This window comes from Musca autumnalis, unplaced genomic scaffold (assembly GCF_047663935.1).
Source record: "Musca autumnalis isolate F117 unplaced genomic scaffold, ASM4766393v1 scaffold_3, whole genome shotgun sequence".
In the NCBI taxonomy this organism is placed as follows: domain Eukaryota; kingdom Metazoa; phylum Arthropoda; class Insecta; order Diptera; family Muscidae; genus Musca; species Musca autumnalis.
In genome coordinates this window covers 168,874-229,821 of record NW_027411866.1, presented here as the reverse complement: position 1 = coordinate 229,821, position 60,948 = coordinate 168,874, and the positions used below count along the sequence as shown (strand labels likewise).

Genomic DNA, 60,948 nt, shown 5'->3' with positions numbered 1-60,948 from the left:
CCTTAGTGAACTGCTATCATCTTGAGTTGCAGCATCAGTTCTACTAAGACGCAGGAAATTGTGTAGCACAACAGTCGCCAAGACAATCTAAATTATGTATAGCATTATAAAAGCACATTTTGTCTGAAGCATTTTTACCTTTGTGGCATTCTGCGGCCAAAAGCCAATTGGAGTGTGAAGTACTCTCCACTTCGATGCCAATATTCCGAATGTCATTTCTATTTTTACCCTAGCTCCACAAATTATTTTATTGAATTTCACCATTTGTTCATTGTTGACCCTCGCATAAGGCTTAATAATGTTATTTGTTAGAGGAAAGGCAGCATCTCCTACCAAGTAGTGTGGGAAATAAATATGTGAACCCGGGAGTCTGCGTGGAGGTGGAAAATTGAAAGCCCCATTTACTATTTGTTGTCCGAATTGTGAATTTCGGAAAACTCCTCCGTCGCTAATACTTCCATAGTTTCCAACATTAATCAATGTGAAACAGTAATTTGCATCACAAGCTGCCATTAACACCTTGGGAGATAAATACACATGACTTTAAATGAATCGTTTACGTGGTGGATATTACTTACAATACTATTATATTTCTTGTAGTTGTAATATTGAGATCCTGAGTTTCGAGGACATACAATTCTTATGTGTTTTCCGTCGACTGCACCCATACAATTCGGTAAACCACAATTATTTTGAAAACCTTCCGCTATGTCCAGCCAATCATTTTCCGAAGGAGGTTGAATATAGAACTCTCTTAAAGTTTCCCATAAAACATCGCATGTATTTAAAATAATTGTTCGTGCAGTCTCAAGACCAATGCGGAACTTCATGCATAAGGTATGAAGGCTGCATCCATGGGCTAAATAGCTAAATTTTACAGAATAGTTTACAGTAATGTTTCCTTTATCAAATGCGTATCATGTCTTCACTTACTATAGTGTTATGTATAGCCGATTTTCAGATTCTATGGGTTTTCTGTGATATGAATTTTTTTCTAGAGCGAAACCAATTAGATTATGCAATGCCCGGAAACTATGTTTGCTCATTCGGATAGATTTTTCAAATAGACCATCATTCTCGGCTTCTAATATATTGACGCCAGTCAAATAAAAACCATGCTCCTCTCTGGTTCCGAAAAGTTTTTTGTTGCATCTTCTATATGATGAATTTTGTATGACGTCGTATAAGAGAAGTACATTCTCCATATCCTCCAATATTTCGTTTTCCATTTTTCTATAAAATTTTTTAATATGTGTAATTGTATTTTTATATTTTTTGTCAAAAATTGAAATAACGTATTTGGGTAATACGTCCGTATAGATGACTTAACCATGCGTAAAAAGGTGAGTATTATTGACACGCACACACGCAATTAATTAGGTAAGCCCCATATACATATCAAGATATCGTTTCACCTGACACATGGTACAATAATACAGGTAGCATTATCATGCCAGCTAATGGTAACATAATGTGTCAATTGCATTGAATTGATGTCAAATTTTGACATCTTATGTTGCCAACAATTGCCGATGCGGCTACCTGTGTATTTGTACCATGACCTGACACACAAAATATGCCACACCAACCAACAAATAAACACCACACAATTTAGGCCTGGGGGATGACATGAAAACGGAATCGTGCCAGAGTTGTCGTCGTGTAATGCGAATGACAGCATGAAAACGGAATCGTGCCAGAGTTGTCGCGTGTAATGCGAATGACAGCAAAATCAGATGATTTCGATTTGGTTTAATTTTACCGATATTTGTCGGTAACAAAGTGTTGTGAATAATTTTTGTATGTCTCGACGTAAGTTAGTCCCAATTTACATTAGGCGAGTTTACTTGCGGCAATTGTCAGTTTGATGGAGAGAGAGGTGAGGCATATGGTAACCCTTTGCCTCTCAGCCCCCTCTCTCACCTACAAACTGTAAATTGGGACTTAGGTATGACTGTTACATACATACATAAGTGTTAAGTGGGGTACACACGATCAGTTTTTTTGTCCATACTTTTAATGGAATCATCTTCCTCAGGAGATAAAGTTGAAGAATTCTTGTCACTTGTTGCTGCTGCCGCTGACTCATATCCTGACTCGCTCCTCAGTTCGCTTTTTTGCGTCCACTTCTCAACCGAATTTGACTTCCTCACTTCCAATCTTCGTGTTATTTCGCTTTCTGCAGTCGATTCGTTGATATTGTTAGTTTCAGGTGCTGGCGACCAAGAGTATCTTGGTTTCCAGTTGTTTGACCTCCTCTCGAAATCGGCATCAAATTCCTTTAAAGCACCTTGTTTTCTCATGATCGATCTTTGTACGCAGAAACAACTTGCTTGCGCTTCTTCCAACTGTTTTTCCATCAAACAGTTACCTCCTCCTGAAAATTATATCATATGTTGCTTTAAGTTTTTCCTTATAGCGTTCCAAGGAATTATATGCTCGCCTTAAAAAGAAATCTCCTTCGATTTCTACCAGAGTGAGGTTCGCCAGAGTGAAATTAAATGTCCTCTTTAGGCTTCTTAGCCATCGATTCTCGCATGGCAAGTCGAACTGTACTTCCGCAGCCATGTTTAGTATATGTAGTTGTGCTTAGCTGTCGATTTTAGTTGGGTTTTTTGTTATGTTATGTTCTCCTTTTGTTAGAACACACTGAATATTTTTAGTTTGTTCGTCTCGTTGCTTCCGTTGATTGTTGTTGTTTTCTCGACGTCGACCGTCGCAGAATTTTTGTTCTTTTTGGTCGTTCCACTTTCTCCGTGCGTTCTTCTTCCCTTTCGTTTCCGTTTTTTCGTCTTCTTCGTCGTTTCTCTTCGTAATTTCGCTCCTCTTATTCTTCGTAATTTCGCTCCTCCTTTTCTTCGTAATATCGCTCCTTTTATTCTTCGGAATTTCGTTCGATTTTCGCTTCTCCTTCGTATTCTTTCGTCTTCTCGCTTTCGCCGCCGCACAGAGGACGAAATCATTGATCTAGCGGCGCGAAAGTCAAAAAATCAAAGTATAAAAATGCGAAATGTTTTCCATTATATCGATTAAAGACACTCTGCTGACTAAGATTTTGTTTTTACTTTTTTGTTGTTGTAAATATTCACTCAGTTATTCAGTGTCACGTGCAAGAAATTTTGACGTATCAGATTTTAATAAAATTGTTGCTAAAAACTTGATCTCATATTTGTTTAATTGTTAAATAATTTCGTAATAAAACTAAACAAAGTTTATTTTTTATTGATAGGGGAGGGTTTTAGTTAAATTAAAATAAAATGTTTGGGGCCTGAAGTTACATAGTTATAAAGCAATAAATTTTCAAAAATTATTATTTTTTGTATGTTTTTAGTGCAATATACTTTTGTTGGATGGAGCGTAACTACAAAGGTCCACCGAGGTTCGGTCCAGTTATTTTTTTAATAATTAAATTGGACTCCCTAGATTTCGAATAACCAAAATTTAGCTGCAAATAGCTGCAAATCTTGCTGATAAATGGTCTTGAAAAATAGCTTAAATCCTCAAAATACCCAAAATCTGTCGGTACGGTTATATGGGGGCTATATCAAAATGTAGACCTATGTTCGCAATTTTTGGTGGAGAACTTTTGTGTCCACTGGGAACCCCAAATACCAAATTACACCTAATTTGGTCGGAAAATGTAGCTTTAAATCCCCAAACTACTGAAAGTCGGGAGGTACCTTAAAAGGGGCCTATACCCAAACGTGGACCAATGTCCACAATTTTTGGTGGAAAGGTTTAGTGATCACTAGGAACCCTAAGTACCAAATTACAACTAATTTGGAAGGAAAAGGTGGCTTTAATCCTCAAAATATCGAATATCAGGAGGTACCGTTATATGGGGGCTATACCAAAATATTTGCCTATGTTGTTCATACTTAGTCCATAATTACCCACAGACACAGATTGAGTTTGTGCAAAATTTCAGAAAGATATCTTCATTCGTTTCCAAGTTATTAATTTCGCGCCGCTAGATCAGTGGTTTCGACCACTGTGCGCCGGTTCGATTATCGTCGTAAGATATATTATTTAATCGCTCTTCTCGTCCTCGTTTTCTTCCTCCTTCTTCGTATTCTTTCTTCATACTCGTCCCGCCGCCGGTTTCTCTTTCATCAAAGAGAAGGCTCGATGGACCAAATGTAAAGAAAGATGTTGGCAGGTTGGGTGTTGATGAGACACTCATTTTTTTATTTTCCAATTTCAACTTACATGCTACTTAACAAAATATTTCTTAACCTAAGCAATCACTAATTCTTATCTCTAAATTCTTCATTGTCCCAACCATGCAACCCATTGATCAATGAAGAATTTTCCCACATTGTGTGTGTGTCATAAAAAGGGTCATAAAAACTAAAGTGCGGTCGCTCGTAATGCAGCACGTAATGCACACACAACACTAGTGATACCAGCTACTGATGCATGTGGAATCTTAAACGCTATCTTCTATTTAAAGTGTTCCCGAAATATGAAAACATAATTTACCACTTATGATATGAACTCATAATGGCAATAAAATATTTATTTATTGATTTAGGCTGCTGGAAACTCGAGTTTATTCTTTATTATCAGAATTTCCAGCGCCTCGACACCAGCCAAAAGTATGTACAAAAGTGATTTGAACAGCTGTGACCATTTAGTACATGACGCATGTTATTTGTGCGTTACGCGTGCGCTACTGTTAAAAACCTTCAGAATATCTGAATTGATTACTCAAAAAAGAATTTCCCCAAAGATTTTTCAAATTTCCCCAAAAATTCCGCAATTCCCCAAGACGAATTATTTTCCCCCATTTCAGAAAAAAATTCCCTAATTTGGGGAAAAATCACCAATACTGACAACGCTGTTGTTGTGTACAATGAATGAGTGTGCAACTGAAATATTTTAACAAAGTTTACAAAACACAAAGCAATTGACAATACGGAATTCAGCCATTTAGTTGCATTTTCGAGGAGTGCTTCGACGAAGTTTAAACAACGAAAAGCAATTGACGATACGGAAGTCAGCCATACATTCTACAATTATCACTCACCCTCACCTTTTTTACAGAAAAAATCAGCTGGCAAATACTGAAATAACCTATATCTTCTAACACTATTACGAGCTCCAGTTAATGATCCGTGCCTTTTGTTAACCACTTTGTGTTTATTTTACAGCCTGTTTCACTATGTCGAACGAAAATGAATACGAAAGAAAAACTACTAAACTTGTGTATGATTTTCAATTTTTGTAGTTGCTTCGAAGCAAAAACAAAATCAATATTACTTGTAGGTCTACAAGGAATGTACAAATCACTTTTCCAGAATTACTACAATTTTGGAAAAATCATTTCTTGTTAGGATTGCGCGCATATATAACAATCTTCCACCTTCTCTTGAAGGATTTGATCACTCACTGTCCGCGTTTAGGCGAAAAATCTATAGGTACGCTCAATCTCATGAACTTTAATTGTACTGGTTCTATTCTGTTTTTTTTTTTCGAGTTTCCTAGAGTAGTTTATTTTAAGTTGTTTTGTGTAACTTTAACGGCCTATTGATAAGCTTTGTTACGAAATGTTTAGGTGTTTTTCGTTTGCATTCATTTTCTTTCGACGTAGAGAAACTGGCCCTTATAGTTTATGCTTTACAAACCTTCTGTAATAATGACAAATTGATGTATTAGAAAGGACTATCATATTTTATTAAAATTAATTTGTGTGTCTTAATTTACAAAAATGGATATCAGGAAAATGATTCATACACATCAGTCAAAATGAGTTCTGAACATATAAATGTACATACTTTTCTTTTCCACGAAACAAACCAGTAGGTAATGTTTATAAATGCACTTTTCCATTTTTAATTTGCGTAAAATAAAAAATACATAAATATGTTAATAAAGTAAAGTAAAAACTATATTCTGTTGCCTAACGTTCGCCTTTTTACAGTTCTTCCTCATTAGAGCTAGTCCGCTATAAATTCGTTGAAGAACAAGGTGATTGTTTCGATGGCTGAAGACTGGGGTAATGCCACCGTATAACCCCTACTCAGGCAAATACGGGCGGTAGGGCATTTTTTGAGTTCGTTAAAAGCATCCTGCAATCGTTTTTCTCCAAGCAATTGTTCTCTTCGCTTGAGACAATACTGTTCGCATTACCTTCTGTGGTGGTTTCAGTGTGTGTTGAATCGGCGATCAATGTTGTAGTTATTGGAGATGTCACACCGGGCGAACTACACGAATCGGCACAACTATTGGTAACCGGAGATATAATTGCATTTGAACTGTTGCTGTGAAGTGTTACTACACTTCTCTTCGATGACTTCATTCTAGCACAGGGAACACACAACATAGAAGTATGTTCTTTCATCTTTGTTATGGGATCCAAGCGATATTCATTGACCCACTTAAGCCTTTTATGTCTACTGTGTTTCCCTTGTTCTCCACTTGGAGAATTCATTAACGGATGGTAGGATGGTATGCCTTCCGGTGTGGTAGCTCCACATCGCATACAAATACTGCAACGATTGCAACTCCAACGACCTAATGATAATAATAATACTTTGGGTTTTGTACATCGAACCTTAAAAGAACACTTTCTCTTACCTTCAGGCACTGATTTTATTCCCAGACAATATATGTGAAATCCGCGGTCGCATTGCTCACAATATAGCATCTTATTCTCATCTTGCTTTTGTTTGCATTTAATACAGCACTTGCAATCAGCACATTGCCAATTATAATTACGGACGCGTAGCGACATTCGTCTCGGCATTTCGATACAGCTAGGATGAACTGAAAAATACATAGAATTTACATATAGAAAGGATTTGGTTTATTATTTTTTACCTTTTCGCCTGCATGTGTAGCATTGCACAAACAATTCTGGTATGTTATTCAGATTGCGATTATGCGGGCGCAAACAAACAGCACAAGTAACCGGAGAACCTTCGTCTTCCGAAAGATCTTCAGATGATGATGAACAGGAGGAGGAATCAGAATCCTGGCGACGTGGACATATGATTATTGTTATGGATATGAACAATGTTGCAGAGATAAACTTACACTTTCAGATGATGATTCTTCAGTAGATGAAGAACTAATAGAGTTTCTCGGCGATGTAGAAATACCTGGTATTGGTGGTATTTTAAATTCATTAATACAATTGCTTCCGCACGGGCGACTCAGACGGGCGTATCGTTTGGTTTGTCGTCGTGTTATACTCGTATTCGGACCTTCCAACTCAATTGTATTATCAAGACTCTCGGTAGCAGAATCTGTATCGGAGCTGTTATCTTCCTTTTCACTGTGTTGCCAGAGTTTGAAAGGAAGTTCCAAAACTGTGTTAAGGGGCACATGTCTGCGTAAATATTGATAAAAAAAAAATAAAGAGCTTTCTTATTTGTCTTTATATTTGAAAATGATGAATGCATACCGTAATTCCTGGGCTGAATAATTGTAATACTTTTCACAAAATTGGCCCGGAACCAACGACAATGGATAGTACGAATCTCTTGGTCTTTCTGGCTCGCATATACGAGGTTTCAAAAGGGTAGGTGGCTCCGCAATGTGTTCAGCCTTGGCAGCTAACGCAACAGCATCAGCAACGGACCTGTTAATTATGGTTGTTATCGGAGCAGTGTGTGTGGAGGGTTTATTTACAACTAACGTTTGTAAATCAAGGAATGACAAGCGCTCATCTTTGCGACTGAAATAAGACTTGGTAAATACTGTGGACGTGCTAGAGCTGTGAAATACTTACGTTCTGTTAAAATATGAATTCCATTTACTGGTAGATAACAAGGCTCTTTCACGAGCTTGTAAACCCCGCCCAGCAACGTTTAGACCCAGTGACTTTTGCTTAGCTTCTATTTCTCGTAAATGTTTTTGTCTCACAAAATCTTTATATTCTTCATACTTGTCATAAAAGTCGGTGTACATAATATCCAATATATCGGAAGCCCATACAGCGGTTATACCCAAATCGCACATCTTTTCTGAAACTAAGCCTTTTTCTTGCAACCAATTTCGCTCCTCCATATCTATTTGCCGTCGAGGCAATTCAGGATATTTCCGTTTGAAACTTTTTATACCCAAGTACATGGCAACCTGCTCCTGAATCATGAATGTATCTCTATTTTTTGAAGGACAACAGCCCTTTGGTGGTGGCCAGTCATATTCAGCTATTGAGGCAACTGTAAAGTCCGTACTAAAAGAGATATTAAAAATGTTTTTTACTCTAATTTGGACACAGAAAGTATACACCAACGCGTTATTCTCAGACAAGATACACGTAATTTTAAATATTAAGTGTGTCTTTATACGTGATAATTAGTGTGTCTTTTTACATACTAAATGTTGCTGAAACATTTTTTCAGCAACTTTTTCTTTATACAACTGTCAGTTTTAGAAACATTTGTAATAATTAGCTGTTTCTTTTTACGTGATAATTAGTAATAATTATTACTAATGTTGCCGATTTTGACAGTTGTATAAAGGAAAAGTTGCTGAAAAAATGATTCTGTTAAATTTAGTAATTAAAAAGACACACCTGTTATTACAAATGTTTCTAAAACTGACAGTTGTATAAAGAAAAAGTTGCTGAAAATGTGTTTCAGCAACATTAGTAAAATTTATCAAGTAAAAAGACAAAACTAATACACATACAATAGGTTTGTCCTTACTAAATGTTACTGAAACACATTTTCAGCAATTTCTTCTTTATACAACTTACAGTACGCAGACAGGCATAATTAAGCAACAAATGTATTGCAAAAACCAAAAGTGTAGAAAATTTCATATTAATTGTTCGTTTATGTTTTTTATTAATTGTTATGTAAAAACTACACGTTTTTTTTTTTAAATCTCTTGCTATTGGTCCTCAATACAACATTCCGTCAAAATAGGCAAGTTTACATTCGATTTATAAAATTAAGACAAAAATAAGAATAAATGAAGGTATTGCAAAAATTACCAAATCTATCGTTTCTTGGTGAATTACCAAAGTTGTGTTCCTTATCCACTTGGGACGTTCTTTGGAGCTTAAATGAGCTTAATTAACCCAAAATTAAGACTCGACATGCTGCACTCTAAGGGCACTGTTTCCCCAATTTTTAGCACATCTTTATATTTCGTTGGAAGATATGAAAGTTTTCCAAATATGCAAAAAAATCGTGATAAAGTACAGAAAAATGTTAATAAACGAATTTAATTACTAGTTATAAATAAGAACTCAAATTTCCAGCAGACGATTCATATGAATCATGCTGTAAATCTTATTTTTTCGAAACAAATATTTACATTAGTGTAAGAGTTTAATTTGTAACGTTTATGAAAAAATAAAGATACAATACAAATACAATATATTTCGTTGGAGGATCTTTTTCGACTTGTTTTCTTAACATGTACCAAAAATGTTATAAGGATGGATTTTGGATCTGGATTTTGTTTCGAGGGATTTATCAGGTTAGTGTTTTTATATCACAGCAGCAATTTACAAATAAGGTTAATATGTCGTAATCTGGCTTTTGGAATGGTGGTACTTGAACTTGTTCGAGTTTTTGGATCCCATTTACTGACTTTCAGAATAATGACTATTAAATATTTCCTAATGATATCAGTGGGGATGTCTTCCCAATCATTATCATGTGTCCGTGAACCCAATTTCGCATACTATGTTTCATGGTAAAGAATATAGTACCTACAAATAGGAGTTTAATTTCTAAATTTGATCGGTTTTATTGGATTTGGCGCAATTTTTGCGATTTATTGTGTATATATTTGTATTTGTAAAAACGAAGCCAATCCAATACTATTGAGAGAGGAAATTGTGGCCTGTTAAAGTTCGTTTCAAAATACTGCACTGAGGGTCTATTTTTCCCTATACTTTCCAGAGGTGTTTTTACGTTTTCAAACCGAAAATCAGACTGCTTTAGGCCATGTTTATATTATAGCATTTTGCGGGGTTAACCCTCTTAATGAGGATTTATTTTACGTATACGCAAAGGAATTGACATTTGATATCCAGTGGGTTTGTTAAATCCGGTTATATATATAAACGTACTCTTACATTGGTCCATTTTCCCACAATACATATTGAATTAAATATTTATTCTTTGCATACTTGTCTTTAATCTATTCGTCTTCGTTTATTGCAGAATGACTATAAAAATGTGCAAAAATGATTAGTTTTATAGTACAGCAATACTTTTATTGTCACCTCAAAGTAGTAGATAATTCTTATTTTAGTCTGTATCTGTTATAAATCGAAAATAAACTTTGTATATATTTGGTGTGTCTTTTTACTTACTAAATGTTGCTGAAACAAATTTTTCAGCAACTTTTCCTTTATACAACTGTCAAAATTTGAAACATTTGTAATAATTATTACAAATTATCGAGTACGCAGACAGGCATATTGTTGAATATTGTTTTGAGGACTAATAGCAAGAGATTTGCGCAAAACCGGTATAGTTTTTACATAAATAGTTGCCATAAACGATAATTACTTGATAATTTTTTACTAAATGTTGCTGAAACACTTATTTTAGCAACTTTTCCATTACACAACTATCAAAATTCAAAACATTTGTAAAAATTATTATAAATTATCAAGTACATGGACAGGCATGTTATAACAAATTATCGAGTACACGGACAGGTATAATGGTCTTTTCCAATATTTACAACCGCTAAATAAATTCCTTATGGAACGAAACAGTTCAGCAATTTATTGCGTTACCGTGTAGCGCTCGATGTTTGTTCGTCTTGGGCGGAGAAAATGTTTCATATACTTACTCCTCTGCTACGCAAACTTCCATTTTCTTCTTTTTCATGGGCTTTCTTGCAGCGGAACCACTTTGTGATGAAAATGTGATATTTGAATCCAATATGCTGTTATTGCTGATCACAGAGGATTGGGATTCTTCGTTTGTATAGAAATCCGATTGACTAGAAAAAATTACAATTTATAATATTTGACTGAGCTAGCAATTCTGATTTAAATTGTACCTTGCGTGAAGAGGCGAGGTCTGAGACTGTGTACTAGATTGGTTTAAATCTGCACTCATTCGGGTATCCTCTTCGAATACTTGGGGTGCCTGTAAAATGGAAAAATAAATGTAGAAACTGTAACAACGCGGCATATATTAAGGGCTTAGATGTATAATTATTAGATTTTAAAGCCATTATCGTTATATGAGCTATAAAAATTTTGGACTCTGATTGATAACAAAATGTAGACAAAGTAATTAAAATAATACAATGACATAAGAAGTATCAGTATATAATGATTATTTCCAAACACTGAAAGTGATAGCCCGCATTCACTGATATTTTCTAGGGACACCTAAAATAATACTTTCGAATCGAAACAGATCAAAAACATCTTCCAACAACACATTCTAGAAAAATATATAAGGCCATGTTTATATTAGGTTTGTCCTTTTACGTACTGAACTTTACTGAACATTGTTTCTTCAGTAATGTTTAGCAACATTTCAATTATACAATTGTCAAAACTTTACTGAAGAAAAAATGTTCAGTAAAGTTCAGTACGTAAAAAGACAAACCAATTGTAGCCTTTTGCAGAGTTCACTTCTGTATGAGGATTTATTTGAAATATAAGCATTGGAATTGACATTTCAAACCCAGTCGGTTTATTAAATCCGGTTATATATAAGCGTACTATACGTTTTCAACACAGGCACTATAACCTTGTAAATCAAGACTGTCGAGGCCCTTCATATCACACTAATATAGAAAAAAGGAAAATTCGGATATTTTCCCGGCTTCCACAGCTCCACCAGATAAATAAAAAATTCAACAACAAATGCCAAAGATGCGACATGGCAGTTCTTTACGCCATCACCAAAACACATTTCTACACAACAAAGGATGTATTCAATTTCATATTTTTTTGCAAAATTCCTGTACAATATCTATAACTATTTGTAAATCATTGCGTAGCTATAACCATTGCTGCTAATGATAAGTTTTTCCATATTATTTAACTTATATTAAATATAATTTTTTGGTTGAAACAGGTGTTAGCAATGTTATTCTTAGGTTAATAGCAATGCCATTCTTTCAGAGGACATATTTGATTACATGTTGTGAAAAAGCCGCTGGCATTGATAATAGTGGCTTCAACGAATCGATATAAAGTCGCAGTGTATTCCTAGGTACATCCCGGCAAAATTAATTAAAAGTAGTGCAATGTAGACTAGTTCTTTCACAGCACGTTTTGATGCAGTTAAAACGGAGTCGTGAAAAAGGCAATCTCTACATTTCGCGCATTTGGATGCGATCCAACGAATGACATCCATTTCTCACATTTTAATTTTTTAATAGCATCCAGATATTGAACTGCACCCGTGAAAAAGTCGTGAAAAAGGCACTCCGTTCGTCACATTTTATTAGCAGTTGTTACAGGTCCTTACAAGTACATAAGTCAATTTGTACATTCTTACAAACGCACCGGCATCAATTCTTCCAAAAAACAGAAAAGCATGTTAACATTTTCAAAAATTTGTTATGAAATTTGTTATGTTATGAAGAATTTTTTTTTTAATTTTAACTAGCGATGGGAAGACAATATAAATAAATATAAAAAAGCCTTTAATATACGAAGCCAGAACAATACAGCTTGGATCGAATGGAGAGCGGAGAAAACAAACACAGTTGCGATATGTACTAACATAAGTACACTTCCGAATACCGCCCTGAGAACAGCAGGGTGCCTCCTCATGACTCCGGTGGACCATCTACATGAGGAGGCAAATATTCTTCCAGAAAAAAATGTTCTGTCATATTGGTTATTCATAATTAAAAAACGTATTTTGATGCGTTTGTTGCGCAAAGATTTAAGATGCCAAAAATGAACGTGTTACGAGCTAAATCATAGAAAGAATGAACAATTTAAGAATAATATTTATAATATATCTGTGGTAAGTATCGATATCTATCTTGACGGAATACATTATCGCGTCATTTCATTAAACTTGTCTACATTTTATTTCAGGAACTTTTGAATGATCCGAAGGACACACGAGAAAAACATTCCAAGGACCAAATAAACATAAGTCGCTGTATCAAGTAGTAACGATCTAGTTCCAGTGTCAAGGATCAAGATGGACCTGTCATATCCATAAGTATACAAGATTATATTGTCATTTGTAAAATTTTTGCACACATGCAATAGAATAAAATGTGGCTACAAACATATATGCATTAAGCCATTTATCTGCCTTCAACTTACTAGTAATTTTGGCTATAATTTCTGACTACCGAATTGACTGGTTACTGGTAATGCAATGAAGGGACAAGTGGCTTTCCGAAGACTATCGAATTGACTGGTTACTGGTAATGCAATGAAGAAACAATTGCCTTCACACGACTATCGAATTGGGTGATAACTGGTAATGCAGTGAGGAGACAAGAGGCCCCTTCCTATGACATCCCCATGTTAAATTCACCAGTCTATAACATTGCGAGTAGATTGGGTGGTAACTAGGGGTGTTTACGACAGAGATCATCAACAAGTCACTTGCCTTCGGAAGCCACTTGAGCGCACACAAGTTGTTTAGGCCTTTTGCTTTTTAATGCATGTGTTTTCTTGCACTCTGTATTTTTTCCACCACCACAAAAACAATTACGACGCATCAAGACCACCGTTGCTTGTGCGTAATAAGTAAAACAAGTATCCATCGTATTTTGCACTGTATGCAAAACTCGCAATCGTAGATATTTGGCCAATTGACTTATCAAGTGGAAGCACACACACCACACTACAAAAATAAACAATTGTAATTTTATTTTATTTTTATTTTTTCGTTTGTGTATGCTTTTTTTTGCTTGGAATGTTTTGTGTGTTTTTGCATATTCTTCTAACGTTTGACAATCAGTCATTGGTGTCCAAAATAAATGAGAGAGAATTGTAGGGAGAGTAATGTAATGTCCCTTTGTTAAACAACGGCTGACATGGCTCTCATTTGGATTTGTTATTCTCTGTTGTTACGACAACGTCCAGGCGTGTACATCAACGAAATCAGTGTTAGAAAGTGATCTTAGCTCTCACTCTCTCGGAGAGCACGAGACAATCGGTTGAATTACAAGGGTTGAAAACAATACTTGATGTGCGATGATCAAGAAATTATAACAGAAAATGTTATTGCGTATTTAAAACTACTTGGAAAAGCATACGCAAGTATCAAAAAATATCCATTTTTAAATAACTTATTTTTGAGTGGCTAGCCACACTCGTACATATTTTGAGAATGGCAAGCAACACTTGCATTTATTTTTTAGAGTAGCAAGCCTCACATACTCTTGTTTTTTAGCATGTGGCTTATGAGTGCCAAAATCAGCTACTTATGCATTTCTCTGGTTTACGAGTAACCAGCAAAGTTATTTTCTACGAGTAGTTACCCGAACAACTGGGAAAGTTGGTAATATTTTTGTTGTACACAAATAATAAAAAATGAAAAACAAAATGAAAATTGGACTGCAACCTATTCTACTCTAAAGGGTTAGTTAAAATGCGATTCCAAAGGGATAGTTAAAATGCAATGCCAAAGCGTTAGTAAAAATGCAATGCTAATGGAGTGCATATTTCAGTAGTCACGCTCTTGTAAAAATCATGAATGAAAATACATAAGCGGTATTCACTCATGTTGAGATTTACAACTCTTGTTAATGTACTATACAGTCTGTCGCAAAAGTTAGTATACACCGTTGAAACCAAAATGTATTAGCGATAAATATCACTATAACTTATTGAAAACAACAAACAAGTAGTTTTATTTGATAGACAAGAAGGTTGTCTTCCGTAATAACAATTAAAAGTGCGCAATATTTGCATACATTAGCAAATGTACGGTTCGAATCCCAAAAAGACCAAAATTTATGTCGCAAAAGTTAGTATACAACGGAGAATCCTCGTGGAACTGTGTAAAAAATTCTTGATATTTTTGAACAAAATGAAACTAAATCTGTACTTAAGATCATAAAGAGTATATTAATTGGTTTTAATGACAGTTATAGTACTTATAGTGACAAGTCCAACGTACACTGGATCGTAAAATCCACAAAAAATGGTCATCTATAAATTCCGAGTGTTATGTCCTGTTTATGAATTCTAAAGACATGAAATGCTCAGAAAAGCTCTAAAGTTTCAATATGGGGTGATCGTGATCGAGTTTCGACTTGTCCTGTTTGAAAAACGGGAATTTTTTTTAAAGAAACCTATACTTTTGAGGCCATTGTCCTTTTGAAACATATAATAATCCTTAATCCTTACACATAAGGACTTCCATTTTGAGTTAATTTTCTCACAAATGTTGCCCCTTTTCATATTCCCATCAAAAGTAAATAGTAGGAGAACCTCAAGGTCCGTTGTAAGCCCTACAGTTACATTGTCCTACCGGCCTTTTAGCAGTATCGGACATTCTTCTCGTATCCCTAGTGTCTAATGTACTACTAATGTCTAATGAACTACTTCTAACTGATCCATTTAGTTGTATTTTAGTCCTAAGTGAAGCAAACACAGCTTTTCAGAACGTTTTTGCACAATCCATGCGTTATGGCAGCCGAGAAAGCTGTGTATTAAAATTTTAAATTAGCTAGCATATCCTTCTGTGGTGGTGGAGTATCACTGTAGGGCTTACGCCAGAACTTGAGGTTCTCCTACTATTTATTTTTGGTAGGAATATGAAAAGGGAAATAATTTGTGAGAGAATTAACTGAAAAGGAAAGTCCTTATGTGTAAGGATTAAGGATTATTACATGTTTCAAAATGAGAACGGCCTCAAACGTATGGTTTTCCTTCAGGAAATTCCCGTTTCTTCAAAAAGGACAAGTCGAAACTCAATCAAGATCACCCCATATTGAAACTTTAGAGCTTTTCTGAGCATTTCATGGCTTTAAAATTCATAAACAGGACATAACACCCGGAATTTTGTCGCTACAATTGTTGTATTTGAGATGATCAATTTTTGTGGATTTTACGATCCAGTGTACGTTGGACTTGCCACTATAAGTACTATAACTGCCATTAAACCCAATTAATATACTCTTTATGATCATAAGTACAGATTTAGTTTCATTTTGTTCAAAAATATCAAGAATCTTTTACACAGTTCCACGAGGATTCTCCGTTGTATACTAACTTTTGCGACATAAATTTTGGTCTTTTTGGGATTCGAACCGTACATTTCCTAATGTATGCAAATATTGCGCACTTTTAATTGTTATTACGGAAGACAACCTTCTTGTCTCTCAAATCAAACTAATTGTTTGTTGTTTTCAATAAGTTATTGTGCTTTTTATCCCTAATACATTTTGGTTTCAACGGTGTATACTAACTTTTGCGACAGACTGTATGTACCAGGGTTTTTTACAACGAAGTGTGCATGTCTTTTTTGTGAATATCGTAAACAAATCAAAACATCTTAACGTCGTCGTAAGTCTATCTTTTAGTTTAAGTTTTATTAAATTTTTATTTAAAAGTTTTATTAAATTTTTTTTTTTTTCAAAAAAAAAAAAAATTTTTTTGGCCTCCAATCTTTTATTATTCTTTTTATTTTTCCCATTTTTCGACCAAAAAACAAAACTCCGACATAAACAAAGACATAAAGTAATAAAGACCTGACAAAATGCATGCAACAAAAAAATGTTTACGAAACTTTGTGTAGAAACATTACCCTTAACAGATTGCAGTTAATTCAAAATCGCAACCAAGGAGGAACATTTCATGTAATGGTATCAGAAACGAAATTTATGAATTCAAGGATCTATTCAAGAATAATTCTATGTCAATTGGATCGGTAAATTCGGTTAAATACGTAAAAATGTATAAAAGAAAAAAATGTTATATCACCATATCGTGATATAACATTATGTTAAATTCAAAAGCCATTCACTGAAGAATGATAGCAAAAAAAAATGTCTTATCTTGTTGTATTTATGTCTTTGACATAAAATAATACTCACAACAAAGTGATGGCACAACAATCAGCTGTTGTACACCCTTGTAAAAGTACAATGGAATGTTTACAATACTTTTAGGTCGAGTAAATTAACAACCATGTGGTAAATTAAACTTTCATGTATTTTGTTGTTGTGGTATTGTAAACACTTGTAGATCTACAATATTAACAAGATGTACAAGATCTATAATGCCACTTTACCATCATGAGTGAATACCGCTATAATTTGATGCACTTCCAAATCACTTGTACATATGATTTAACTGCATCTTTGGAGGCAAACTTTTTGCTGGGATGTTATGAATAGCTGTGTCTTTTTACGTAATAATTAGTAATAATTGGACAAATGTTTTATAAAGGAAAAGTTGCTGAAAAAATAGTATTTCAGCAACATTTCTTCTTCTTCTTCTTCTTTATTTGCGGATCCGTTATTCGGATATAAAGCGATCATACAATAGTATACATTACATCAGCAACATTTAGTAAGTAAAATAACAAGATGATTAAGATTATAGGTTTGTCCTCGTCCTTACTAAATGTTGCTGAAACACATTTTTCAGCAACTTTTTCTTTATACAACTGTCAGTTTTAGAACCATTTGTAATAATTATTACAAATTATCGAGAACACGGACAGGCATATTGTATCCTTTAATCAACCGAAATTCGGAACTGAATCTTAACAACAAGTTACTTATATACAAATCTATTTTTCAACCAGTTATGTAGTACTGTGATCCAGTATGGTCTTCATCAGCAAGATGCAATATTAGAAAAATTCAATTGCAAAATAAGCTGTTCAAAATGATTTAAAAACTTCCCTGGCAATAATCTACTAGAAGGTTGTAACTCACTGGGTTCGAATTGGTACAGGACAGACTAAACATCCTGACAAACTACTTCAATGAAAGATGTCAATCGAACCAGGAATTATATTCTTAAACTCTTGTATAAACTAATGTTAAATGTAATGAAATTTTGTATAGTACAAGCAATAAACAAAAAATGAAAAAAGTAAGTAAAAAGAAACACCTAATGAGTAGTTTTTCTATATATGTTATATTTATAGCAACGCATAGTTAAGCTTTTTTTAAATTATTATACATTTTGAGAAAATATCTATTAAAACCGTTAAAACATTTGTTATTATCTCATCAACACTATTATACTTGAGTAGTTTTTTTCTACTTGCCAATCAATCATTGAGAAAATATGTACTAAAAATTAAAAAAAAAAATCATTTGTATTTATCTCATGATAATCATTCTATTTGAGTTGTTCTTTACTTGCCAAACGCTCAGTAACTTATCATAATTAGAACTTATTTTTAAGATAACAATATTTTTATGTATATGTAACTTGGATTAGTTTAATTTGCAATTTAATTATAATCGGCCCTAGGGCTTAAATTTGCATTCACTGAAATAAATAAATAAAATAAATAAATAATGTTGGTGACATAAAACTATTTACAATGCCACAACAACAATTTACTCCACAAGAAACTATTGTCAAAGGGGTCGATCATCGATAACAATTATCGTTGAGTGGAGTTGTCAGTTGTCAAAATTACTTTATGTATGGCAACCTTCAACTGAAGTTGCGAATCTCAGTTGACCAACCGGCTATTCTTTAGCAACCAGTTATTTTCAGTTGCAGTGAATATTTTCGAAGAAAAAAGAAGTAAAATTGAAAGGAAAAAGGCATTTTCTTAACAATTGTTGATTATTTGCATGATTAATTAATTTTGTCTATCAAAAATATGATGAAAATAACAATAAAATAACAGGTTGAAATATTAATTGATAAATTGAGTGCAAATCCAATGTGCACATGGGTTCCATCTATACAGCCGACAACACCAGGGAATTTCGTTTTTGAATAAAAATGATTTTTGTTTTATCTTGTTTCCTCCTCCGACAGTTTCGAAACGATCCAATTTTGACACAATTTATATTTTATCATGTGGACAACTTCCTTCAATACGTTCGACAATATAGGTTGAGCCATGCAATTGTTGTAATCATTGGAAATTTCACTCCGCAAAAAATTTCAACGCAGCGCACACTTTTAAAAGTGTGGGTATTGCTGTTGATCTGTAACTTACTTTGAAGTCATCCTTTAACGTTTCCACAATGTAAACTACGGCATCATTTTCAATCGAAAATACGCCTTAAACCTAAAAAAATTTACTGATTATACAGATCTTTCCATGATGAGCTTCAACTTACAGTGCAGATGGCAATTCCAATGGATTCGACTTGTCCCTCATATTTCTTCTAATAGATGTCATGTCCTGTACATTTTCTTCATCATCAAAAAATAATTCCACCGAACTTATCATTTTTTGGGACAAAAAAACTTGACGATCCGAAGATTCAATGGCCAGGTTATATTCCAATCTTGGGTTGTTTTCCAAATTTGCTCGAAAACTCAGCCAAAACATTAAAATATAGTATTTTTTTTGGCGAATAGAGGTCACAAGTTTGAAAAACACTGATCGATAACATGTTTATCGACCACCCAGTTGAGTTGACATTCATGGTACAACATTTCATCTCAGTCGCGCAGACAACTGACAACGCAACTCAAGTTTAGTGGCAATGCAAGATCGACCCAAAAGACATAAAACTAAAAAGCCCAGACTTAAGGTTTGTCCCCGTACTCTATTATGCCTGTCCGTGTACTCAATAATTGGTGTGTATTTTTACTCACTGTAGTAGAATTAGCTTTAAGCTCATATTTTATTCACGAACAAAACCTATTGTTTTATTACGATTACCGATTATCAATACAATTGAAAATATGTACAACACTGCATTGTAAACGATACATACAAAAGAACGAAGCATCATAAAGCAATAAAAGACGCCACAAACCTAATTTTTACTAAATGTTGCTGAAACACATTTCAGCAACTTTTCTATTGTACAACTGTCAATTTTAGAAACATTTGTAATTATTATTTCAAATTACCTTGTCTTTTTACGTGATAATTTGCAATAATTATTACTAATGTCGCACATTTTGAAAGTTGTGTAATGGAGTAAAAGTAAAAAGACACAAAAAAAAACGACTATGGGATTTTTCAATGTATCTCTTATGCCATAACAGCTTAACTCGAGAGAGAATTAATTAAATAAGCAACACTATAAATGACCTTCGCCTTAATAAGGCAAAAATAAAATAATTCAGAAAGAGGCGGGCTAGGATTCGAACCTGGGTCCGCTACAACTGAGTGTCAAGGTTGCCAGCGTCTTGGCGTTTCGAGCCACCACAAACTTGTCAAATACCAAGTTGGGCTATAGGAAAAGTTTTGATTTTAAAATTAACTAACATAATAGCTGTGTCTTTTTACGTGATAATTAGTAATAATTATTACAAATTTTGCAGATTTTGACAGTTGTATAAAGGAAAGTTGCTGAAAAAATGTTCCAGCAACATTTAGTAAGTAAAAAGACACACCTTATGCCTGTCCGTGTACTCGATAATTTGTCATAATTGGTGTGTCTTTTTACTTACTAAATGTTGCTGAAACAATTTTTTCAGCAACTTTTCCTTTATACAACTGCCAAATTTGAAACATTTGTAATAATTATTACAAATTATCGAGTACGCAGACACACTTATTTATTACAAATGTTTCGAATTTTTTACAGTTGTATAAAGGAAAAGTTGCTGAAAAATTGTTTCAGTAACATTTAGTAAGTACGAGGACAAACCCATAATTACGAATTTGCATTTATCTAATGAATTGGTATATATGTAAAGTTGCCAAGATTAGCCAAAGATATAGAACAAATAGGACTAGACAAAATGTATGCAACAACAAAATGTTTATGAAACAATGTATAGAAAAATTACCCTTAGGAGAAAAATGTAGGTTGCCGGGAACTTAATAGGTTTGTCCTCGTAATTACTTAAATGTTGCTGAAACACTTTTTTCAGCAACTTTTCCTTTATATAACTGTCAAAATTCGAAACATTTGTAATAATTATTACAAACAAAGACATAAATACAACAAGATAAGAAATTATTTTTGCTCTCATTCTTCAGTAAATGGCTTTTGAATTTAACATAATGTTATATTACGATATGGTGATATAACATTTTTTTCTTTAATACATTTTTACGTATTTAACCGAATTTACCGATCCAATTGACATAGAACTATTCTTGAATAGATCCTTGAATGCATAAATTTCGTTTCTGATACCATTACATGAAATGTTCCTCCTTGGTTGCGATTTTGAATAAACTGCAACCTGTTAAGGGTAATGTTTCTGTTATGTTCTTACGGAGGTGGTCGATTGAATGAAAGACGATGTTTAAACATAACAATCAATTCATTTATTGAATAAAACTTTAAGTTGTTTTATGAGTTGAAATAAAGTATTAATTATGAAGAACAATGAAATATGACGAAATATGTACAGATGAGATGTCTATTAATTGGTGGTTGCAAAGTAACTAACTGACTGTGTACTGACAATGAGTAGAGAGAGATAATAACTTAAAACTACTGATGCATGCAACACTGCTATGATGCTGCCAGATTGTTGCATTTTATGTGGTAGTACTAGGGTTACCCTAATATCTCCCCTTTTAAGTTTGAACCTGGGTTCTGGATATTACTTCAACTGGTTGTCGTCTGTGGATGATTCTGGTTGATATGCTGTAGAATCTGTATACGGCAATTTAATGTTGAATTCTCGAAGTAATATGTCCAAAGGTGATAATTTGTTTGATGAAGCAGAAGTATCGCCTATTTTTGTTTGAAGTTGATCTGCATGTACCTTGATGCGACTTCCGTGTTTGGAATTATACTGACTTTCCTTTTTCTGATTTCTGTCCATGACTGATGAACATAGATTTTTATGAACGTTGAATACGTTGTGAGTTTTTCTTCTTGAAGATGCTTTTGCGGTCGCTCCTTCCTCTTCCCTTTTTTTTTTGAGTGCTTTTTTGACTTGGCTATTTGGGCTGGGATGAAAGTGAGCATTGAGTACTTGATAAACATTGTTCAATGACTTAGTTCCTGTGAACTTGATCTGATGACACCATTTTGCTATTGGAATATCCCATAGATTAAATTTCTCAATCCAATCTATGCCTAGGACATTTAATGATTCCAAATTTGAAATGTAACAATCCACAATTTTTGATTTTCCTGCAACTGACACTTCTATTGGAAAAAGTTTTGCAAAAAATGTGAGTTTGTTGCCACCTGCATCTTCGGCGGTGTCTGTGGTTTCAAATGCATCCGGCTTTCCGATTCTTTTCCACGTTGATTTAGAAATTATGGTAATGTCTGATGCCGTGTCCAACTGTAGTTTCACTTGCTTTGAATTAATACTCACTGTAGCATATTTTCTTGCCTGCTTGATTTTGACTGGATCTGTTGTAGATACTGTTTTTGTGCTGAATTTTGTTTTGTTGTTGTTAAAATTCTGATGACTCACATTGTTCTGTTCTGAATTTTGATCATGGTTGGTTTTGCTCTGTTGATGTTTGTCGTTGTTGTGTTTTGATTTGCTCTGCCTGTGCATGCTGTTGCAAAATCCTTCTTTGTGACCAATCTGTTGACATTTTGTACACTTGTGCTTGGAGTAGGGGCAATGTTTTGCATAATGCATATCTCCACAATACCAACATGCTGTTTTTGGTATCTTTTGTTTTTGTTGAGGCTTACCAATTTTGTTGCACTGTTTTTGGCTTCCCTCAATTAGTGCTGTGTCACTTTTCAAATCCAAAATGCTTTGTGTTTCATCAACAAGCTTTTCTAAGTTGACTACTTCCTTACTTTCATTAAGATGCCTTAATAAACGGATTCTGATGTCACTGTCTTGTGATGATTTAAGACCAAGTATGAAAATTAAACACTTGAACTGGTCTGTAGTTAAGTCATCCAGTTTAAAAAGTTCACACTGAAGATTGACACGACTAGCGTATTCTTTAAAATCTTCATTTTCCATCTTTGTGATTTGGAGACACTTGTATCGTAGACTTACTTGTGTTTCTGTTCTGCCAAATAGCCTTGTAAGATGCTTGATTGTGTCTGCCAATGAAAGTTCTTGAGGTTGTTTTGGTAACACGAAATTCTTGAATCGTTCATGAATGTGATTGGACATTTTTCTCCACAAAAGTCCTACTTTGTCTGCATCGTCCAGTGCACTTGCTTCCCTTTCGAAGATGTGTTTGAAACGATTGTACCACGATTCAAATAATAAACCACTGTCAGGCTCATAGTGAAAATCCGTCATGGAATTAGCTAAAGATTCCATGAGGTGGGCTTTTGCCACTGATGATTCTCCACCTGGAACTGATGATGAAACTGCGTTTGCACCTTGTTGTCCAGCGATGATTTGTGTGAGTTTATTTAGTAATTCCTGTTGGTGCGCAAATTGTTCCTGCTGCTTAGCTATTTGCTCTTGCTGCTGTGCAAGTAATTTTACAATATTCGCTTGTTCCGACATGTCTAGATTTTTCTAGTGTCTGTGTTTTCAGCCGTTACAATTTTGTTAGAGACGCTGCCGTCGTATGTCTGTATGTGTGCGCTGCAAAAATGATGAAATTTCCCACGTTGCTATGGTGTGTGTGTTGAGCTGAAAAAAAATTCTGTATGTGTGAGACTGCAAACTGTTGTTTGTGTGAGTGTTGATCGCTGAAGATTTCTTGAAAATTCCTGTTAGAATGTTCCTGATGAACTTGCGCCTGTGCGTTTTGATGTTTTCCTTGAAAATCTTCCTGCCACAACTTTTATTGTGTGCGATGTCTTGATGTTATTACGCAGCCTTGTTGAAAGTTCTGATGAAATTGTGAAATTCCTTTTGTTACTGAGTGCTGTTTTCAATTCACAATCCTCGTCGCCAAATTGTTAGCGAGAATGATACATATTTGTTCCAAAATCCTCGTCGCCAAATTGTTAGCGAGAATGATACATATTGTTCCAAAATCCTCGTCGCCAAATTGTTATGTTCTTACGGAGGTGGTCGATTGAATGAAAGACGATGTTTAAACATAACAATCAATTCATTTATTGAATAAAACTTTAAGTTGTTTTATGAGTTGAAATAAAGTATTAATTATGAAGAACAATGAAATATGACGAAATATGTACAGATGAGATGTCTATTAATTGGTGGTTGCAAAGTAACTAACTGACTGTGTACTGACAATGAGTAGAGAGAGATAATAACTTAAAACTACTGATGCATGCAACACTGCTATGATGCTGCCAGATTGTTGCATTTTATGTGGTAGTACTAGGGTTACCCTAATAGTTTCTATACAAAGTTTCGTAAACATTTTTTTTGTTGCATGCATTTTGTCTAGTCTTAGTTGTATTTATGTCTTTGTTACAAATTATCGAATACACGGACAGGCATATTGTATCAAAAACGAAATATATGAATTCAAGGATCTATTCCACAAAAATTCAATGTCAATTGGATCGTTAAAATCGGTTAAATATGTACAAAACGTGTAAAAATAACATAATGTTGTTTGACCATTTGGTTGAATGTGAATCGGTGAACTCATAATTTTTCAATGCACCTCTTAGGTCATAATAGCTCAAATAAATCAATAAAGAGTGGAAGAAATGCATTTGACATACAAGTAGTTATAATAATAATAAAAAGAATTATACCGACGTTGTAGCATAACAGAGACATGTAAAAAAAACGAAAACAAACGTAATAAAAGGACAAAATATTTACATTAGGCAAATTTTCCTTGCGGTAATATTTAATGATATGAACATAAGCTTTATATCTTTTTTGCACATTTTACAAATATCAATAATACCACCACATAGCCGCGTAGAGTGTGGAAACATTAGCCGTCGTTCCACCCACTAAAATAAAATAGCATAATGGTTGGATGTGTGGGACTTCGGTAGACTCCTAATTTTTCGATGTAATCTTAGGTCATAACAGATCAACTCGAAAGATAATTAATTAATTAAATTAATATCACTAAAAACTAATTTCGCCTTAATAACGCAAAAATAAAAAGGTTTTGTTATATTATATTTCTATGATTGTTTAGGCATTTTAAAGTGGAATATTTCTTAATTCACACTTCGTTATAAAAAATAATACATACATATAGTAGAGCCGTATACAATTTTAAAGATATATACTTACCGGACTATACAATCCCTTTAACCTCTCTGGGTCCGGAGTGTGTTTAAGGGCCCCAACACATCGAGGCCTATTTACAGCTATCGCTTTTGCCGTTGCAGCTGCTCCCCGACCCGCATTATGTAAACGATTGCCTCGTCCGGGTGTTCGTCCGCCACGCCCTCCGCGCATTCGCCCTCTGCCTCGGCTCAGAGTAGTGGATGAACCTGTGGAATCATCTGCAAAACTATCAATCAACAAATTCTTAAGAAAATTATATAACTCAATTTATAACCTTCTGAATTGTCTGCTCCATTGATTTCATCTTGAACTTCTTCACTTTGCAAGTCACTGAATTTTGGTTTGGGATTTGAAGAAAAATGCGACCCTTGTAATTGTTGTGATGCTATTATTGATGAAAAATCGCTCGATTTGAATACGACATCTGGCAGAGGGTCTGAAGATAATATGGTCGTGGGAGGAAGCATGGATGTTGCCTCTACCGTCGTTATTGTGTTTGTTGTGCTGCCATTGCTACTTGATGACGAGGAAGACATTGTCAAGTCTATTTGTGAAGGCAATAAGCTGCTCGAATTACCAGTGTTAGTTATTGTGTTAACGGGGACTGTGGACAAAGAGTTGGAACTTGCAGATGACGCTGACGAATTTGATTCTACGAAATGAATAAAGGCCCTTTTGGATTCTATTTCTTTTATTTTCTTTCTTTCCTCGGACGAAGATATAAACATATTGGAGGCATCTCTTTGATCTTTTTGAAGAGAATTCGGTGTATTGCTTCTTCTTGAGGTTCTCAAAGGAGTTCGAAGACTTCGTTCTCGCTTTGAAGTGTCAGCATTGCTTTGACATTCGCTCAAACCTTCAACACGTGCAAGTAAATCTATTTCAGTAGTACCTGTTATTGGTTGTTCGGCGTCAACCATATCTATAGCTAAACGTTTCCGCAATAGTTGAACTCTACGCGATTTATTGTCAACATTATTTGCGGTTACACTTAAAGTTGTTTCTTCTTTGGTCTTCGAAGATATTGCAGTCACATCAGATTTTCTTGGTCGACCTCTCTTCTTGATAATAGGAGTTGGGCTGTTGTTTACACTATTATCATCATTTTCAGAGTTCGTTTGAATAGTACTGACTTCTTCATCTGCAGGAATCGGTAGTAAATGTTCGTGCTTTTGTTTTCGCGATCGTTGGTGTATTGAATTCTCAGATTGCGAAATCGTTGAATTTGTTACTGGACTATCCGCATAGATAGGTAAGTTGATACTCTGTCCATTATCATGCAAATTTTCGGTCTGGCACAAAATGTTTTCATTTGCAATTTCTGTGAGGCTGGTGTTGTCATCTTGCATTTTTCTTAATTTTGAGGGTAATTCTAGTACGCCATTATCAATTCTTGTATTTAACTGATTCGCCCTTTCTGTATCCAGCGAAGCATGCCTTTTCAAGTTTATATTATTATTGTTAATGGCAAGAAGGTGAACATCTTCTGAATAACTTAACCCGTTTGGAATATCGTCATTACCAATACGAGCACAGATATTTTCGAATTGGGCATCGGAAGAATTTTGAGAGCTACCTTCGGGGGAATCAAGAATTTCTATAGAGTCAATTATATTCTCCACATTATTGCTTTTAGTAGTTTGTACGATACTTTCGGCAGAGTTTTCTGCAGTAGATCCATTGGTCATTAAAGTTGCAGTCAATTGAGGATATTTAAGGGAGGTAGAAGAGTCACCAACAGAACTTGGCAAAGCTTGCAACGATGTATTGTGTATAGGTCCGCTTTCAGTAACAACCTTCTTTATAACTGAGGTCTCTCTTTGCAGTCGTTCCATCAAGATACTTGTGGTAGGCTCTGCATCATTAGATACACCAATAGATTTTTCTCTATCTCCTTCTTCATCGTCATTGTAATCAAATCGGTTGAATTGAGCGGGCGAACTACCTGCAGAAGAAGTCAAATCAACAGTATCAATAATATGTTGAGTTTTCAGATCTTCTTTTAAGGCCATGTTGCCATTGCGTTCCGATTCATGTGTCATATTTGGTGACAAACTTGTATTTTGAAGGCTGTTTTCAAATGTGTATGGTTTGTGATGCATTTTTAGACTTTCATCAATGTCCATATCATCGGAATGTATTTGCATATTAACATGTTCGTCAGTTGCGATGATGTTAGCAGAGCAGTCATTGACAGTGTGATCATTGAATCCACAAAATTCTTGGGAATTACTTGATTCTTCTGCTACATTTCCCACTTTTAAAAGTTCACTGAATTCGTCAACGCCATCAGGAGAATTTGATGCGTTAGCAGTTTTGCAAACTTCAGTTTTTGAGTCCGCTACAATTTTTAATTTGGGTGAACCCAAATTTTTTATTGTAAGTTTTGGTATGATTTTGTTCTGAGTTGTCTGATAAAATTCCTGCTCCGTATAATTGCTAACTTCACTCTCTTCCGTTACAGATTGCCGATTCAATGGAATTTTGATTGAAAAGTCACTTTGGTTATGCGACTTAAATGTCATCTTTGACACACTATTCTTAATATCGGACTGCTTTTCCATTTGATGCGATTGTCTGCTTATCGTTATCTTAGGCACAGTCTGCTGTTTAGGCGAATGCGCATTCATATGATCGTAAACTGTTTCTGGAGCAACTTTTATTTTATTCGCTTTTGATGTGTCATTTGAAACATTGGTTTTTATTGTCAGCTTAGGAATTTTTTCCATAACAACGCAGTCATCTTCTACGCCTGTATCGTCTGGTATATCCAACGACTTTGTTTTAATTGTTAGCTTAGGGATACCTGCTGTTTTCATATGATCATTTCGTTGTGTAATAATTACAGCATGCTCCTGGCCAGTTTTAATGGTGAGTTTTGGAATTTTGGAAAGTGCAGATTCTTCTGAGACGTCGGTACAAAGCATATTGGACTTTATGCAAAATTTTGGTATAGAAGGCTGTTCGTTACCTTTTTGTAGCGGTTTTATCGTCAATTTTGGTAGTGACGTCGTTACAGCTGGAGAGCTAGGGATGACAGGAGAGGTTAAAGCCGAAGAAGATGATGCGGATGTTATTGATGAAGCAGGGGAAACATTGGAAATAATAGATTCCGTGTGTCCGTCTTGCCCTGTCTTAATAGTTAACTTTGGTAGAGGTGGTGTATTCGCTGCCGGCGTACTGTTTTGCGATTCAATTGAGGAGGTAGTGGCATCGTTTATTTTAATAGTGAGTTTTGGAACCACAGTTGTATGCGAAGAGCCATTGTCCTCATTCTTTGACCGAATAGTTAATTTGGGCAAAATGTGAGGGTCAGTATTGTTCATTTTGGAAACTATTTCATCTTCGGCCGATGAAGAACATTCTTCAGAAGACACTAAAACTTCTGTTGTGTGTTCCTTCAGAATAGGCTTTATAGTTATTTTAGGAGTGTGATGAGCATTTGAAGTGTTGTGATGCTGTGTATTAAGTAAATTTATTTTCAGAGGTTCTACTTTTCGTACATCTTCTTCATTCCTTGAAAGATCATGAGATTCGCTAACGGTTAATTTAGGCAATTTAAGCTTAATTTTATTTTTGTCACCATGTGATACCGAACCAACATCATTATTGTTTGCAGAAGTGGACTGATCGTCAAGATCGTTTAAATCAGCATTACAACCTGCAATACTGTTTCTAGAAACTCGGACCACAGCCTCGTCCACGACTTTTGAATTATTATCTTTGGTCCCCATTTCATTTGATTGAGGCTTCATAGATCGATAGCTGTTAACATTTACGCGATTTGGAAGCGGCAATTCGGTTCCTATCCTCACACTGCCAGATGTTGATGGCAAATTGGATTCATCTAAAGAATCTATTACAATTCCATAATTATTTGTGCTGCTACTAATTCTAGCCGAAGATGTAACCTGCGTCTCCAAATCAATAGAAATCTCTTCTCCTTCACCTTCAGCCTGCAAAGGTAATAAAATATCAGTTGATGTTGAAGTTACTAATTGTTCTTGATCTTCTTCTATATGCGATCGGGTATTTCTTTTCGAAGCCGTGGCAGCTTGTCTGCAACTTATATAAGATAACAATTGTTGATGGCGCTGATCGTTATTTGTTTCGAGATCTGCTGAGTTTGTTTCTGAATCTGCCGACTTTCTTCGATTTGTAACACTCATTGCTCAAGTGTGAGAATTTTTTTTTGTTTCTTAGCGTACGTATCCTTAGATTCTGGTTGGACGTAATGTTATATATTAAATCCAAATTGTTATCTATATCAATTGTACAATATTTAAGGTCTATCTCCGAAAGCGTAGCATTTCCACATTGATATTATCTATGGAAATTAACGACGAGCTATAAAAACAGCATATTAAGTATTTAAAATGGGTATACATTTGTATGTCATTGCTACAATCATTGTTACCTGCAAAATTTTAAATGAAATCCACGTTTTAGAGCTTACTTTTCGAGATGCTACTCCAGTAAATCCAGCAATGACGAAAGTTATTCTAGACTTCTTATTGAACTCTCGACTATATGTATAGGACACGTCACTGTAAATAAATAAGAAATCATTATATTTGTGGAAATATCATTAACAAAATAGTTTGTTTACTGAAATATTTATTTTATAGATACATAAGATGCGATAATAACCTATGTAATAATCTGGGAATATGTAAAACATCTTCTATATTAAGCAATTTCAGTTTGCTATAACCTAACGCAATTTAAGTTGGCTTATAAAAATATATATATATATATATATATATATATATATATATATATATATATATATATATATATTACGGGAGGCTATATTTTCCCCATATCTACCTTAATACCGAACGGTTCCATATAATACCATTGATTTATATAATATGCAAATGATCTATGTAGAAGCACGCGATATCATTGTTTAGTAAAATATATGCCAACAATTGACTCCTTTCTTATATATTAAAATTGACTGCTAAATAAATATAAACTTTATAATACATACTGACAATAAAGTACGGAACAAATTTACTTTACCGACCATTCGCAGAAAAAAACTACAAAGTAGCCGGCGTTCGGCGGGGGATTTAAAGCTTTCTCCTATGGACAGGAGCAAATTTCGGCTATACGAACTAATTTTTTTATATCGTAAATTTTTTCCATGTAAATAAGGGAATTTTTGGAATTTGGAGGCCTATATCCCGGGAAGTATACATTTCCGCAACAAAAGATATACATCGTTGGAACGGCATGAAAAACACTATCTGTGATAATTTTTTCCTAATTGTCCGCGGTGTGTCGGTAAAGGAAATTTAAGCGAAATAATTTATTTCAGATCATTCAATGGGAAATATAAGCCCAATTAATACTGTTATGACCGACCCTTTTGTTTTGTTATATGGCACAAACATTGCGATAGATCATAAAAATTCATACAAAACCCTAAAATTACGCACATGGATGGATTAGGGTAGCAAGGCAAAAATGAGAAAACACACTAACATCTTCGCACATTTTAAGCCACACGAATTGGAGTAAACATTTATTTGCAAAATCCCATTTTACAAAAGACATTGCCAATACATATTTAAGATTGTCTGAAAATACAATCACAATTCACACATACCACATCCATTCGATGCGAAAATGAATTGTTCGTGCATTAAATATGGTCGAAAGGCAAAGGAAGAAATGAATAAGCACATAGAAAAAAAAAAAAAAACAGCGAAAAAATACGAAATGGTACGACAAAATGCGAATACCCATTAAAACACACGAGACAATACAAAATAGTAAATTCTATTAACTTTGTTATGGCTTTAACAACTATGGTAACTGTGGTTGGTAATTTTTCACGAAGTTATAACAATTGCACTTCTCTTTTTAGCAGACCTTCCGTCGAGTGGTCAAATATACACTTTACAATTTCGATTGCAATGCATATCTCCCAACCTTTAGATTCGCATCGACAATAGCAACAAATAGTTCCGAAGCCAAAATTTAACAAAATGAAATGACCAACTTTTACACGGGAGAAAAAAATCATTCAATACACCAAGTTATGCCAAACAGGGCTGTCAGATATGGCGATTTCTAACGTGGCGATTTTTCAACACGTTTGGCGACTTAATTTTTGGCTTGGCGACATGGCGATTTTTTGGCGGATTAGAGAAAAGTTGGCGATTTCATTGGCTAATTTTAGGAAATGTCCTATTTTTTTAATAACTAAACAATTTTTTGTATTTTTATGCTGTTTATGAAACGTTAAATACTTAATTCAATTTGTGATATATGACCACAAAATCCATGCATGTGAATATGACTTAACATATTTTTATTACGTCCCAATTTACATTAGGCGAGTTTACTTGCGGCAATTGTCAGTTTGTAGGTGAGAGAGGGGACTGAGGGGCAAAGGGTTACCATATGCCTCACCTCTCTCTCCATCAAACTGACAATTGCCGCAAGTAAACTCGCCTAATGTAAATTGGGACTACCTATAGTTATATAGTATAGAGGATATATTAAGTTTGTTTTTCAGTTCGTAACACATTGGGATAATCATATATAACCTTGTTATAAAGTGGCGTGCACAAATAAGTACATGTTCATTAATTTTAACGTGTTTTGTAAATAATTACACAACAATGATAACACAGTGCATTTTTTCTTTCGAGAGTAAATCAAACTTCTTAACGATTTTGAAGATATGAGCCTGACAAAATACGCGATGCAGTGTCAGAATATGGCATTTTGTTCGTGTTGCTGCACAGTGTTATTATTTACAAAATACGTTTGGGCACACCACTGAATATTCTTGATGCGGGTAAATTCTGAATCGATATATGCATGTCCGACCGCCTGTCTGTGGTAAACATCAGACCATCTGTTTTTAGTATGTTCTGTATCTGTTTTTCAGATCTAAGTTCTAAGTTCTACTCGTCGTGTGATAAATAGAAAAAAAATTTGATGAATCAAAATGAGAAGACAACGCATAGGTACTCTTTTTCGATTAGAGCGCGCTTTATTCTCGTCTGTAAACAGGGAACAGCTGTCTTGTTTGTTTGACAAAACTGTTGTTTACATTTTTAGGTTATGTCATACAAAAAAACAACCACGTATGATAGCAAAAATCATAAACTGTATGCAATATGACAATTATGTTATTTATTTATTTATAGAATTTATCTTATATTTAATATAAGATAAATTGGGAGCTAGTATTGGCAGCTTAGGCCATCAGCTATCCAAATTTTGATTACAGAGTATTTTTGGTATAATGATTATATGTAGTACATATTAAATTGGTATTTTACAATATGAAATAAAGTCAAAAACTGCGTTGATATTTTCAGCTGTAGGAGTTTTAAGAATATCCAATCCTTTATTGTGTAGTATTAGGTTGTGTTCTTGATGAAGAGATGGGCATTCAGAAAGGATGTGGCCAACGGTGCAAACATTATTACATTTTGTACATTTATCATCAAAATTCCTGTTCAGTGGGTGGAAGTGCGTTGAAACTGTATGTCCCATTCGTAGTCTTGAGAATTTTGCTGTACATATGAATTTGCATGTGAATATACAAGCTACATAACATGCGTAAAATAGCAGATGGTCTAATGGCACCTTCAACAAACTGAGATAATACGCCACAATCTTTTGTTTGCAGGCTGGACAAATTCAAATATACTTGTACCGCCTGATTTTTGTAGTTCTAGATACGCTTTCTGACCGAATTAGTTTAGGGGCCCCAGTGGTCAAATCTCAAATTATTGCTAATTCGGTCAGAAAATGTAGCTAAAACACTTAAAAATAACTGAAATCGGTGTGTAGCGTTATATTGGAGATATTCCAAAATATAGGCCTATGTCCATAATTTTTGATAGAGAATTTTCTTGATCATTTGTATTGTAAATGCCAACTTATAGCTATGTAATTCGGTCAGAAAATATATTAAAAAAAAACTTCAAAAAACCGGAACTCGTGCGGTACTGTTATATAGGTGTTATACCAACACGTAGTCCGATATAGCCCATCATCGAACTTGACCTTCCAGCAAAGAAAGGGGGCATCTGTGCAAAATTTTAGTGTTATTAGCATAGACGGACCGAACGGACGTGCAAAGATCGACTCATATATATTTATATATTTTATATATTATATATATATATATATTATATTATATATTTTATAAGGTCGTTACAAACAAAAAAAACTTAATATATCACAAAAACCTAATTACAGTGTAACTTTTAACATAAATTGAAGAATTTTCGGTTTGGTGATTTTCAATAATTGATTTGGCGATTTGTGTCAAAAAAATCTGACAGCCCTGATGCCAACCCAACGACAAACGTATGAATACAAAGAAAATGTAGAGCTGTAGCAAAAACATACACAAACACAAGCAAATTTACAGTTCTTACAAAAGCCATAAACCCGACACAGTAAAACAAGCGTAAAAAGTGATGGCAACGTTTAAAAGAAGAAAAATGCTCAGATGATGATAAATGGTTGGGCTCACATAATTTGTTTCTTGTCAAAAACAATGCACCACAGAAAGATTTGCTCCAGAATATATCAAAAGCTATAACTAAAGTCGAGACTTATTACATTTTATTGTTGTATACTTTGCCCTGCACAAGCACTCTGAATTGATATACACGTATATTTTAATGCAGTCTGGCAATATCGCATGCGAAAGGCGGAGAAATGTGGCGTTCTAGTCTCGCTCTGCTTTTCAAGTAATATATAAAATAAGCTAAATATATACATCCATTCAAGATATTATTGATATTATTTCTCGAATGCATTTTAATATTTTAAATTTTGCGAATTCCTTTTTCCAAATCCTGTGCCTGTAAACAAAAACCCGTTTAACATACATGTATGTAACATTAAACACCGATGTTGAAGACGACGAACAATTAAACACGAACGAAAATGCACAACCATGCAAACGCGGACATTGAATTGTTTTAGAAGATTGAACTTATTCAATTTTAAATAATTATAATCACAGAATTTTTTATGTATTTATCAAACGCAATGAACGCCAAGTATGGACGAACCGATTTTATTTAGTTAGTTGATTTTTCACGTTTTCCCATGATGGTATAGTATTTCATTTTGGTATTGGTGCAACTGTTGTCCCACTTTCATTTATTTCTCGTGTCTATTGCAAAAAAAAAACTGACTTTTTAAAAGGCTTTCCCGAATCTTAACTGACCAGACACACTTCAGTTATTTATTCTTTGTAAATGTTTAAGAAATCAACTTTTCAACAAAAAAAGAAAATACACTTCTTTTTATGACGCGTAAGTAAAGACCACAGTCAATATTCCCAAAAAGTCGGCGGTCGCATTCATAAAGCTGTACGGCGGCAACGAAATAACTTCGTCTTCGTGTTTCTTGTTGTCATTTCCAAGCTAATAACTTCGCCTTTTGTTATCATTTCCCTGAGAATAACCTCGTCTTTGTGTTTCTTGGTGTCATTTCCAAGCGAATAACTTTAGTCTTATGCCAGACTATGAAAATTTTAATAAACATGAAAATGAGTATAGGCAAGAGGTGTGAAGGGGGTGAAACTCTGTACACGAGGTCTTATGCCCGACTATGAAAATTTTCATTGAAAACTCTTTTTTTTCGAACGTTCCCAAAACGCCACTCTTTCCCGCCCATTCCGAACCGTGGAGGCGACCTGCCCATTACGTAGGGATCCGGAGCATGACGGGTAACACGTTGGCATTGAATACCAGCTACAGAATATTCTTCAACAGCTAGTATATTTTATAATATTAGATATGCAATTATTCTAGACTTGATAATAGGTCTGTACGATAACTTCGCAAGTGAAAAGTACTTGCAAGTACTCAGCAAGTTCTCAGTAACGTCTCTCCACCAATTTTACTCTCTCGAAGCTAAAAATTTGCAGATTGTTATCAAACAGCAATTTGCAAAAACTTGCAAGAAGTCAAGAGATGTGAAGAAGAAGTTGGCGGAAAAGATTAAAGCTCTGTTCCAGAACTAAAAAGTTTTTACAATTTTTACCACTTTTACACATTTTGCGTTCCCGTACACAAAATTTATATGAAAATCGTTTACGACTTTTACAATTTTTACGACTTTTACCACTTTATAAAGTACGGGAACAGGCCATAAATAAATAATAAAATGAAAAGTAGTCACCACAAACTACAAAATAAGTTACTCTACACCCCGGTTACACTATTGAAGGTTAACCCACTGGGTTTAATAGATCCAGTGGGTTAATCTTTGCTGGTTACACTTAGCTTTTCGAGGATATAAACTGTCAGCTGATGTTTGTTTACGTATACATACAAAATAACTAATAAAGTCGTGTGTTACACTTTTACAATTTCTCGCATGAGATATCGTTCCCTCTTTGCTCATATCGGTATATTTTACACACAGGGATACATTTTTGTATCATGGTATCAATCTTGCTTTTTGTTAAAAAAGTGTCTAATGAAAAAAATAAATAATTTTATGTTTGTTTTGTTTATTGTTGAAGTTCAATCTCATTTTCGATTGTTTGAGTGGAGTATTCCCCCATTGGCTCAACTTCATTTATTACCCTCTATTACAGAGAGTAATGTTTTTCAAAACGAACTGACAGGGTTGCAAAATTTTACTGATCGCTACCAATATCATGATTTCATCCCGGCGAAGGGAATTATCAATTGGCTTCTCAGTTTTTGAAATGATGCATTTTTTAGCGAAAAACCGAACTCTTTAAGTGTCTAGTATTCTCATATGAATGAGAATCACACTCACTTTTCGGCTTTTCCAAAGAAACACCAAAATCAAAATATTCTGCAACATGTCAGCACGTATCAACTAAGAATTCTTCGAATTCTGTGAGTTGAAAAGAACACCAACACAGTTGCCTGTGAGGTTCAAACAATCGAAAATGAGATTGAACTTCAACAATAAACAAAACAAACAAAAAACAGCCGAGGCACGGGCGAATTGGAGCTTTGTTAAAAACAAAAACAAAATTCCAATAAACAACCTCACAGGCAACTGTGTTGGTGTTCTTTTCAACTCACAGAATTCGAAGAATTCTTAGTTGATACGTGCTGACATGTTGCAGAATATTTTGATTTTGGTGTTTCTTTGGAAAAGCCGAAAAGTGAGTGTGATTCTCATTCATATGAGAATACTAGACACTTAAAGAGTTCGGTTTTTCGCTAAAAAATGCATCATTTCAAAAACTGAGAAGCCAATTGATAATTCCCTTCGCCGGGATGAAATCATGATATTGGTAGCGATCAGTAAAATTTTGCAACACTGTCAGTTCGTTTTGAAAAACATTACTCTCTGTAATAGAGGGTAATAAATGAAGTTGAGCCAATGGGGGAATACTCCACTCAAACAATCGTAAATAATTTTATGATTTCCAAATACATAACTTTAAATTTATTTACTCCATAAAATCTCATGCGACCAATCGTAAACGTGTAAAACACGACAAACTCTGTTGCAAAAACAGTTGCAACTTTTGGTACTTTTTAAGTAGAGTTGGATTTTTTTGCACAAGTACCGAATACAACACTGTATTTTTGGTGGATTTGTGCCGGATTTAAAATAAACCCAGCCATGAGAGGATTTAATTTTTGTATGGCAAATCTGTAGTGGGATTCTGTATCTCATTTTTGCTGTTACCGACAAAAATCGGTAAAATTAAATCGCAAAATTATGACTAAAAACATACAAAAAAGTTCGCATCACTGTTTGTGTCGGTTGAGGCTAGCGACTACTTTTTATTCATCGTTAACTTACCGAAAAAATTCGTTAATTATCGAAATTATAAGCATTTTAATTTTACCGACAATTATCGATAACAGCAAAAATGAGTTACAGAATCCCACTACTGGTCAGATTTGAGCAGATTAAGCATTAAATCCGCAAAAAGCTGTAGTGTAACTGTGCTATTATTTACATTATCGTTTTCCATAATTAATTTAATAACTTTCCCCTTTTTTATTTCTAAATAACCAAACGTTTGTTTATGTTTTTGCCAAGAAGTCCTTCACAAAGCATTCGAATTTAAATCAGCTGATCAAACTTGCAAGTTCTTACAAGAAAATTTTTCCTTGCAAAAACTTGTAAACAAAACTCTCCAAAGCTCTCCAAAATTCTCTTACTATTGTCTCCGAATTCGCTCTCTTTTACTTTACAAGTTTGTTATCGAACAGCATTTTGTAAAAGTTTGTGCAAATTTGTACAAACTTTTGGGCTATCGTCCAGACCTAATATTGATATCTACAATAAAATATAAAGAATTAAATTCATCACACATTCTGAAGAGATAAGGAAATCTGAAGGTATATTGCCATTCAAAATTTTTTTGTACCATAATTGTATTGAACATTACACGTCCACTTTTTAATGTTGGTAATCTGATTAAGTTAAGACATATGTATTTTGTTTTTAGAAGAAATAAATAATATAACAATACTTAAAAACGTGAAATTACATTTTTTGACAGTCTTGCCTACATATTAAATAAAAATACAGAGATCATTCAAAAACACAAGTTTTTTAAAAATCTGCAGGGTACCAAATAGTTGATTTATCATTCATAGTGATCGTACACTATACACATACATATGGCTAGCTGCAACCCATTTACATTCCTTTATTGGATTGAAAACCGGTATCTGTAGTTTTTTTGTTATGTCTACTAAGCATATATAACATATTTTCGAGTCACTTGGTTATATTTTGGATGGGGCTATTGAGTCCTTGCCCAAGATCCTAGTAATAATTAAACGTAAGTAGCCTTTGGTTATGTTGAATTCGGGATCGAACATTACCGTCTACGTTGCTGAACTTATCGTCCTTTTCTAGCAATTGCCTTATTATAGGAACAATGATTTGCTGTGAAAATGGATTAATTGAAAATGCAGAATATATAATTTATATGCCGAGTTTGACGTGTGGTCAAAACTTTTCCATGAAATTCATACGTCACGTTAGACGTGGGGTCACTTTTTTACATAGGATACTTACGTTAGTTTAGAGGCGGTGGTAAAATATTTTCTATGCCACAGTGACAAGAACTTGGACGTGGGGTAATTTTTACACCACCGTAAGCATAACTCCTCACTCGCTACCCATATGGCAACCAAAACATTACTGACTACTTACGTTAAGGAAATATGAAGATACAGAGAAAATTAGACCGATCGCTCAAATCACAGTTAAAGGTTAATCTTGTGAACTACCTCAACAATATTTCCATCCATAACCATGTGAAAGGAATGACTACTCTGAAACTATTATTTTACCACAATTAATTCTTAAACTTTTGCTCTGTTCCAGAACCTGCAAGAATCTACTATTTTTTACTACGATAACAGTTTTTCCTTTATGTTATCGGAAAAAATAGTAAACAATTAGTAGATTATTGCAGTTCTGGAACAGACCATATGATAGTATATTATTTTGATTGGAGTAGTTTAACACCCTTTGCCCCGGTCCACACTAGAGTAATTTCATTGAAAAAATTGCATGAAATTATGCGTCTCTAGATCGAGATACGTAGTAGAGTAAAATCATGAAATGTATGTAATGGGGAACTCGATCTAAGAACACCTAATTTCATGAAATGGTTTCAATGAAATCGCTCTAGTGTGGACCGACTTCCATAGTAGAGACTAGATCGACTTCCATAGTAGAGTAAGATCATAAAATTGCTGCAGTGAGGAATTCGATTTAAGAAGGCCTAATTTCATGAAATTTTTTATTGAAATTCACGCTAGTGTGGACCGGGACTAAAGGCGAGAACACAATGGATTTTTGTTGCTTATTTTTTCCGCCTCGCTTTAAAGCGCAAAAATTAAATTGTACTGTTTTCAATAGGACAGACCACAACGAAGCAAGGCTTCAGGCCACAAAGTTGAACATTGTTGAACTTTTGAATTCTTCGCCTGGCTTCATTTTTGACAATTCGTTTCGACATTCAATTTGATATAAACACGTGTTCAATCTGAAAAATAGAATTTGGCTGTAATTTTTATGTTCGGTAATAATTATCTACGACAATTCATATTAAAAAATCATGGCATAATAAGAGAGGTAAAGTCAGGCAAACATATGATTACAATTTTTTTAAAAATTTGTCTTTGACAACACTCAACTTTCAAATGAAATGAAAACATGCAATTGTCAATTGTGGCAAATAGTATTTATGTATACATACTTTTATGACAGTTAACTTTAAAATTAATATAATTTACAAATTGTGATTTCAAACGAAATATTTTCAATTTTTCAAAATGTGTGAAAAAAAGGACTGTGGAAGAAATAGTTCCTTCTTCCACATCCCAACAGATGAGGTAATGCGCTTGAAGTGGTCAGAAGCATGTGGAATTTATATGCGGAGACCACTTTTTGCCATCTGATATTTTAAAGATTTCCAGAGGATGTTATTTATTACCAACTGCCGTACCATTTGCTGTTACATCCGGATATGACGAGCTTGAGTAAGATTACAAATATTTCAAGAAAAGAAATAATTAAACGAGAATTTTTTGGTATTAGTGAATGTCTTATGGGCGTAGATGAAGAACGTGAAATCTTGGAAAGTACTGAAAATGTTATGGGCTCAGATGATGAACTTGAATTCTTGGAAAATACGGAATGTTTTATGGGTATGAATGGGGAACGTGAATTCTTGGAAAATAATGATACCGTTGACTCAATTGAAAATGGGTAAATATTTATTTAAAACATGATTATTTAAGTCGATGACATTGTCTTCATCGAAACAAACTAAGTCACTATGGCGTATACTAAAATTATATTTCTGCGACTAGCCTTTATTATTTGTTTTCATACGTTACAAACGGAAAAACAAACTGAATATACCCTCCATACTATGGTGGAGTATGGAGGGTATATTAAGTTTGTTTTTCCGTTTGTAACGCATTGAAATATTCATTTGCGACCCTGATTGTGTACCATTACACTTGTTTATTATAATACATCATTCGTCATTTATTATTCCAGCTCGAAATACAGAAATTCTTCAAGAAACTAAAAATGTTAAAAATGACCCCACTGAATTTATGGTTTTAGGATCCAATGATCAGATAAACCAGAATATAATGAATTCCTCTAATTTCAAAGAGCCTGAAAACGAAGGCTTGGTTTTATCTTCAAATAATCAGGTCAATCCCATTGCAATTGATCCCTTGAATTTCGAAGAGGCTGAAAATGAAGATGTTGCTTTATGTTTCAATGATCAGATGAATACTAGTGAAATTGATCCCTTGCTTTGTGAAAGTTCTGAAAACGAGCTGGTGGCTTTAGAATCCAATGTTCAGATCAATACCAGTGCAGTTGATCCATTTATTTTCGAAGGTATTGAAAACGAAATGTTGGGCTTTGAAGATGTACAAAGAGAACCAGTTGAAGATGTCGGGCAACTCCAGGGAGACGCTCTCGAAAAAATGGCTGGGTACGTTATTTGGAAACTGAATTTGAATGAATACGAAGATCACGAGAAAACCGGCTCATGGGTGGATCAAATTTCTTTGGGCTTCCTTAAAAAACCTAATCAAGAGTTCTTAAAATATATTACAAGTCTTGAATACGTCTTTGCATCTATTAATGGCTCAAAAATAGATCATAATAACAATTTACAGCGTAGACTTTTGCAACTTAGCAATCAAGTAAATTTACCAGAGAAGGTAAAAAAATTCTTTTATAAATGCCGAATGCATTTTAGAATTACACATTTAAATAACAATTTAGGAATAGTGAAAGCAAAAAGAAAATTGAAAGGATATTCAAAATTGGTAAAATGAATCTATAATCGTTATTAAATTTATCTTCAAACTACTAAAACTTTTCAAATGTACGGTTTAGGATTTTAAGTTGTCATCTAACGCATAAACTTTACAAATATCCGATATGAAATACTGTTGAAAATTAAATTAAAATATATTGTTCTAAAATGTTATATGTATATAAAAAACAAGTAAGAACGTCGTCAAGTTCGGCCGGACCGAACTTGTTATACCCTCCACCACAAGTTGTATTGAAGTAAAAAGGAATAATTAGTTTCCTTTCGTGTATGAAGAAGACTTAATACTAAATTTCAGCAATTTCGGTAAAACAATGTGAGGCACCATTCTATGGGGGCTATTTCAAAACGTCGATCTATACCGACAAATTTCTGACGGAAAGTTTTTAGGCTCAAAGAAGACTAAATACCAAAATTCCTATATTTCGGTAAGAGAATGTGGCTAAAACTAAAAAAATACCGAAAATCAAGAAGTAAGCTTCTATGGGGATATAGGAAGACGTGGACCTATACTGATAATACTCTTCTGGAATATTTTATAACTCTTGGAAGACGAAATAACGAATTTCAGCCATTTCGGTTGGATATTGACGTCACAATCTTCAGTATTACGAAAATCCGGAGGTACCGTTCGATGGGGGCTATATCGAAACGTGGACCTATACCGACGAATTTTAGTCAGAAATGGGGCAATATGAAAGCGTGGACCTGTACAGACATATTTCTGGCGAACAGTTCTATATCACATTGAAGACTAAATACCAAATTTCAGCCATTTTGGTGGAATATTGAAGACTCAACCTTCAAAATACGAAAAATCGGGAGGTACCTTTCCATGGGGGCTATATGAAGGCGTAGACTATGCCGACAAATTTAAAGGGGAAGTTTGAGTACCCCCAACGAAGTCTTAACACCAAATTTCAGCCATTTCGGTGGAATATGAGGCCACAACGTTCAAAATACCAAAAATCGGGAGGTACCGTTCTATGGGGGCTATATCAAAACGTGGACCGATATATCCCATTTTCAATACCAACCATCCTGCAAGTAATAAAAACTTCTGTACCAAATTTTGACTCTCTATCTTTAAAATTGCGAGCTGTATCTTGATTTCAACAGACAGACAGACGGACATGGTCAAATCGACATAGAATTTTATGCTGATCAATAATATATATACTTTATAGGGTCTCCGACGAATATTTCGATGTGTTACAAACGGAATGACAAATTTAATTATACCCTCCATATGGTGGAGGGTATAAAAAATGTTTCAGTTGGCATTCATTTTAAAATAATCTAAGAAGAGGTACTTGCGTTTGATAATGGTGTCACGCGGTATTAATTTTAAATTCATGTATTTTGTCGAATTTTCATCTACCACGAAATATTCAGACTTCCATTTACACCATACATGTTCGGACATATGGCCTACAGACGTTCTATACCCCCACCATTGAATTAAACTAGTTCTACGAAGATATTTTTATTGAAGTCTCATATAACAGCATATCCATGACAATACCTTGTGTCAAATGTGATTTAAATTTTCAACGTATCGCTCATTCACTCAGTGAGTTTCTTATTTGAAGGTTCTCGAAAATCATCATAAAGAATCGTCAAACAATGCTTAATCTTCTATATATTTAGCACTCATGTCTATTTAGTTGTATGCCATTGATGGCCTGAGTTTGTAAAAGCGAAGTTGTTGTGTACATTAAAACTATAACAAAATACTCTTTCTAGCTCGTTTTCACGTTACCGACATAAACTGGTAATATGATTACCATCGTAAACTTTAAGGAATATCATACACAGTATAATGTATATCTATATTGTCGGGCTTCGGTCCGGGATGTAAGACTTTCTCCTATGGACAGGTGCAAATCTGGGACATGAGAACAAACTTTTCTATTCCAAGTAAACAACGGAATTTTCGGAACTTCAGAGGTACATATCTCGGGACGTATGGATGGAGTTTTTTACTGTTTCATTGTCGCAGTTATCAACCCAATAGAGCTACAAACGAAATTATTAAAAATTCAGACTTAAATGCACTAGATTGACTTCAATTACAAACATCTTACCCCCTAAATAGGTAGAATACCAGAATACCACACATTGCTCATTGTTTATCGCCAAACTTATTTGGTGCAAACATATCTACTGGGTTTTTAATTGCTGAAAACACCAAATACATATTTTAGATGCTTTAAAAGCGATTAATTGCACACCTTCATTTTTTACATGCATATATCACATGTCATACTAATGTTTGTATTATTGTTTGTTGCAAAAAAAAATTTTACTTTCAACGTTATATGACTTGAGCTCCAACAATTTTTATTATTACACACCATTGAAGTAATTGGAGCCAATTTCATACATGATTACATTACAAATTATTTCTGCCAGTATTTTGTTTATTTACAATTGGATGTTGTTTTTGTCATTTCTTGTCATATCTGAAAACGATGACGCATATACGCATGGCTGTTGTATTTGTATTTTTTTTTTTTTTTTGATTGATGAGTTACAGATTTACAGAGTTGTATTGTCATTATTCTAATGACTTTACCTATATTATTATGCCATGTTAAAAAATTTAATTTTATTTGATATATTAAAATAATTATGTTTATAGCGCCCATGAATTTTACGCTTCGATGTGTGATACCAAGAAATAAGCGGCCTAGTGAAGAAATAAGCTAAGCAGGAAAATTAAGCTAAGAGCTGACTGTGTTCTCACCTTAAGAGAAACATAATTTATTTTTCCTTACTTTTTGTTTCCTCGTTTTCATGAGAATTTGAACATACTTATAACACGTGTAACATATATTAAATGAGCAGGAAAAAACACTAACCTTTCCTGCGAATGTATATTTTACATTTAATTGCACATTTTTCATTTATATTTTCCATTAATTTTTTTGGTATTTTCTGTACATTTTGGTATTTTCTGTACATTTTTATACGTTTCTATTTTCAACATTAGGTCTGTCTGGTTACCCTAAAATTTGAAACAATTTGTACCAATTGTTGCTGGAAATCGTCTGTTAACACAAAAAACCAGCAAAAGAGAGCGATTCGAGAGAGACATTTTGACGTTCATTCACTGAGAGTTTGCAAATTCTTGCTAGACAAATTTCTTCTAGCAACCACTAGCAATTCTTCTTCTTCTTCCTAAAAACAGTCAATCATCTGTTTTCAGTTTTTTGTTGATTTATGTTTGTGAAAATTAAAAACAATTTTATTGTGGAAATAATGCCATCTTTATATTAGGCCATGTTTATATTATAGCCTTTTGCAGGGTTAACCTTCTTAATGAGGATTTATTTGACGTATACGTAAAGGAGTTGACATTTGAAACCCAGTGGGTTTGTTAAATCCGGTTATATATAAACGTACTATTACAGCCTTTTGCTGGTTTAACCTTCTTAATTAGGATTTACTTGACGTATAAGCAAAGGAATTGACACTTGAAACCCAGTGGGTTTATTAAATCCGGTTATATGTAAACGTACTATTACATAGTCTAATTGTATTGTTTTATGGAGAACAAATTTGTAAAGTGGAAAATACTTTTTCGTTTCATTTTCTTTTTTATTTTTAATAAAATACAACGTGTTTGCTTTCTTTATTGGTGGACAAATTGTTCTGTTTTGGCAAGTCAGCTGATCGATTGCTGGTTTTTGCTGGGAAGGTGTCTGTTTACTTTTTAAAATTTTCTAGCAAAAGAGAATAAAAACCCCTTACTCTCTAAGAAAGTTCTTGCTGGACAATTCTTGCTGGGAAAGTAACCAGACAGACTTAATATTTGTGTATACAGGCTTTCATGCTTGGTTTACATTTACGAAATCCACTCGATTTCAACTGTGAAATCCATACGTTAAACGTGAAATGAAATCCAGATGAGATTTCATTTGACGTTTGAGCTATCGAATTGACAGTTGAAATCGAGTTGATTTCGTAAATGTAAACTTAGCATCAGGCAGGTATTTGACTTTTATTTCAAAATTTGTACGCGAATTTCAAACAATGGGCAAAAAATGTAACTGCAGTGATAGCATGGCACAATAATACAGGTACAACGGGAAAATCAGCTGATTATCACTCTAGTTGTCAAAATGCATTATTGTGAATAAAATCACATACAAAAGGTAAACAAGCAATTCACGGCAATGCGTTATTGTGAACAATTTTGACGTTTGGTATGATTTGATGTAACACCTTATTATTCCACCATGAATGAATACTAATCGTTGAACCGTTTACTTTTCATACATGTTTTGCAGGTTTTCTAAAAAAGCACCTACATTTTTAAAATTTGTATTTTGTCTGTCATAATTAATTTATTTCGATAAATGCTCTCATTTGTTAGAGATGGGACATATTTTATCGTTGTTCGGAGAGTATTTCTACTTGAACAACCTAGAAAAATCGTCGTTCGTTTAAGGTGGCGTAAAACGGCCAGCTGATTGGTTTCAATCTGTCAAATATTTTGTTATTGTGAATAAATTGTATGAAAACGTAAACAAACATTTTGACATATTAAAGAATTTTCGGCCAAAATAAAGTTGTTGTTGTGCTACTTACGTGACCTGTTAAATGATGGGGAATCAACTAATTTATTCCTATTTGAGGGTCGAACAACGAATAGAGAACGAACGACGTACCGTGGAAAGGGCTATAAATTACTATATTAAGTCATGCAATTTGTTACTTTAAATTCAAATGTAGTATACAGCCCTAAGGTTGAAAGACTGGAAATTATAAAATGAAAATAAATAAAAAAGGCCCACCGTTTTGATTGATTGATTAGATAGAGACGAATGGTTCGTAAAATTTTGAACCAAATTTTGAACGTATACGTTTTAGAACGAACGGTTCGTGTGACAGGCAATCATTTTTTACAAAAACAGACTTGTGTTTGGTTTACATTCGGCGTCGTTTCGTGATTTCGAAGGCGTTTCGTGATTTCACGCGGAATCAAGCAAAGTTTATCATGATTTTCCATACAAAAATGAAATCATCTCATTTCGTGATTTCAGCGAAATCAACATCGAAATCACAGTACACATGATATACAACCCTGTTTTTGCCTAAAAAAGCACCAAAAGTTGCAACACTTTTCACGTGTCAGAATAAACAAGGTAGATGGTCAATTGCTCCAACAAAAAATTTTAGTATCAAAATTTGTAAACAATGTGAAAAAATATTAAATTACTTTGTTACAATGCTATTTTTCTTGTTCTATGAAAATTTGAAATGAAAAATATTTTCTTTATAAAATTTTTCATTTGACATTTTTTGCCTTTATAAAAGTTTTCATTTTACATTTTCAAAGAAACACAAATTTGATCTATCTTACTTACTTACTTAGCTGGCCCATTACAGAACATTTGTTCTATAGGCCGAACTAAGAAGAGATCTCCATTCCTCTCTATTTGTTGCTTTGCTCTCTGGAATACCGCGCCTTTTCATCTCAACATCCACTTGTTTGCGCCATCTATTCCTTGGCCTGCCAATTCTGCGTGCACCGCCATGTGGCATGTATTCATACGCCTTTTTAGCGGGTTCATCATCGCTCATTCTTATGATATGGCCTAGCCAACGCAATCGCTGCATCTCGATACGTTTAACAATATTGATGTCGTTGTATAGCAGATACAGCTCGTGGTTCATGCGACGTCGATATTCACCGTCAACGCAGATTGGTCCGTAGATCTTTCGAAGAATTTTTCTCTCAAACACACCAAGCACTGCCATGTCTGCTTGCGCACATGGTAGAACAAACCAGGTAAAGTTAATACTACAACAAATACAACTCAACAACAACCACAAAGAAATTTGTTTTTGTTTGTAAACCTTAGTGTCAACGTAAATGTAAACAAAATAGGGAAATGTCTATAAATTATTGGAATTTAAAAAACTCATAATTTTTCACATTTGATTGAATATTTTGAAAAACATGAATGAAAACTCGTTAGATTTTCAATTTGAATGTTTCCATATCATTCCACTAAATGCATAATTTCTCGCAGAAAGTAGAATACTTGCAAAAATGTTTCGGGTCGCTGGTAATTCATTGAAAAAAGAGAAGCTGTTTCAATCATTTGCTTTTGAAAACAAAAAAGCACATGTTTATTAGGGCTTTATTCTTTTCAAGTTTAACAAAATACCACACATATTAACAAATATTGTACCGCCTCTATAAGCGGTGTTTTAGAGTGCGGCATGTCGTTCGGACCTGGAGGAGGTTACATGTCAATGATATAAAGCCGTCTTTATGGGAAATAGTTTTTTTTTCTGATGAATAAAATTGTTCTTCAAAAATATGTATCCCTAATATACATCGAACATAGAAATAAATACATAAAATGTCGTATGGAATTTGACACTAACACTACAACCCAGTTCAGTCAGCTGGGTATTGCTGCTACCTTTTCTTGTTCTACCATGGCTTGCGCAAGTACCCAGGCTTCGGAGCCATACATCAGCACGGGTAGTATCAGTGTTTTGTAGAGCGTTATTTTTGTTTGACGAGATGTGGCTTTGTTTTTAAACTGCTTACTTAATCCAAAGTAGCATCTGTTGGCCAATACAATTCTTCTTTTTATTTCACAACTGATGTCGTTTGTTGTGTTGACGGAGGTGCCGAGGTAGACGAAGTCTTTTACTACCTCAATATTATAGGAACCAACTTCCACAGTCGGTCCGAGCTCAATGGACGCATTGCGCGTCGACACCATCAACTTGGTCTTCTCACCGTTTACCGCCAGACCCACTTTAGCAGATTCTCCTTCGACCTTTATAAAGGTATCAGTTACTTCTTTTACTGATCGACCCATGATGTCTATATCATCAGCATAAGCAAGTAACATGTGACTATTGGTGTAGATTGTGCCACTTCTTTTGACGTTTGCCTCTCGTATAACCTTTTCTAGCAGGATGTTGAAGAGGTCACACGAAAGGCTGTCTCCTTGTCTGAAACCTCTTTTGGTACCAAACTCTTCGGAGAGGTTCTTTCCTATTTTAACTGAGGACCTCGTGTCAGTTAAAGTCATTTTACAAAGCCGGATGAGCTTTGCGGGAATACCAAATTCAGACATGGCTTGGAATACCTTTGAGCGCAGCGGACTGTCGAAGGCTGCTTTATAATCGACAAAAAGGTGGTAGGTGTCGATCTGCATCTCTTGGGTCTTCTCCAGGATTTGCCGCAGGGTAAATATCTGGTCAATGGTGGACTTGCCAGGTCTAAAGCCGCATTGGTATGGTCCAATAATCTCGTTGACCATTGGCTTTAGTCGTTCGCACAATATCCCTGACACGATCTTGTAGGCAATAGGGAGTAGACTTATGCCCCTATAGTTAGAGCATACAGTCTTATCTCCCTTCTTGTGGACGGGGCACAGGATACTCAGGTTCCAATCGTCGGGTACTCGTTCTTCCTGCCAGATGGTGCTAACTAGCTGATGAATACACCTTATCAGCGTGTCGCCTCCGGTTTTGAACAGCTCGGCTGGTAAGCCATCGGCCCCTGCTGCCTTATTATTCTTCAGCCGATTTATTGCTGTCTTTACCTCATCTTGGCTGGGCAGTATACATTCAATACCATCTTCTGGGATTGGGACTGTGGTATCTTCGTCTTCTTCGCTGCTATTGGATACCAACAGATTTGTAAAATGTTCTTTCCATATCCTGAGTATACTATCTGTATCAGTTACCAAATTACCTTGCTGGTCTCTACAGGAGGATGTGCCTGTACCAAAGCCATCAGTTTGATGCTTGACTCGTTGGTAGAATTTTCGGACTTCATTCTGGCTCCTGTACATCTCGATTTTTTCACACTCCCGCTTTTCCATCTCTCTCTTTTTCCTGCGGAAAAGTCGTTTCTCCTCTCTCCTTTTCTCCCTGTATCTCTCTCGTGCGCTACGCGTTGCTACGGATTGTAAAGTAGCCTTATATGCCGCATTTTTCTCTTCGGTGGCAGCACGACACTCCTCATCATACCATGGATTCCTTGGTGGAGGTCTCTGGTATCCAAGTATGGATTTTGCGGCTGTTTGCATGGAGTGGGCAATGCTTTGCCATTGCGCTGATATGTTATCGGGATGAGGAGGGCTTTGATTAAGCAATTGGGCTAGTTGAGTGGAATATGCTGTGGCTATCTGTTGTGATTGCAGCTTACCGATGTCTAACTTTCGTGTTGTGTCTGCTCGTACTTTGTTTGCTACGTTTAAGCGGGTGCGTACCTTTGCTGCAACAAGGTAGTGGTCCGAATCAATGTTTGCGCCTCGGAACGATCGTACATCCAACACGCTCGATGAATGTCTTCCATCTATCACAACATGATCAATTTGGTTTCTTGTTTTCTGATCTGGAGACAGCCAGGTGCCCTTATGAATATCGAGATGATTAAATCTGGTACTGCTAACTACCATGTTTTTTGCAGCTGCAAAGTCTATCAGTCTCATACCATTGTCAGATGTTTCACTGTGGAGACTGAATTTCCCGACTGTTGGGCCAAAGATATTCTCCTTTCCAATTTTGGCATTAAAATCGCCTAGAATGATTTTAATGTCATGGGCAGGGCAACGGTCATCTATCAAAATTTATTATTATGATGTCTCAACGATAAAATTATTTTTTATTTTTTCATCTGTTAGTACTATACAAAATTAAAACGATATATAGATAATTTTACGATAATTTTCGAAATAAGGTTGTAAAGTTCTTGTTTTGAAAATTCATGTTCGATCAGCTGCGCATATGCATCCACCTTGATTATTGTGATATGTTTGAAATCAACGAAAAATAAGTGTTAACACGGGGGTGTATTTCAGGATTTCGTGAAATCCAGTGGATTTTGGAGCGCAAGTGTAAACTTGGCATTGGTCTGTTCCAGAACTGCAAGAATCTACAAATTTTTACTATTTTTTGTTTTTGATAACATAAAGGAAAAAATGTTATCGTAGTAAAAAATAGTAGCTTCTTGCAGGTTCTGGAACAGAACAACTGTAAGAGCCTGCAAACGATCATGGTACAATTATTACAATATTATTACAATTATTATTATTATTATTATTGTACCATGGCAAACGATTCTAATCCGAATGATTGAACTGGATAGTGAACTATGAACTAGATTACTGAACTAGTTCAGTTAAAAGAGCTGTAGTGGGATTCTCTAGGGCAGGGGTGAGCACGCCTGTGTGTTAGCACACAGGTAAATTGTGAAAACGTACTCTGCGTACGTTTTTTGTGAACCATAAACAATTAAAAGTTTATGCAATTGTTTATTTATATTTTTTTAATAATTTGCATTGTGGACGATTTTAGACAACATTAATGTTTAAAAATGTTGAAATAAATAATGAAACATCAAGAAGAATTAAATATTAATTCTCCCTTAAATTTGCCTCTCTCTCGATTTTGCTCAGCTCTGCTCTAGGGCATTTTTGGGTTACCGACTTGTTAACCCTTCGTTGGATACCGATATTGTTTGTCAGGTTCGTAACACATGAGTCTGGACAGACCCATATAATTATAAGCCCTGTTCCTTTACGTGCAAGAATCTTCAAGTTTTACAACTTTTTACTCGAAAAGCGTTCCTTTACTTCAGACACCATACAATTCATATGGAAGTAGATTACAACTTTTGCTACTTTTGCCAGTTTTACCATATTCAAAAGTAAAGGAACAGACCACAGTTTATACAGTTGGCCATTCAGAGTTCTGTTAACAACATTTGACAACAAACATAATAGATTGTTCATTATTGTGATTTGATTTCCTTTGTATTTTATGTATTTGACAGCAAACTAAATAGTCAGGGCTAACTAGTTTGGGCTGAATGGCCAACTGTATAAACTGTGGAACAGACCAATAATAATTAATTTATTCAGAATGAATAGTGTCTATTTTATAACTCTACAGCTTATTGCAGCGCAATAACGATAATATCAATAGGTAACTGAAGGCATATATGCTAAGGATTTTCTTCTAATTCATATGGAGATTTCTATATTTGAACAATTCCACCCCACAAAAAGGGCATAAAGGCTACGTAATGGGTTTTATTGGTCCAGCTATGTGTATAATTGTCTAAAATAAATGTGTAATACTATTTGCAAGGGATATTTTTTATGTTGTGGTACATTCACTGATTTCAAACCCATCTCCTACTTTTGCGATGTGCAATTTTAAGGACATGGAAGGGTGAAATGCAACAAATGTCATAAAATGGTATTCATTTTGTCAAATAATGTAAAAAAGATCCAATTTTAAGAAAAATTTCGGAAATTTTTCAATGAAAAATAGGTGGGGTCTGGCCAGGGGTCATGTGCTACGAATGTGATATGTATGTCAAAAAATCCTTATAGCTCCTTTTCTGGCAATCCTTTTGACTTCATGCTTCTTTCGTTAGAAAGGTAAGAAAATTTCCTGAAGCCACCTGGAATCTCCGGTCCATAGCTTTATTGTAACCCAGTTTAAAATGCAAAATAAAATGAAAAAGGCCTGGCCAGACTCGGGTGTCAAACGGAGGGTTAAATAAAAACGCAAAATATGAATGAAAAGTTGAAATAAAAGTTGACATCACTGATGCTATCGGTAGAACTTCTTAAGGGCTGTTTACACCATCTATCAATGTCATATGAGCTGTCATTTCTTTCATCCATTCGACATTCTCTATGTTTGTCAAAATTGACGTCATCCATACAACTTTCAATTTGTGCGTTCATACCTACAAGTGTTATTTTCGTATGACATAACCTATAAATATAAAAACAGCTGTTTTTGTCATTGTTTACATTTATTGTTGAGTTGCAAATTTGCGCAAATTTTAATTTTGGTTAAAGGAGAATGAATATCTAGCATGTTTGTTGTGGTAGAATAGGTTTTTGGGGTTATAGAGGCATTTATGTTTTTGCCACAAAGTAATCATTTCCAAGACTGCTTCTTTCGACCAATCGATCTGAAAATTACATTATAAACACTCTTTGTTTACTTTTCTAAATATTTAAATATACATAACTTTCCATTTTCTTTTTTAAAAGATTTTGTTTTTCTTTTTTTTTTTTTTTGAGAATGCCAGAAAACAGCTGATAAATTTATGTTTACATACAAGAATGCCGTATCAAATAGAGCGCTCCCTAAATGAAATATTTACATATGAGTTGCCAAATCATTTTGATAGATGAAAATTTTCATAGTGGTCACACTATGTGTACAACATTCGCAGGTAGAAAATTTGACATCTCACACGACATTGATAGATGGTGTAAACAACCCTTTATTGGTCGCTTATGCTTGGTTTACATTTACAAAATCCACTCGATTTCAACTGTCAATTCCTTTGCGTATAATGAAAACTCATTGAAATTCATTGGATTTCATTTGACGTTTAAGCAATGGAATTGACAGTTGAAATCGAGTGGATTTCGTAAATGTAACCAAGCATAACTTACCCAATAATATCGTTAATTACCGAAATTATAAGCATTTTAATGTTAACGATTTTTGTCGATAAGCAAAAATGTGTTATGCTTGGTTTACATTCGGCGTCGTTTCGTGATTTCGAAGGCGTTTCGCGATTTCGTGCGGAATCAAGCAAAATTTATCATGATTTCGCATAAAAAAATGAAATCATCTCATTTCGTGATTTCAGCGAAATCAACATCGAAATCACAGTACACATGATATACAACCTTGCTTTTGCCTAAAAAAGTACCAAAAGTTGCAACACTTTTCACGTATCACAATAAACAAGGTAGATGTGCGAATTGCTGGAACAAAAAATGTTAATAACAAATTTGTAAACAATGTGAAAAAATATTAAATTACATTGTTACAATGCTATTTTTCATTGTGTTCCCGTACTTTTTTAATGGCAATGTTGGAAAATAGACCGAATTGTCAAAAATTGTTTCCCCATACAAATTTCGTAAAAAATACGGGAACGGAAAAATGACGGAAATTGCAAAAATTCCAGCAGAAATGTCAAAATCAACGTATCAGCTATAATATTAGATACCAATGAACATATGAACATGCTTGCTGCTAGTTTCTACTAGGCCAAAATTTTATGGCAGAAAACAGGAGAAGAGGGTGTTATTATGCGCTATTTTTGTTTAAAGAGAAGTGCAAGTCTTGCTAGATTTCGGAGTACGGGAACGCATTTTTAGCACTAAATGCATGGTATAAGTAAAGAGGTAGATTTAAATGAAAAAATCTATAGAACCCTTGTTTTTCTTGAATTCCTAAAACTTCAAAATAAAAGCAACAATTGGGTTTGTTTACAATGCATTTTTTGAGCATTTTTTAAAAAACGCGAAAAATGAATGAAGAGTTAAGTTTTCTCCACATAATCGAGTTGTGAATATGATAAACTAATTGTTTCAATGCAAATCTCACCAATTTCTTCCATACAAATGGTCTAAAAACAATTTTAAAAATCATTGAATTCGATTGTTTTTAAAATTGTTTGGCATATTATTCAAACACCACACACACATACACAGTTTGTTTATATTGTTTTGAAGTTTTAGGCATACTCGAATGAAAAAAATTTAAATTCACATAAAGCTTTGGCTAACCTTTCTTATTAAACCATGACTAAATGGAAAAACTCCTGCAAGTACTAATATTTTGCAGGTTCTGAGCAAAACTTTTATCTATCAAAATTTATTATTATGAGGTCTCAACGATAAAATAATTTTTTATTTTTTCATTTGTTAGTACTATACACAATTAATACGATATATAGATAATTTTACGATAATTTTCCAAATAAAGTTGTAAAGTTCTATATTGTCGTATATTTTTGACGATTAAATCAATTTATAAGAAATTGTTTTGAAAATTCATGTTCGAAATCCACTGGATTTCACGAAATCCTGAAATACACCCCGGTGTTTATACTTATTTTTTTGTTGATTTCAAACATATCACAATTATCAAGGTAGATGCATATGCGCAGCTGATCGAACATAAATTTTCAAAACGAGTTGTTGTATATTTAATTAGTCATCAAAAATATACGACAATATAGAACTTTACAACTTTATTTCGAAAATTACCGTAAAATTAGCTATATATCGTATTAATTGTGTATAGTACTATCAAATAAAAAAATATTTTATCGTTGAGACGTCATAATAATAAATTTTGATAGATAATATTTGTGCTCAGAACCTGCAAAATATTATTACTTGAAGTAGTTTGCCCGTTCAGTGCTAAAAATGATTTCCCGTACTCCGAAATCTAGCAAGACTTGCACTTCTCTTTAAACAATAGCAGCGCCGAATAACACTCTCTTCTCCTATTTTCTGCCATACAATTTTGGCCTGTCTGTCTAGGTTATTAGAAACTAGCATCATGTTCGTTGGCATCTAACTACGATAGCTGATACGTTGATTTTGACATTTCTGCTGGAGTTTTTGCAATTTCCGTAATTTTTCCGTTCCCGTCTTTTTTAAGAAATTTGTATGGGGAAGCAATTTATGAAAATTCGCTCTTTTTTCTAACATAACCACTAAAAAGTACGGGAACAAAACAGCATTTTAACAAAGTAATTTCATATTTTTTCACATTGCTTACAAATTTTGATAATACAATTTTTTGTTGCAGCAACTGACCGTCTACCTTGTTTATTGTGATACGTGAAAAGTGTTGCAACTTTTGGTACTTTTTCAGGCAAAAGCAGGGTTGTATATCATGTGTACTGTGATTTCGATGTTGATTTCGCTGAAATCACGAAATGAGATGATTTCATTTTTGTATGCGAAATCATGATAATTTTTGCTTGATTTCGCGCGAAATCACGAAACGCCTTCGAAATCACGAAAAGACGCCGAATGTAAACCAAACATAAGGTAGAAACAGAATCAAGCATCGCTTGCTTCCCAAATGTCAAATTATAAAGGAATGCCAGAGCCTCCTAAAGAAGAACTCAGGCGGATTTGCAAAGAGGCTCTGGCATTCCTTTATAATTTGACATTTGGGAAGCAAGCAAAGCAAGCGACGATTGATTCTGTTCTGGCCTTAAGGAATGCCAGATCCTTCTAAAGGAGAACGCAGGCGGATTTGCAAAGAGGCTCTGGCATTCCTTTATAATTTGACATTTGGGGAAGCAAGCAAAGCAAGCGACGATTGATTCTGTTCTGGCCTTTAGAGAATCCCACTACTGAACTAGATTTTTCAAATGAACTAGATTGTACAACTCTATTAGATTGCCTGGTGAAACATCGTACGCCGCTAAATATACTAATAGTTCGCCTTCGTTATCTGTTGCTGAACTCAAAATTTACTTATTTTGTGCTCTTAAAATTTAAGACCTAAATTCATAATATGACAACTTTAAGGCCTTTTACTTGTGACGATTTGTTCAAATTCAATAATGTGTAAGAAACATCAAATCGGATTATGATATCGACTAAAGAACTCACAATTCTTATTTTCTAAAATATAGAAACTTTGATCCATTGACAGAAACATATGGCCTATCCTTCTATACTCAGTATTTAGCTCGGTGGCCAGAGTTCTTCCAGTTGGCACAGTCTCCCAGTGGTCAAATTATGGGTTATAGTAAGTTCAACTTATTAAAGTTTACTTTGTGCTGACAATTTTGACTTTTTAGTAATGGGCAAAGTTGAAGGACATATGGAAAACTGGCATGGGCACGTTACTGCGTTAACAGTTTCACCCGACTACCGCCGTTTAGGTTTGGCTGCTTTATTAATGAACTTTTTGGAGGACATATCTGAGAAGTAAGTGATGATTCTCGAAACATAAAAAATTATATTGTATTTTTTTTAGGAAACGGGCATATTTTGTCGACTTGTTTGTTCGGAAGAGTAATAAAATTGCAATCAATATGTATACAAATCTGGGGTATATTGTGTATCGAACTATATTGGATTATTATTCAGGAGATCAAGATGAAGATGCTTATGGTATGTAACTTCTCATATGTCGAAGGTCAGACTAAAGAGGTTTCGTCAAAAAAGTTGCGTTTAATAAGGTGTTTCAAAATCGAATTATTCAATACTGAATTTTATGATTTTACTCTAGTATGGAAGTCGATTGTGGAACGCCTAATTAAACGCAACTTTTTTCACGAAACCTAGTCTGACCATCGACTATGCAAATATGAGTTTTTTCTTAATCCAATTTTTGTTTATTTGTAGATATGAGAAAAGCGCTATCTAGGGACATTGAAAGGAAGTCTATAATACCGTACTCACAACCAGTACGACTGGAAGATTTAGATATGCATTAGTTATGATTGTCTTGAGTTTCTGATTTTTATTTAAAAAAGTAAATAACCATATACCCTTTTGTTTTTAACAACTGTTTAAGGTCAGCTTTCTATGAACAGATTGGTATCCATTAATATGTGACAACTCGTTTCTTTTGATCTTGTAAATAACACTTTGTTTCTACTTTCCTATGGTATATTGAAGCATATACAACCCGATCATGAATATCAAATCCCCATTAGTTATCTCACTCTGTCCATTAAGTTTCAACGATAGAAGATCGACATATGCTGTTTGTCAATAGGTCTGTACGATAACTCAAAAGTTTGTACAAGCTTTTACAAAATGCTGTTCGATAACAGACTTGTTCAGTACAAGTGAAGTGAGAAGTACTTGCAAGTAGTTGCAAAAACTAGCAAACACATTTTACTTGCGAAGTTATCAAGCAGGCCTAATATAAGATTGATAAGTTGTACAGTTGTTCAATCATCACTATACCTAAACTATCCATTAACTGCAATATGAACCACAGAACCGTCCCAAAACAATGTAAATAATTACTAAATTCTTATATTCAAATATCATATTTTAAAGGTATGATGCGTTTTATTTCTGTTTTTTTAATTTGTTACTGTCTACCATCACTCAAGTGGTACATATATTAATTTGTTAACCTTTCACAGGTTTCCAAAGCCGAACTACGACGATACATGGAAAGAACTAATTACATATAGAAGGAATTACGGTTTTAATGAAAAATAATAACGTGAACTTCAAGATGGAAAATTATGTAAAATTAACATGTTTGACATTTATTTCTCAACATAAATAAATAGTAAATAAAAAATTAAAAGAGACATATATACCCAGCAAAATTTTATGGAAGTGGTTCCATGAGATGCCATGATTTCACTGGATCTTTTGCATTGGTTCAAATGAAGTCGTGAAAGATCCGATCTTTTCATTAGCATTTAAACCCATGCAAAGGAAGTCGTGAAAGATCCGATCTTTTCATCAGCATTTGAATCATTTTTACAGATCACTACAAAAAAAAAAAAAAAACAAGTCGATTTGTACATCCCTACATGTAGCGACATCAAAACAAAAGAGTATACATTTCCAAAAATTTTGGGCTTAACTGGAGTTTAGCCGCTCAGCTCCGATTTTGATGAATTTTTTTTTTACAAGTAGATTTCACTTCCCTGATCACGAATGTACACATAATTTTTTTGGGAAGTATATACTTCCCGAGATATGGGCATTTGAAGTTCCAAAAATTCCCTTGTAAAAAGCCACTTAATAAGAGAAAATTTTTAAATTAGAAAAAAATTGTGTTCCCTTGCCCTAGATTTGCTCCTGTCCATAGGAGAAAGTCTTAAATCGCCGGCCGAAGGCCGGCCAATTAAAAAAAAACTGTAAATTAAAAAAAAAAAAATTGGGATGAGCGGCTAAACTCCAGTTGCTCCAAATTTTGTTACAAAATTACAAGTTAAATGTAGTTCACGAACTAGAGTGGCTGAGAGTGGACGAAGTAAACTCTGTTGCGGTGCAGCGGCGGTGTTTAGACTGCCACAGCTGGGACAGCCGGAAGTCAAGTTTCTCACTTAAATTTACAACCTGTCGCTTGCCAAACACATCGTTCCCGAAGTCTGGAAAATAGGCCAGCTACTGAAGCCCGAAAAGGATGCCAGCAAAGTTGAATTATTTTACAGGCCGATTTTGTCGCCCGTAGCAAGGACCCTTGTGACTTTAGTTCTTCCACCATCAGAAATAACTTTCGAGTTGCCGATCAATAGCATAGGATATCCATAAGCAGCACAACAACTACGCTGAAGGCCATCTCCATATTAGCCGAAGACTCACTCAGAGCAAGCCGTGCTTATAATCTAGAAAGAGAAGTCTAACGTTACAAGAGAGAACCTCGATCAACAAGCCTTTCAACCAGGTTTAAGTAGCATTCACACGAATGCAGTCGCAGATGCAGTAAACAGTTATCGTGTGAATGCGGTCCTTGGAGAACATCCACCATCTATCGCAGCTGAGAAGCGCCAGCTGTCAGACAAACCAGAGTAGTTTTGGGTCAATACGCTCGGGATGGTGCAGCCGTCAAAATTCCTATAGGGCAAGTACTGATGACACCGTGGAAAACATCTGCCCAGCATACAGCACAGGCCCCCACGACACACTGCTCCTTTTCAATTGCCCTACCAATCCTGCTAAGAGACTTAAGTTTTCTGCCTTGTGGTTACAAACCATATAAATAGCGAAATAGCCACATTCTTACGACTGATAGACCCAGAGTCAGATGAAGCAGAAAAATGAGAATACAAACATATTAACTACTGTTACAACAACGAGAACAAACTGCAAATATAGATGTAAACTTTATGATGATAAATAAATTATAGTTATATCATTAACTCCTTTGAATTAATAAAATAAAAAAATAAAATAAAAATAAAATTTTTCAATACAGCATTTTCCATTTTCCGAACAAGACGTGAAAATTACATGCCAAAGGGTTGGTGAAAATGACATGCCAAAGATTAGTGAAAATGTTATTCTTGGGAATTGGTTAAGATGGCATGCCAAAGGATTGGTATAGATGCCATTCCAAAGAATTGTTGAAGATGCCATTCCATCGAGTTAGTAAAGATGACATGCTTAGGATCTGAAAATGAATTGCATCTTTTGGGGGTCACGCTCTTGTAAAAAGAATGAGTGAAGATGCTGAAAAAATGACATTCCATTTCACTTGCACCCATTCTTGAATAGCATCTTTGGCATCGAACATTTTGCTGGGTATATATATATATATCTATATATATATAAATGAGCTTGGTGATAAGTGATTGACTGACTGACTCATCATCAACGCCCAGCCAAAACGGCTAAAGCTAGGAGCTTGAAATTTTACCAGTGGGTCACTGTTGATGCAAATGTGCGAGATAAGGCCGGGTTTTAGAAAATTCGTCCTGGAACCACAAAAAATAACAACAACAAAAATCCTTATTTTTCATTACTATTACGTACTTATTCACTTAGTTGGCCCTCTGCAAGACATGTGTAAAATTAACAATGCCATAACTTCTTGATATCGTAAGAGATCAAACATAATTTCAAATTTTGTAGTTTACTTCTAGGCGCACTTATTTTATCGTAAACCACTAAATAATAGAAAGACAAGACATTTGTTATTTTCCATTGCAACAGATGTCGTAGTTGGTGATAATGGTGTATAAACATCAATTACGCAAATGAACAAATGAGTTGCTGTTGAAGACAACATTAGGGGAATAAATTCAGAAATCGGCCAGAAATAACAACAACTAATATTATATGATATTATATTTGATACACTTTCCACAACCGTATGTTGACAAAACGCTTTTATTGTTTATGTTTTATGTTAATATATGTTTGCTAATCATGTTTCCGCTGACCGCAACTGTTTCTTGCGATCCCATCAGAAATAGTATTTCTCTCATACTGTTGATGAAACAACATCGTATTGATTATATTGAGATATGTATTTAAAAAATATGATAAAAAGAATTCTATTATATTATTGGAGTAGTCTATTATCTGTCACCTCATTATTTTATTTAATTTCTTCATATTCATAGATTAAATTCAATATCTATATATAAATATAATAAAAACTAAATGTAAAATTTATAAATTTTTTGGAGTAGTTCTCAACCTGTCATATACTTATCCAGAGAGTTTTATCTAAAAAATGTTATTGGAGTAGTTCTCAATCTGTCACATACACATTGTCAAATTTATGCATCGGAGTAGTTTATTACTTTTTTAAACAGACTGTATATATATTTTATATTTTAGTTTTTAAACTTTAAGTTATATGAATTGTAATTACCATATAGTAGTTCAAAATGCAATTGAACTTTAATCGGCCTATAGGCTTATATTGCATAAAATGAAATAAATAAATAAATAAATAAAAACTGTATGGACCTGACTTTTTGGTAATAACTAAATGTTTGCAAATCAATGAATGTGCAATAGAATTGTGCATATTACCACGATTTATTTGCAATTAAGAATTTTATCGTATATGGAGATGTACAGTCATAACTATTCAATTTTCAATTTCAAAATCTGTAATTTGAATGAAATCAATAATAGGCCCCAGGAATATAGGAATTTGGTATGGAAATCAAGGTTGGGAAGTGGTGCTTCTAAAAGGAAACGGTTTGGAAAATTACCAATCATGTGTACGAAAAGTACTAAATTTAGTACAATTTAGATTTGGGTGAACGTAAAGAGCTGGAAACCTGAAATTTGGAATTAAGGTTACTGTTGTAGTGTAGGATTGAGATATGAGGGTAGTTTTGGAAATTCGTGCTTATGTGTACGAAAAGTACTAAATAGTACTAAATTTGGTACAATAGGGATTTGGGTGAACGGATAGAGCTGGAATCCTGATATTTGGAATTGAGATTACTGTTGGAGTGTAGGATTGAAGAACTTTTGGAAATTCGTACTTATGTGTATGAAAAGTACTAAATGGTACTAAATTTGATACAATGGGGATTTGGGTGAACGGATAATAGCTGGAATCTCGAAATTTGGAATTGAGATTACTGGTGGGGTGTAGGATTGGAATTGAGATTACTGTTGGAGTGTAGGATTGAAGAACTTTTGGAAATTCGTACTTATGTGTATGAAAAGTACTAAATGGTACTAAATTTGATACAATGGGGATTTGGGTGAACGGATAATAGCTG

The 60,948-nt window shown here is 34.3% G+C and overlaps 2 protein-coding genes and 1 long non-coding RNA gene across 16 annotated transcripts; 1 reads left to right on the top strand and 2 right to left on the bottom strand.

Moving 5' to 3' along the window:
- Positions 1–5,652: 5,652 nt before the first annotated feature.
- Positions 5,653–34,478, bottom strand: e(y)3 (PHD finger protein enhancer of yellow 3). Of its 13 annotated transcripts, none has more exons than XM_073975154.1 (12): positions 34,326–34,478; positions 29,523–29,652; positions 25,380–29,452; positions 25,109–25,323; positions 10,984–11,072; positions 10,771–10,923; positions 7,736–8,182; positions 7,409–7,681; positions 7,039–7,333; positions 6,823–6,976; positions 6,580–6,768; positions 5,653–6,516 (listed from the first exon to the last, which is right to left on the bottom strand). In XM_073975154.1, the coding sequence occupies exons 3-12, from the start codon at positions 29,272–29,274 to the stop codon at positions 6,023–6,025; spliced, it is 6,204 nt and encodes a 2,067-aa protein (XP_073831255.1). In that variant the 5' UTR covers positions 29,275–29,452; positions 29,523–29,652; positions 34,326–34,478; the 3' UTR covers positions 5,653–6,022. The 13 variants fall into 13 exon arrangements, with proteins under 13 accessions (XP_073831255.1, XP_073831256.1, XP_073831254.1 ...); XM_073975155.1 differs by having other exon boundaries at positions 33,982–34,467; XM_073975153.1 differs by having other exon boundaries at positions 34,168–34,457.
- Positions 34,479–42,407: 7,929 nt separating this feature from the next.
- Positions 42,408–43,392, bottom strand: LOC141398751 (uncharacterized). The gene is made up of 2 exons (XR_012411706.1): positions 43,022–43,392; positions 42,408–42,953 (listed from the first exon to the last, which is right to left on the bottom strand). It is a non-coding gene; the product is annotated as an uncharacterized lncRNA (long non-coding RNA).
- Positions 43,393–55,060: 11,668 nt separating this feature from the next.
- On the top strand, positions 55,061–57,047 carry Naa20A (N-alpha-acetyltransferase 20 A). 2 transcript variants are annotated; one of them, XM_073979516.1, is made up of 6 exons: positions 55,061–55,339; positions 55,408–55,523; positions 55,576–55,705; positions 55,755–55,891; positions 56,126–56,187; positions 56,881–57,047. In XM_073979516.1, the coding sequence occupies exons 1-6, from the start codon at positions 55,287–55,289 to the stop codon at positions 56,929–56,931; spliced, it is 549 nt and encodes a 182-aa protein (XP_073835617.1). In that variant the 5' UTR covers positions 55,061–55,286; the 3' UTR covers positions 56,932–57,047. The 2 variants fall into 2 exon arrangements, with proteins under 2 accessions (XP_073835617.1, XP_073835618.1); XM_073979517.1 differs by having other exon boundaries at positions 56,126–56,255; positions 56,881–57,015.
- The last annotated feature ends 3,901 nt before the right edge of the window (positions 57,048–60,948 follow it).

Coding starts and splice junctions, on each gene's coding strand:
- Naa20A (XM_073979516.1), top strand. CDS start 55,287: ATGACAACTTTAAGGCCTTTTACTTGTGACGATTTGTTCAAATTCAAT. Junction 55,524..55,575: donor TGGTCAAATTATGGGTTATA/GTAAGTTCAACT, acceptor TTGACTTTTTAG/TAATGGGCAAAGTTGAAGGA. Junction 55,706..55,754: donor TTGGAGGACATATCTGAGAA/GTAAGTGATGAT, acceptor TATTTTTTTTAG/GAAACGGGCATATTTTGTCG.